The 67781-nt window shown below is 37.5% G+C and overlaps 1 protein-coding gene across 1 annotated transcript; it reads left to right on the forward strand.

The window, feature by feature from the left end:
• Positions 1-27518: 27518 nt before the first annotated feature.
• LOC139714873 (protein-tyrosine kinase 2-beta-like) lies at positions 27519-60368 on the forward strand (the record flags this gene model as incomplete). Its single annotated transcript, XM_071626522.1, has 4 exons — positions 27519-27694; positions 48231-48452; positions 55196-55371; positions 60281-60368. Coding segments are annotated over exons 2-4 (360 nt in total), but the record flags the coding sequence as incomplete, so codon positions are not given.
• Positions 60369-67781: the final 7413 nt, after the last annotated feature.

Raw genomic sequence — 67781 nt, forward strand, 5'->3', positions numbered from 1 at the left:
CACGATACCAAGAAAACACTTATGATAAAGCACAGAGCATACCATTTTAAGAGGAATTCAAAGTTTATTTGATGAAAATCGGGTTTGGAATAACTGAAACATCCAAAAACAAAGTAAAACAAAGCGATCGTTACAAAGTGTGGGTCCCACACTTTATTAGAATCGTCCTTTTTTGGATATCTCAGCCATTTCAAAACCAATTTTTATCAAATAAACGTTGAATTCCTCATAAAATTGCATGCTCTTTCATATTTCATATGAGATTTCTCATTATCTCACCTAAAAATGTTAGAAACCTGAAATTAGGTCTCAACCAGAACTGTACGATCCCTTTAAACAGAAGTGCTGTACGTCTTAGGTCAAAGCAATTTATCAACACCTGCGGTAGAGTGCATAACTTCTCGGCAGCATCCATCGGGCATGGGCAAAAGAAAAGATTCTCGTTTCTTCTCCTTCTCTGACACCCCCATGCTACTGTCAAGGACGCGTAATCCCGGCACGTAAAGTAATGCGTAATTTGCCAAAGCGGGTAACGTTTCTTTATTCAAATGAAGCCTTTTGACCGTCGAATATCACGCAAATGCATGTAAAGCTCGGGGCTGTTGCTATGCTGTACAGGGATTCGCAGTGACACGCCGGAGCTGACTTTTATTTTGAACATGTCAAAGAAAAAAAAAAACACCTGCTCCAGCGTATCTCTGCGAAACTAGCTACTGGAAACAAAGAACGTCAAACTTGGTGATTGTTATGAACTATTCTTAAGCATTAGCAACGGATCCGAACGCATCTCCATTTTTGTTTAATTCGTTCGGGATTTCGTTGTCTCGATAGGCCTTTAGAGAAGGAGCGAAATCTCTTCGCACTTGAAAGAAAATTTTTCGTAGATTCATTGCATGACAATTCTTGAATGCTTACAGACATTCCACTGTCTTTGGCAATGACAGTGCTCTAAGCCGCTCTTTTACAGAGTTTGAATATATCACGGAGACCGTTCAGAAGAAATGTGGAAATCCTGTGTGGGACTTGGGGGTAATATGGCGGCGAACAAATCCCTTCAGTTTTTCTTCATAAAAAATCGATCAACTTCCTTGCGCACAAAATGGCTTCGTTTGGGAAGTTTAGAACTTGAATGTGAAATATTTCTAATTATGAAATGTAATTGGCTAAAGCAGGGCCCTACTTTTGTGTATACTTAAGTATCATGTTACAGTTAACGATCCGAAGTATGCCTACATTTTTTTAACTGATTTTTGTTCACGTGTCCTGTTCTCTATACACGTTGCTGCCGAAAGTATTGAAAGGGGCATCGAACTGCTGCTCGTTCGGTTTACTGTGATTGAGGAACTACGCATTATACTTAAACAGGAACGCTGTGTTTCGTCAAAGCAACTCATCAACACCTGCGATAGATCTCATCAATTCTTCCCTGCACGGAGCAACATTCGTCATTTAGAACTTAAGATAGGGATTTTCAACTTTTCGTCGAGGCGGCACACTGAAATTCAAAATGGCGGCCATTCGATATGTTTGTCAGACATTTCAAATCCATCCGTCACATGAATTTGAATTTAGCATGTCCAAAAGTCCTTGTGTACGAAATATTATTGCCATTAGTCATTTAGAAGCCAAGACAAGAATTTTTAAGCCCTATAATTGTTTCTTCATGGCGGCCATGATATTGGAATTCAGGATAGGGGCCGACCCAGTGGTCATGTCGTTTGGATCCGGCATATTTTTTTTTCTTTTTAGCGCCCCCCCCCCCCCCCCAATACCTCTGACAAAAAAAAAAATCATACTCTCCGCCGATGCATCATCTCGACCAATCTTTATAGCTACATTATCTGCGCCACTACCAGTCTTATACATACCAACAGCATGCATGAATTCCTGAATCTATAATGCCTAATACATCTAACAAGCATGCTATGTTTGGTACTTTTCCAGACATGAGGAGTCTGCAATAAACATTTGAATAGAGCACACCATTTCTAATTGTCCACTTTGCTACTCGTCCATTTATTCTATTTGCTTTTCATCCATTTATACTACCGTGTATAAGGTTTGGAATAAATCGTTCCATAGTATAGAAGTGACTAATTACTGTACTTGCTTCATTCAAATAGCTAACAAATAAGAGATTCCGTTAGATTTTCCATTACTCAGCTCAAACTGCACGTATATGGTATAACCCCCTGTCAGATAAACCCTTGCAATGTCGAATGTCATAAAAGATTCTATACTGAGAATAGATTCTTTGATATCATGCGAAATCAATGCTCACTCATTCTCGGTTGCCAGTATGTGAGGCATTCGTATAGACCAATTCGGTTTGGGTACTGTTTTTATGCTAATTTCTAACCGGGGGCTTCAAGTATACTGATAAAAGATAATTCATGCACTGACATTGCAACGCCCTGACTCATCTCATAACCTATTGAAAGTGCTTTTGTTCTTCTTTGGAAGCCCCCATTTATGGCTGGCTGCCATAAGCTATACAGTGCTCTGAAGTCAGATTTATCTATAGGGCGGCTTGCCCTCGGGAGTGCTGACATCGCTACACACTATCTGTAAAGGGGGTATCTCACTGAGCGGCGAACGTTTGCGAACGTAGCGAATTTGGGATTTCGCCAGGGTTCGTAAAGGGTTGCAAAAGGTTCGTTAACAGTTGCAAGAAAGTTCGCAAACGGTTTTTATTGTCGCAAGCAGTTTTTCTTGTCGCAAATAAATTTTGAACATGTTCAAAATTTCTTTGCGAATTTGTATTTTCGCTAACAGTTGCAAACATTCGCAAAACACTCGTAAGAATTCGCAAACGGTCGTAATACGGTGTCGCTAACGTTTTATTCGATTCGCCACTGCTAGCGAACAAGTAACCATATGGTTCTTATGTAAAAGCTCCTGAAACAGGCAAGGTTTCTTGAAGCTCTTGACATCTCCATCATGTAATTGCTGCAAAAGCTTTTCATTGTATTTACCAAAGTCTGTCCTCTGCAACAACCACTCTTTGATCCAAACAGTCTTTCTTTTCTTCTTCCTTTCTTGTTTTTCTTCATCTTCTTTCTCTTCTTTCAATAGGGGAGAACAACTTTTTCTACTAACACGCATAACTCAATTAGAAAGAATATCGATATTTTTATGTATATCCAAAAATGGGCTCTTTCGGGCATTTATCCCCTATTGGCCAGAGTCAAACCTTGGTTATCAACAGATATGAGTTATATTATATGATTATACCAATATGAAACTGGCCAATAGGGGAGAGAAGCAACATTTACAAGCGATATTCCTCTATTATGGAAAATACACAAATTTCCAAATACATCCCCAAATAGGCCGTTTTGGGCATTTATCCCCTATTGGCTATGGTCAAACCTTGTTTATTAACATTTATGAGTTATTTGACGTCAGTTATACTAATGTAAACCTTGCCAAAAGGGGAAAAGAGCTTTTTCTACTAACACATATAACTCAAGTACCAAAAATATCGATATTTTCATGTATATCACACAAAGGGAACTTTCGGGCATTTATCCCCTATTGGCCAGAGTCAAACCTTGTCAACAGATATGAGTTATGTTATATAATTATACCAATATGAAACTGGCCAATAGGGGATAGCAGCAGCAATTACAAGCGATATTCCTCTATTATGGAAAATACACAAATTTCCAAATACATCCCCAAATAGGCCGTTTTGGGCATTTATCCCTTATTGGCTATGGTCAAACCTTGTTTATTAACATTTATGAGTTATTTGACGTCAGTTATACTAATGTAAACCTTGCCAAAAGGGGAAAACAGTTTTTTCTACTAACACATATAACTCAAGTACAAAAAATATCGATATTTTCATGTATATCACAAAAAGGGAACTTTCGGGCATTTATCCCCTATTGGCCAGGGTCAAACCTTGGTTATCAACAGATATGAGTGGTTATATTATGTCAATTATACCAATATGAAACTGGCCAATAGGGGATAGCAGCAACATCTATAAGCGATATTCCTCTATTATGGAAAATACATAAATTTCCAAATATATCCCAAAATAGGCCTATTTGGGCATTTATCCCCTATTGGCCAGGGTCAAACCTTGTATATGAACAGGTTTAAGTTATTTGATGTCAATTATAACTATGTAAACCTGGCCAATAGGGGAAAACAGTACTTTCTACTAACACATATAACTCAAGTACAAAGAATATCGATATTTTCATGTATATCACAAAATGGGCCCTTTCGCACTTTTGTCCCTTATTGGCCAGGGTCAAATCTTGGTTATCAACAGAATGATATGAGTTATATTATGTGAAATATACCAATATATGAAACTGGCCAAACGGGGATAGGAGCGACATCAATAAGCGATATTCGTCTATTATGGAATATACACAAATTTCCGAATATGTCACAAAATAGGCCCTTTTGGGCATTTATTGGCCAGGGTCAAAGCTTGTTTACTAACAGGTATGAGTTATCTGATGTCAATTATACCAATATAAACCTGGCCAATAGGGGAAAACAGCTTTTTCTACTAACTAATATAACTCAATTAAAGAATAGCGATATTTTCATAAATGAGCCCTTTAGGGCATTTATCCCCTTTTTCCCAGGGTCAAACCTTGGTTATCAGGTTATCTTGGTTATCGATATATAGCTGTAGCAGCAGCCAGGCAAAGCAGCTCTTCAAGGATAGCAGCACATTGAGCCTCTTCTTGGCAGAAATTCATTTCCATATTCTGGAAATCCATCTTGAACGGTGCATGGTCACAAAAGATCTAAATGCAGTGGAAGATTGTATAACGTTCGTTTTATGGGTCTTACTGTACATAATCGCCTTGTACTTTTCCAGGTCCCAAAACATTCGCAAATTGTTGCAAGGGATTTGCAAACAGTTGCTAATATTTGCAAAACTGTCGCTGACATTTGCTAACAGTCGCTAATAGTCGCCACCTGTGTTTCGCAAACACTTTCACAAACATTCGCTCAAGTGTTGCTAATTGTCGCTAAACATCGCTAAAAGTCGCTAACTGTCGCTAATGGCAGAAGCGAACCCTGAGTTTTCGCAAACATTCGTCAGAAAAGTTGGCGAATCTCAAATACGCTACGTTGGCAAACGTTCGCCGCTCAGTGAGATACTAGCTTTAAAGCCCCCTCACACCTGAGCGAATGTAGGGGGACGAAGGGGGACGAGTGAGAAACACGCACGAAATGCGCGCGAATTCAACGATTTCAAATAAAATTGCCTTCAAATCATCCCATTATAAACTAAAGTCAAATATGATTAACGAACGGTAAGCGAAGGATAAATATGACATGCGAAGGATAACGATTTTTCGGTTCACTTCTTTGAGTAAATTGCGGCCGAAGGCGAGCGAAGAGTTGATATGACCCGATAAGACGAACGAACAATGAGCAATGGTTTGATATGGCGTGCGATTGGAAACGAAGACGAAAGAATAGATCAGGCGTTCTCGTACGTGTGTGTGCGCTCCTCGGGGAGTATAAAAGCGACCAGGTCCGTCCAGATATCAGTGCGGCCAGAGAAATCATCCACGCAACAGTTACATTTAAAGGACGACAAAGATAAACAGTAAAATCAGCCGGAAGATTCCAGTATTTTTGGCACTGTAAACATTAATGTTTTTTTCGCAAAAATTGTGCGAGTACGTGGGGTAGATATGAAGAGAGTTATTTCTTATGAACATAATATGTGCAAAAATGTCAGGAAGCTCATCAATTGAAAATTTATACATACATACATAAATACCAACATCATAATGAAACAAATCAATCAATTTCAGATTTTTGCTTTTACACAAAAGATCATTTGTGTGAAATAAATATCCAATATCATTAATTATTCTTAAAGCACGTTTTTGAAGAAGAAAAAGGGTATCAAGCAAAAACTGAGCTGAATTGCCCCAATTGCTATCATTTTTGTAAAAAAATAAATATTAAAACAGTAACAATGGAGGTGAGGTGATAACAAATTTGACGTACCCCTAGATTGACTCGACCTACCCCCTTTCCCCTATTATATCGTACCTACCACCAACATCGCACCAGATAAATTTGTAGTCACTGTCCACTATGATAGCCAACAGGATTATACTAAAAAAGCCCTTGTAGTTGCAGCATAGCGAGCCGGACAGAGGAGGCTTTCTGATGGCCACATGCTTGCCATCAATAGCTGCCACACAGTGGGGAAAATTCCACCGCTTGTAGAATCCACCAGCAAGTTGTTTCCATCCATCAGGGGTTGAAGAGGCTGTCATGACTTCATCTGCATACTCGTCACATATGGCCTGACACACTTCCCTGGCCACTACAGATAAGGTGTTTTCAGGCACCCTCCACCCATACAGCATGTCGGAGTACTTGGTGTCAGACACAAGATGACGGAGAGTAGCTGCCAACTTGAGACCTTCTTCCAGCGGCTCCCTGTACCAAGTGTACTGCCTCCTGATTCTTCCTCTGACCCTCTCCAGGATTTCATCGTAGAGTTCAGGGGGCATGCAGAGAAATTTCTTGAAAGTCGAAGGGTCTTCTCTTCGGAGCCCAACCAACAGCTGGTCGTAGATTCCAAAAGCCCTTCTTCTGGCAGGGTTCAGTCACGTCCTTCTCCCGACGACGTCGTCTGAAGCCTCGTCTCCATCTGAATCGGCCTCTGATGAACTGGTGTAAGTTCAGCTGCTGATGTATAATATCATTCTGAGCCATTGCCAGTAAATACTGGACTCTGAGGCGGGCTGCATCTTCCATTTTTCTGAAGAAACTTTGAAACTTTCAGGTGGAATGTTTATATATGAGTAGCGTGGCGAGTGGCTGGTCACAGAGAGCAGCTCAGCATTCGCCAATTTTTTCGTCAGGTCATTCGCTCGTATTCGTATCACTTCGCAATCCATAGTTTGTCATAGTATCTCTTAGACTTGCCTTCGTGTATGCATCGCCTTTCAAATTTAGTAAAAGTCAATCTTAGTTTCCCTTCGCATAGAAGATGGCAAGCGAAAATACATTTGTCATAGTATCTTCGTTTCTAAGCGCAAGTCATATTTAGTCATCGTGTTGCTTCGTTTAGGGTTCTTTCGAGATTGGTCCACCTTGGCAAAAGCGCGATGAGGGACTATGCGTGACAATAGCACACGAACGATAAACGAACGATTACCGCAGACTAAATAGGAGATGCAAATGACAGACGATTTTTCAATTCGTCGGAAAATTTTAAACATGTTCAAAAATCCCGTGCGAATTTGAATAATCGCAAATGTTAGTTCAGAAGGTGTACGAACCCAAACACGAAGGGTAAATATGACTTACTATCAATTACCATTGAAAACGATTTTTCCAAAAATGCCTTTCGCCAGCCATCGCAAGTCATATTTCAGGCAATTCACTCAGTTGTGAGGGGGCCTTTACGAATAATGTGGTAATGTTAGGCAGAGCAGTGAGGCCAAACAAGCAGATATTGGTAGAAGTTGAATCCAGAAATTAAAGAATGGAAAGCTTTTAACTATCGAAGATTATCGAAGGTTTAATTTGGAAATGGATAATTTTATGGAAGTATAGAATTTAGTAGATGTTTGGAGGAAGAGAAATCCAACAAAGAAGCAATTTACATATAGACAGAAAGTACCATTTATGCAAAGTCGATTTTATTATTGGATAATTTCAGAAGATTTAGTGGACTTTGTTTTTAAATGTGAAATCATGTCTTCAATTGCCCCGGACCATTCCGCAATAGGGTTAGGGTTTTGGATATCCGGGAAAACCAAATAAGAAATAGAAGTTCTTATTGGAAATTTTATAACAGTTTATGTAATGATATGGTTTATGTTCAGCAAATGAAGGAAGAAATTTTGAAATTAAAGAGAGATCTACAGGAAGAGATTCAGGATAAAAGAGTATTTTGGGATTTTTTGAAATGGAAAATTGGTCAGTTTACACAAACGTACTCTAAGAAAATGTCTAAAAATAGAAAGCGAAGTAGAGAAAAATTGGAAAGAGAGATAGCAGAGTTGGAGGATAGTTTGATATCTCAGCCAAATCAAGAAGTATGTACGAGACTCGAAAAAAAAGGGAATTACAGGTTAGTTATGATTATGATAAGGAAGGAGTCAAGATTCGCCCCCGCGCCTCTTGGTATGAAGGAGGAGAAAGAGATGTGAAATATTTTACGCAATTAATGACTCAAATAGAAGAAAAACTAATATACAAAAATTGATTGATGAAAAGGGTGATATTATTTATAACGAAACTGGTATAATTAATGAATTAAGGATTTTTATTGTAGATTGTATGCTAAATCAGATGTAATTTCGAATTCAGATAATTTGTTTTTTTCTGAGGACTTGCCCAGGTTATCTGAGGAGTCCAAGGATTATTTTGAAGGGTTAATAGTAGAAAGGGAGTGTATACAGGTTTTGGAAAAAAAATGAAACTGAATAAATCACCAGGGAATGATAGGTTGACGGTTGAATTTTATAGAATATTTTGGCCGGTTATCGGACAATATTTAGTAGTAGATGCTTTAAACGAAGCGTATATCATAATGAGGAATTATCGGCTTCCCAAAGACAAGCAATGATTACTTTAATTGCAAAAGAAGGTAAAGATGTTTTGCAGATTAAAAATTATAGACCTATTTCTTTACTAAATGTGGATTATAAAGTTCTTTACTAAAGTTTTAACAATGAGAATTACAGAGGTTTTAGAGGAAATTGTAATGGAAGATCAATCGGGGTTTTTGAAAGGTAGATATATAGGTGAAGCGATATGTATTATTGATGATATGATTTTCCATACTTCCCACTTTAAGTTACCAGGTTATTTGGTTGCAATTGATTTCGAAAACGCTTTTGATTCCGTTGCTCACAGTTTTTTTTACAACAGGCCCTGTTACATTTTGGTTTTGGACCTGTATTCCGAAAATGGATTTCTACTCGTTATAATAATGCTCGTAGTTGTGTTTTTAACGGGGGTAAATCGACAGGGCATTTTAAGGTAGAAAAGGGGGTTCGACAAGGGGATCCACTGTCACCCTATTTGTTTATTTTATGTATAATATAGAAGTGTTAGCGCACTCGATAAGAAAAGATAAGGAGATTTCAGGGTTTTGTTTTGGAGGGAATGAAGTTAGACAAGTGCTTTATGCGGATGATATTACATTTTAGTACAAGATTTTGAGTCAATTAAGAGGATTGAATTCATTTTTGATTGTTTTCAACAGGTCTCTGGACATAAACTTAATAAAGATAAGATAAAAGTGTTAGAATTGGGAAGTAGTAAAGATAGTGTTTATGATTTTTCTTTTGGATAAAAAGTGACGGAGATAAAGATTTTAGGGGTATATTTTACTTTGATCCAGAGGTGAAAGAAAAATTGAATTACAAAGAAATACTTAGTAAAATAAAGAAATTATTGATATGGTGGAAGCAACGAGGTTTGACATTAGTTGGTAAAATTCAATTATTGAAGACTTTTATTTATTCTAAGTTGATTTATGTGGGGTCTCTTACCCCTTTGCCAGAATGGGTATATAATGAATTGGAATCGGTTGTTTTGGGAATTTATTTGGCAAGGGGAACCAAAAATTAAAAAAAAAACTGTGTTGGTATTAGATTATGAACACGGGGGAGTAAAGTTGATGCATTTTCCATCATTGATAAACGCTCAAAGAGTAATGTGGGTTAAAGGGCTATTTAATGGTAAACATGAAATGAAATGGAAACAATATTTTCAGTTTGCTACTAAACATATTGGAGGTAAATTTATATTTTGTTGTAATTATTTTATTTATCTTTTGAATTTGTCTATACCAGAATTTTACAGGGATCTGTTGAAAAAATGGGTGAAAACAAGGGAATTTAGGGGTAATTATAATCAAATAAGGAAGGAAGTATTTTTTAATAATAAAAGGATTCGTATTGAGGGAAAATGTAGTTTTGATGAAAATTTGTTTTTGAAAAAAATGTTTTAGATTGGAACATATAATGGATAGGAATGGAAAATTATTTTCTGTGGAATATTTTTATAATAAAGGATTTAATTATTTAAATATTTTGAGTATTCAGAAGATATATGAAGCGCTTCCAATTGGTTGGAAAAGGAATATAGAGAACACAGAGGTAGAGAAGGATATAAGTGTTGACGAGATGATTCTTATAAGAAACGGGAAGAAAATTCCTTTGGAAAAGATTACCTCCAAAGATATTTATGTTGAATTAGTGAAGAAAATAAGTGATGATTCTTTGGTGATAGAAAAAATGAGAAATTTATATTTTTGTGATTTTTCTAATAAAGATATAAAATGTATTTTTTAGTAGGATAAGAAGTAGCACTTTGAGTTCTGTTTTGAGGGATTTTCAATATAGATTATTGCATGGAATAGTGTACACAAATCATCATTTATTTCACTTTAAGTTCGTAAATGATAATTTATGTTCCTTTTGTCATAAAGAGGAAGAGACGTATAAACATATATTTCATACATGTGAATTTGCTAGGAATGTTTGGGGAAAATGTAGTACTTTTTTTTAATATGTTGATTTGCAACAGTTGAGTTGGGAAGAGATTTTTTTTCTTTCTTTTTTTTTTTGGTATAGAGCTACCAGAAAAAGGAAAAGCTCGGTTAGTTAACCATGTTATAATTTTGGTGAAGAAATTCCTTTTTTAAGGAAGGAAAAGTAAGACACCCCCAACGGAATATTTCATTAAAAGGTCTGTAGAGCAGGATAAGTTAGAAGAAGAGGTATACGTAATACGTTGTCAATACATTTGCAAAAGTGGGAAAACTGGAAAAAGAATTGAGAATTTGTTTTGCTTTTATTTAATAGAGTATGGTCTGCTGCACATCCACCAGGAAATGCCTTTCCACGTACTCGAATTGAAATATGTGTTGTAATGTATGTCAGGACACACAGGTTCAGTTGCCTTTGAGGTTTTGTTGTGAGGGGGATTTTGGAAGGGGGAAGGGGAATGGGGTAGGGTAGTATAAGAGGGAGAATGGACGGGGGTATAGGGTGGTTGGGGGAGGGGTGCGTGTGTGTTTTTTGTTTTGTTTTGTTTTTTAACAATAAACTTCAATCAGTGGATATTGATATTTTAAGTTGGATTGAATGAATGTTGAAAAGAAATTTTTTTGGGTTAGTGATTTAGTTAATAAAATTTGTAATGCAATGAAGGAATAAAATTAAAAAGAGAATGAGGGATTAGTAGTGTAAAAATAGAAAAGAAGAGATGTGTACATGGATTGTGTATATGGATTGTGAAAAAAAAATGTATCAGAGTGTATCAAAATGTATTAGATTGATGTTAAGTTTTGGTATAAATTTTGTATCCATTGACGAAAATGATCATGAAATTGGTCCAGAGAATTTTGTATAAATTTGTTTGTATATTATGTTTCCCATTGATGAAGAATAAAATATTCTTTAAAACAAAAAGAAAAACAAAAAAATCCAAAACTTCAATGGCCGTCACAAGCACATTAGTATTATGTGACGAGGACATTGTCATTGCCTCACAATTGATATTTGACTTGTTTGTTCATTAAAAAAATAAAGAGAGAAAACAACATTGTAAAGCCGAATGCCCCGTCCTACTAATTGACGCAAACTAATGTAAACTGATGCAAACTGATGCAAACTAATGAAAGCAGCTTAGCTCAATGCAAACTACTAGTTAATGCAAACTAACGCAAACTACTAATTAATGCAAACTAATACAAATCGTTAGCGGCGAAAATTAGAGTGAATTACAGCACCTGGACTTGGCTCTTCGTAGGCCGCTTAGTCGTCTCGAGACAGATATCGATCAAGTAAATCCATCCTATCGAAGAATGACTAAAGTCACGTTTACTTCAGTTCTTCAAGCATCTCACCTCAACAGTCAACTAAAACGCGGAAAATCATTTGTATTGAAATATTGAATTTTTTTTTGACCAAATAGATGTCGGGTAGATTCTATTTTGTTTTTAAAGTGTAGAAAATGTAGAGCAGACTGATTAATGATTACTTTGAAGGCCGAAATAATAATGCAAACGCAACACAAACTCCAAAGACACAACGCTATCCTATGTGAAAACCACGTAATATCGATTTCAAATATCAAAAATTGACACTCCGAAATACTAATTAATGCAAACTCAACACAAACTCCAAGACACAACACTATCCTATTGAAAACCACCTATAAAATCGATTCTAAATATCGGAAAATGACACCCCGAGTCCAAGAGACAACGTTATCCTATATGAAACTGACCTAAATCGATTACAAATATCGGAAGATGACACCCCGAAATCTTAATTAATGCAAACTCCAAGACACAATGTTACCCTATGTAAAAATGACCTGATTCGATTACAAATATCGGAAAGTAACACCCCAAAATATAAAAAAAAAAAATCTAGATATTTGACAACCTAGGTCTAACGGAAAGTTGGTACAACCAAGCATCAAATCTCACTGTAGCAGAAGCAAAAGTTTAGTTAGCGCCAGATTAAATGAAAATTATAAGGAAGAGTGGCGCAGTGATGTGTAGAAGAAATTTTAATCCCCAATGTTTGCACTATCGAATTTTCAAGCAGGAGCTTCATTTTAAAGGAAACCAAAACCCAAATAGAAATGTGGATTGAGTGAAAACAGCAACATTAGTAGAACACATCAGTGAAAGTTTGAGGAAAATCGGACAATCGATGCAAAAGTTATGAATTTTAAAAAATTGGGTGTTTGAACCGCTGGATGAGGAGACTACTAGAGATTATGACGTCATGTGTGGACAAAAATATAAATAGAATATAAAGGAATTCCACAAATTACACATTCCATCAACTTAATACTGACATATGTTAAGGGTAGCAATTATTCCCCCTGCTTCTTGAAAGCGGTTAGTCAAGTGTTCTTGCATTATTTCAGAATAGTGAATTTTTGTGGAATTCCCTTTATAATTTTCTTTATATTGTTGTCCAAACATGACGTCCTAGCCTCTACTAGTCTCCTCATCCAGTGGTTCCAACACCAAAACTTTAAAAATTCATAACTTTTGCATCAGTGGTCCGATTTTCCTCAAACTTTCACTGATGTGTTCTACTAATGTTGCTGCTTTCACTCAATCCACATTTCTCTTTGGGTTTTGGTTTCCTTTAAGAAATACCTCCAATACTGGAATGATTCGCAGGGAAATTTTCATGCAAATTCCGTTGTGCTAATCACAAATTCCCAACAGTTTCTGGAAGATATTCAAATACTTCAAAATCAAAGATTGTGTGAATAAAAGTGGTGATGAATTCTATTAGCTTTTCATTGCAGCCTCTGAATGAACAGCGAAAGAAATAGACCTGCTTAATAAGATAACACAAAAAAAATATCCCAAATGAAGGTTGATCATTTAATTGTGGAAAGTATGAAAAGAGGGCAGTTCTTTCTAGTTAAACAAAGTTTTGTGGTTATACAATGACACATGTTCGTCCTTTTCTTAGTTACTGCATAAGCCTTTTTACGGACTGTGACTTTTTTTTTATCTGTAACGTGTCTTTTCACGCTCCCCCTGTCTCTCTCGTCTCCATTTTTCCTTCATTCTTTGTTCACTAAATATGAATATATTTCCGTTCGTCTTTGGGTTTTTTATTTTCCCTTTTTGTTTTTCTTAACTATACGTGACTCGTATTTCTTTCATTCTTAATTTGTATACAGCTGTGCTCATGTCATCAGTTTTGTGTCCTTCTCACTCTTTCCCTTCCCCTATTTTTCTCTCCCACCGCCTCTCTCTCTCGTCATATTTTCCTTCTTTCTTTTTTTTTTTTGTTCACGGGGTCTTGTATTGTATATAGGCCTATATCACGTATTACTGTACATTTCCTTGGTTCTTTTCATCAATCGTAATTCACTCTGATTTACTTAATTATAATTATTTTGTATATTTTCAAAGTTACTTGCAACTCTGTTTGTATTATTGAATTGAAATATGACTTTACAGTGGACTCCGATACCAAGAATATGGGTTATAGTGAAGGAATAAAATTTTAACTTTCCCCTAATCACAGTACTGCAAACTACCTGTCTTGTAAAAGGAAGGTGTCTATCGATTAACAGGTTCTGAAATGCAAACTCCTGAGCGCAGTTGGTCGTAAAATTAATCTGTTTCCCCACAAATTACTGACAATTACTGTACCGAAACAATCAAAACCACATTAGCTATACTAATAGTTGCCTTTGTATGTTAGTACAATGTTTGTTCATAACATCAGGTTAAACAAAACCCCACATACAAAGAATACTTATATACTAACCAATTTATATGCAACTTTAACGCATCGACAGTCTATCATTTATTTCAAGAGACAATTTAGGAACCAAAATTAATATCACAACAATGTTATGTTTGAAATGTTAAATCCTTCTGTTCGATATCAGCTCCCCTCTCCATCTCTTCTTTCCCTTCTAATCTCAAGTTGTCTCATCTATTCCTTCTGTGTCCGTATCCTTCCGTCTCATTTTCTGTTATCATTGCGGGGCTTTAGTTTCAGTTGTTATAGTTATTGGCTTGTTTTTAAAGGTACGAATACCTTGTTGTAGTAGTAGTTGTTGTTGTTGTTTTGTGGAAATTACGGTTCTGTTATAAAGGGATTTTTTTTTTTCAGGGGCCTATCTAATATACTGGCTGTGCTTTTGATTTAGACTCCTCCACTTATAGGTTCTCATGGCCACTAGTTATTTGCGGTTTGTTGCAAGCGTGTATGTTATTTGAACATGTTTTGAGATTATTGTGTTTTTTACATTAAAAAATAAATTTTTCCTTTTTTTTTCATAATCATTGTAACTCATTTTTTCCTGTTCTTGTGAACACAAAGTTGAAATGAATTCAAAGTAACGATGTGATTTATTTTGGGGGGCCCAGGAAATTCAAGCTGCGTATAGGCTCCCCCTTTGACTCTTATATAAATACTCTTCTGTTGTAAAAATATCATGTGCTTTATCATTTTTTGTACGTCCAGAAAAAGGACAAAAATGCTCGTGTATAATCATTGTAAATCAATTATGTTTGTTTTTGTGCTAGCGAGCACAAAGTGGAAATAATTTCAAATCGAATTGAATTAATCAATCATTCAATCAATCAATCAATCAATCAATTAATCAATCAATCAATCAATCAATCAATTAATCACTCAATCAATCAATCAATCTCTATAGACGGTGAATTTTGTTTTACCTATTGTTGTGAACAAGCATTCATGAATAACATACAAATATAAGTCAATTATCAATATTGATATTACCTATTATTCCATCGTTTCGGCACAGTAATTGGCAGCAATTTGTAGGAATCAGATATTATAAAGAAAATCGATCTAATGCGCTCGGGAGTTTGCGTTACAAGATCTGTTAATCGACCGACACTTTCCTTTCATGACGTGTTTGCGGGACTGTGATTAGTCGAAAGTTGAAAGTTCATTTTACTCAACAACCCATACTCTGGCTATCGGAGTCCAATCTAAAATCATATTTCACGTTATTACTTCAATAATACAGAGTTGCAAATAACTTTAAGTTTATACAAACAACTATAATAAAGTAAATAAGAGTGAAATACGATTGATGAACAGAAACAAAGAAGAATGTACAGAAACACATGCTTTATACGTATAAACGATATAGTGAACAAGGAAGGTAAGAAAATATGACGACAGATGAGAGAGGGAGAGAGAGAGAGAGGATAAACAAAGAGTAAGAGGAAACAGTAAGAAGGACACAAAGCTGATGACAAATTCCTTGGACAAATTAACAAAAGAAATATGAGTAACATATGATTGAGAAAAACAACAACGACAACAAAGAAAATAAAAAAAAAACACGTAAAAACGTACAGAAATGTATACATACTATTAGGGTAACATGTGTGGGTTCACATGTCTACGGGCAATAGTAAATAACTTTTGTGTCCCCTGACCCTCATTTTGGCTCCATTTATTTCATTTTCATTTTGTGTGACATATACAGTTCCAGTGTATTCCTTTGTAATGTTCATTCTGGTTTTGTTTCATGTTTGAAATGTTTATGATATGTATCCTATTTTCTTTACTTGGTCGAATAAATATTACATGAAATATGGACACAACAGCGAGAAGAGAAAGGAAGAGAATGGGGGAGAGTGGGATACATGTTGCAGATAAGGCACAGGTTGTAAAAAGGGTTATGTAGGAATTAAGAAAAGGTCGAAAAAATATTAGTCATCTAAACATATTTCACTATAAACTTTACAACTTTGTTTAACTAGAAAGGACTGCCCTCTTTTCACAGTAAATAATAATTGATCCATCTTCATTTGGGGTATTTCCTGTGATATCTTATTAAGTATTTCTTTCACTGCTCATTTATGAGGCTGCAATGAAATATTAATCACCAATTTTATTCTTATTGCAATGGGTACAAAATCTTTAATTTTTGGAATGTGATTATATCTTCCAGAAACAATTGGCAATTTGGGATCCGATTTGCCCTACGGATTTTTTTAAAAAATATCACTGCGAATCATTGAAGTGTTGGAAGTATTTCTTAAAATAAAGCTCCCGCTTGAAAATTCGAGAGTTCTTAACATTGGGAATTACAATTTCCTCTACATCACTACCCCACTCTTGCTGGAAACTGTTATTCTGTCTGGTGCTAATTAGATTTGAGCTTCTGCAAGAGTGAGAAATTGATACAGGAAAGTAATAGTGTTTTGTGAGTCTCGTTGTATTTGTCCTTTATATAATATCGGGTTTTTTCTTTAATATCGAGGTGTAATTTTCCGATATTTGTAATTGATGTAGGTAGTTTTCAGGTAGAAAAACTTTTTGTTTTGGAATATTCAGTACATTGCAATATACAGGTAGTGTTTCGATGTGTCATTTCCCGATATTCATAATCGATTTAGGTTATTTTAATACTGGAAATTGAGTTTGCATTTATAATCGGGTGTCATTTTTCGATATTTGTAATCGTTATAGGTGATTTTCACATAGGATAGCGTTGTATCTTGGAGTTTGCATAAATTAGTATATACTAGGTGTTACAACCCCCCCACACACACATTTCCCACTTTTGATGTTTAATAGCTCGAAAACTATATATCAGATAAAACTGTCATTGATGTGAGTAATAGCTGAATAGTGTACATTTTAGTTGGAGGTGATTTGAGTATGAAAACCAATATCAGTTACATGAAATCCATGATTGATTTCAAAGTTAGGTTTCAGGTTTTGGTCACATTTTAACCCTCTGTACAAAACCTGAACTTTACACAAGAACTAATGACGTGTATGTGAGTGTGTACATGCAATGACCCTGAACGATGGACCTGGACACCACCTGTTCAGAGCTCTGCTCCAAGGCACATGAATGCTTTATTAATTATTCATGATGAATTGCCTGGGTACTGCTAGTTTGAATTCCTAGCAAAGAGTGAAATGCATGCACATGAAAAAAATAAGTACATGTTTCCACGTGCTTGCATACACCACATTTCAGAATGAATAAAGACTAGCTGTGATAGTGAGATTTCTCAGGAGTAATGTAGCTTTCAAATCCTAGGTCATGGTCATTGTCCAGGACCATTGCTTGGGTGTCAAGTACACACTCCCATACATAGGCGCCGGAAGTGGGGGGGGGGGGGGGGGGGGGGGGGCAGGGGGGGCGGCCGCCCCCCCAATCCAAAAAGTGGGGGGGCAAAACGCATTTTTGCCCCCCCAAAAAGCCCCCCCCCCCAAAAAAAAAAAAAATAAATAAATAATAATAATAATAAATAAAAAATAAATAATAATAATAATAAAAATAAATGAATAAACAAAGAAAATAAAATAAACATGTATATATATGACTGAAAGGGAAAAAATATGGCTACAAACGGCAGCTTTTGGACTGTAAAATGTCAAAATTTTTCAAGCTCGCTCGCTTCGCTCGCTCGCATCCAGCAGTTGAGCCCGGTGCGCCTCCCCCTTAATTTCTAAAGCGAAAAACATAGCTACGACGGCAGTTGTTGGACTCTAGAATGTCAAAATTTTCAAGCTCGCTCGCTTCGCTCGCTCGCATTGAATCGTTATGCCACTCTCCTAATGTTGCTGACAGTAATTGCCAGTAGTTGCGCCCGATGCCCCCCCCCCCTTAATTTCCAAAGCGAAAGATAAATATAGCTACAAACGGGAGTTTTGGGACTGTAAAATGTCAAAATTTTCAAGCTCGGTAGCTTCGCTCGCTCGCATTGAATCGTTATGCCACTCTCCTAATGTTGCTGCCAGTAATTGCCAGCAGTTGCGCCCGATGCCCCCCCCCCTTAATTTCCAAAGCGGAAGGTATAGTTACAAACGGGAGTTTTTGGACTGTAACATGTCAAAATTTTCAAGCTCGCTCGCTTCGCTCGCTCGCATTGAATCGTTATGCCACTCTCCTAACGTTGCTGCCAGTAATTGCCAGCAGTTGCGTCCAATGCCCCCCTTAATTTCCAAAGCGAAAGATATAGCTACAAATGGGAGTTTTGGGACACTAACATGTCAACATTTTCAAGCTCGCTCGCTTCGCTCGCTCGCATTGAATCGTTATGCCACTCTCCTAACGTTGCTGCCAGTAATTGCCAGCAGTTGCGCCCGATGCCCCCCCCCCCCTTAATTTCCAAAGCGAAAGATGTAGCTACAAACGGGAGTTTTTGGACTGTAAAATGTCAAAATTCTCAAGCTCGCTCGCTTTGCTCGCTCGCATTGAATCGTTGTGCCATTCTCCTAATGTTGCTGCCAGTAATTGCCAGCAGTTGCGCCCGATGCGCCGCCCCATTAATTTCCAAAGTGAAAGATATAGCTACAAACCCCAGTTTTGGAACTGTAGAATATCAAAATTTTCAAGCTCGCTCGCTTCGCTCGCTCGCACTTTATTGTTATGCCATTCACCTTATGTTGCTGACAGTATATAGTTTGTCGATCGTTTCACACCGTCATTCCATAATCCATATAAGGAAAACTTACAATGTTCCTCAATGACTGCGTTGTTGAATGTATCACATTCCGTAATGTATTGTAGTCCCATTATTGCTCATGCACACACGCACAAGCATACAGATCGTCAAAATTACTTAATGGTTCGCCCCATGTTTCGACCCACCGTACGCCACTTTACATACATATGATAGATGTGTGTGCGTGTGTGTGTGTGTATGTGTGTGTGTGTGTGTGTGTGTGTGTGTGTGCATGTGTATATTGTGTAACATATGCATGGTCTAATCTTGAGCCCCCTCCAATGTTTGCCCCCCCAATCCAAAACTGCTTCCGGCGCGCCTGCTCCCATACACACCAATTGACTTCTGTGCGAAGTTAAAGTTTTGTACAGAGGGTTGAAAATAGAGCAAAATCTGAAAACTATCTGAAAAATTAATGTCTAATTTAATGAAGCTGTATTATGCTGTCATTTTGAAATTGCCTCCAACAAAATTGTAAACTATTCAGCTATTGCTCATATCAATGTCAGCGTTATCTGATATAGTTTTTGAACTATTAAGGATCAAAGTGGGAATTGTTTTTTGTAACACCTAATATTAAGGGGTGTCATTTTCCAATATTTGCAATCGATATACGTGGTTTTTACATAGGCAGATAGGATAGCGTTGTGTCTTGGAGTTTGCGTTGAGTTTGCATTAATTAGTATTGTTCGTCTTTTAATGATCGATCATTAAAATCCGTATTTCCGTGCCTCCTTCTGTTCTACATTTTCTGAATTTTGAAAGCAAAATAAAACGTAAACGACATCTGTTTGATAAAAAAATAGATTTAATGATATTTCTATAAAATGATTTTTCCGAGCTTTTGTTGAATGTAGCAATTAAAGTACTGAAGTAAACGTGACGTTCGTCATTCTTCGATAGGATGGATTTACTTGATCGATATCTGTTTCGAGACCACTAAGTGGCCTAGGAAGAGCCAGGTCCAGGTGCTATAATTCACCCTAATTTTCACCGCTAACGGTGTGTATTATAGTGTGCATTAATTAGTGTTTTGCGTTAGTTTGCATTAATTACTAGTAGTAGTTCGCATTGAGCTTGTATTGAGTTTGCATTGAGTTTGCATTAGTTTGCGTCAGTTTGCATTAGTTTGCGTCAGTTTGCATCTGTTTGCATTAGTTTGCTTCAGTTTACATCAGTTTGCGTCAATTAGTAGGACCCCATGCTCTTTCATGTTTCATGTTAGGTTTCTCATTATCTCACCAAAAATGTTACAAAATATGAAATTAGGTCTCAACCAAAACTACACGATCCCTTTAAAGGTACTGTTTATCTTTGGGAGCAGCGATTTAAAAATGTTCAAGATATCACACTTGATGCATATGTGTAGGTCTGTTGTACCACAAAATATCCTACAATATAATTTTTTTTTTTTTGTGATAAAGTTTTAAAACAGGAGACATCAATATTTTTTCTCAATAGACTATAACTGTAGACGGTTTAGTCTGGAAACATTTTTTGGATAACTATACTGTTCACATTTTGTATATTCAAAAATACTCAACATGAATTTTACTGATTCAATTTTTTTTTACAGTGGTTGTTTCTATCCCTAACTCACATGTTAGAACTATTTAAGACACCAATGCTGGGTTTTTTTATTCATCTGAAAAATGGTAAATTATGCCTTTGATTCTCGTATCTAATACGTCAGTTATCATGTCTCTTTGTCTTCCAGTGGTTACATTGTGATCTTCTGATAAGCTCCTTGGAGAAAGGTAAGTAGCTGAAAAGTGACTAACATATTCTTTACATTCATTTCATTCATCCAATGAACGCAACTAATCCATAAGGTAGGAGACAGAAAAAATATTAATAGAATAAAAAATATGACTACTGTGCAGGCAACTTTGGCAAAGCTTCCTCAGACACATGACGGCGCTATAACTAAAACGATGCACTAGAAAATATAGAGAATGCACGCAATACATGCAAGTCTATGGGAAGTATTCATCCCATACAAGCTCTGCTGGAAATGTTGATCTTGTATTGTGTCAGATCTCTCTTCCTCCCTCCCCCTTCTCCTCCCTACTCCCCCCCCCCCCCTCCCTCTACCTCTCTCCTCTACTCCCCCCCCCCCCACTCTATCTTGCTACAATTTCTTTTCTTAATATTATGTTCTTGTGGTACTAGATCTCAGTAAATAGCAGTCATCAGTATCACACAACTTTGAATGACTTCTTGCATTGTGTATCTTGTATTGTGTCAGATCTCTTCCTCCCTCCCCTTCCCCACCCTACCCTCTCTCTCTACCTCTCTCCTCTTATACTCCCCCTCCCCAAGTCTGCCTTGCTACTATTTCTTTTCTTAATATTATGTTCTTGTCACTAGATCTTATTACATAACAGTCAGTCATCAGTATCACACAACTTTGAATGACTGTGTTATTTTAATGTATTTCTTTGTTTTGGCTACCACTGAAACAGCTCAAAATACATAAAGTTAATCTGTTTGACCAAACAAAGTCTTATCAAGTACTTTGTAGGCTATAAGGTGATGATACGCAGTCATCAATATTTTACAAAGGTACCATTTTATGGAATAATTTAAATATAGTTTTCAGGATCAGTAAGACCGTAAGACAATTTAAAAGATTGTATAAACAACATCTTTTTGATGCAATTAAGTTACAAGTTGAGGAATAGTTAAATATGGAGTTTTCTTCTTTTCTTCTCTACTTTCATATCTACACGTATCCGTTTTTTTATTGATTCAAGTTGTAAATCTTATCGTATTTTGCATTCATGTTTGTTTCAACTCAGTTACAAACCAATGATTATAAATGATTACATATATTTACATCACAATATTTCTTAAGGGATCATATTCAATAAGCCTACTTTGTGCTTCTCATGATTCCGCCACTATCATATTTGACACTATGTATTTTTGTTTGTTTGTTTGTCTGTCTGTTTGTTTTTTTATGCAAAGTTTGTAAACCAATTATGAAAGTGGAAATAAATGAAATGAAATGAAATGAAATGAAATGAAATGAAATGAAATGATGACACCTCCACAATCAAGGATAACTGCCTGGATCTATGTATTCATCTTATGAAGAACTGATCAAAACTGCAAGAATTATTAAAAAAAAAACCTAAAGGGCATGATTTTCTAAAAGTGTCCCTTTGAGAAGCTTTATAATCCTTGAAAGTGTAATTTCTCATATGATGTAGGGGCAAATATCATAAAAAACACATTTATGATGTTTAAAAGTCAAATAAGAAATATGACCTCCACTATAGAGAATGCACGCAATACATGTAAGTCTATGGGAAGTATTCATCCCATACAAGCTCTACTGGAAATGTTGATCTTGTATTGTGTCAGATCTCTCTTCCTCCCTCCCCCTTCTCCTCCCTAGTCCCTCCCTCCCTCTACCTCTCTCCTCTATACTCCCCCCACTCTATCTTGCTACAATTTCTTTTCTTAATATTATGTTCTTGTGGTACTAGATCTCAGTAAATAGCAGTCATCAGTATCACACAACTTTGAATGACTTCTTGCATTGTGTATCTTGTATAGTGTGTCAGATCTCTTCCTCCCTCCCCTTCCCCTCCCTACCCTCTCTCCTCTACTCCCCCTCCCCAACTCTGCCTTGCTACTATTTCTTTTCTTAATATTATGTTCTTGTCACTAGATCTTAGTACATAACAGTCAGTCATCAGTATCACACAACTTTGAATGACTGTGTTATTTTAATGTATTTCTTTGTTTTGGCTACCACTGAAACAGCTCAAAATACATAAAGTTAATCTGTTTGACCAAACAAAGTCTTATCAAGTATACTTTGTGGGCTATAAGGTGATGATGACACCTCCACAATCAAGGATAACTGCCTGGATCTATGTATTCATCTTATGAAGAACTTATCAAAACTGCAAGAATTATTTTTAAAAAAATCTAAAGGGCATGATTTTCTAAAAGTGTCCCTTTGAGAAGCTTTATAATCCTTGAAAGTGTAATTTCTCATATGATGTAGGGGCAAATATCATAAAAAAACACATTTATGATGTTTAAAAGTCAAATAAGAAATATGACCTCCACTATAGGGCTCACACCTGTAAATAAAATGGACTGTCCCAGACCCCTTCACAAATTCGTACCAAAGATACCAAAATAAATGAAGAAAAAAATTATTAAAAATCAATGATGTAGTTTGGCAAAAAACTGAATAGCTGTAGATATTGAGTATGAATTCCTTTACAAACTGCATTTTGGTTGGAAGATGAAAGCTTTTCTGATGGAATTTGAGGGGACTATATTTCATTGGGTACGTGTACGGAAAATAGGTGATTTTTTGAGTGACAAGAACTCGTAGTCTGGCTTTGGCGGACCCCTGGACAGAATTAGAGCAGAACAACCCTCCCTGGAAATCTGATGGATGAAAGGTAATATCTCACTTATTCAGGTTAGTGAAGATGAAACACCTCATTTCTCCCAGCTATTTTACAGAATTTTTTGAAATTTGAATTTTAACACACGTCTCTATGGGGAATTATTTACCCGTGTGAGCCCTTTACTTGTAAGTACAAGTAACAGACACAGAACTCTTTCTGTGGTAACAGAACTCTTCGCAACCCGAGCGGAGTAAGCATAGACGCATCACGAGCGGTTTCATTGAATTAAATTGCGAAAAACCACAGGCTTGCGTGTAAATAAAAAATATGCGGGCCGGCGTTACAGGGGAACCAATAAACTGGTCGAATTCAGTCGATTGGTACCGTACATTCTGCCGCAACCGCGCGCATCTCATCTCCGTTTCATCCTACTCATCACGAAGTCAGAGCGGGTTGCCCGAAGTTAAAGAGAGCCCTCTACGTCAGAGAAAGATAGGACTACTGGCACTCTCTGTAATTCTAGCTCGGTCCTTTGGCATTTCTGGCGCGCCTTTTGTGCCGAAAATTTAGAATTGGGAAAGTGTTTAATGCCGATAAACCTAGTTTATCACTCGATAAAATGAGTTTAAATTGTCATATCAAGACATATTGATCAACTATCATTTTGCGCGCTGTTAGTTCGAGCCTTGGTTTTGTCGGTAAATTTCACCAAAATAATCACTTTTATCTGGTATCTAGGATCTCACTGGTACTTTTCATTCCTATAATTTCATATTTGAGAAATCGGACATAGGTCATATCAGATGAGATATGTTATGTTTGTTCACATGGTGTTATCCAGGCCCTAAATTACACCACAAACTACTGGTCCGTATAGGAGCAGCTCTCGATTGACTGCTCAATGGCAGTGCAGCATCGGGGGCAATGAGCAGCCGACCATGGCCTGCGGTGCCGGCCCAGTAAAAACTGACAATGAATAAATTTGAATTTTGAATTTCATGACATGGTCACATGGATCCACTTCCCTTCAGGATAGACACACTGTCTAAAACAATTTTGAAATTAACATACCTATACCCAGTGGCGTAACTACGGAGGGGGGGGGGGGGCGGCACGGGGGGAACGTGTCCCCCCCCCCCCCCCCCCATCCGCTGGTAATAAATAAAAAAATAGCTACAAACGGCAGTTTTTGGACTTGCAGCTCGCTCTCTCCGCACGCTCGCATTTAATTGATATGCAATTCTCCTGATGTTGCTGCCAGTTAATTTGTCGTTTTACACCGTCATTCCATAATCAATGTAAAGAAAACTGTTAACATGTAACAAACATTGCGAAGACAAGAAAGATAGGAGGTAATTTTGCACCTGGAACTTATATTTTCGGGAAGATATTTATTGGGTAATAATGATAACATAATATTATTCATGACACATGAAAAGAGCATGTTTCTTCAGGCGCTGGCTCGCTTTCGGTCGCTCGCACACACAATTAAGAGAAGTAAATGATGATTCTGGATACATGAAATGACTATAGAGGGTATTGTTAAAAGGTATTTGCCCCCCACCCCTTTAACTTCCAAAGCGAAATATAGCTACAAACGGCAGTTTTTGAACTGTAAAATGTCAAAGTTTTCAAGCTCGCTCGCTCCGCTCGCTCGCATTATGTTATGCATTTCTCCTGATGTTGCTGCCAGTAATTTGTCGTTTCACACCATCATTCCATAATCAATTTCAGGAAAACTGTTACCATGTAACAAACATTGCGCCGACAAGAAAGATAGGAGGTTTTGCACATGTAACTTATATTTTCGGGAAGATATTTATTGGGTAAAAATGATAACATCAAGACACAAAGAGCATGTTTCTTCAGGCGCTGATTCGCTTTTGCTCGCTCGCACACACAAGTATAAGTGAAGTAAATAATGATTCTGGATAGTATGGAATGACTTTAGAGGGTATTGTTATAAGGTATTCGCAATAAATAAACTTATTATCAGCAATGCCAGCAGTTATAGCCTGCAATAAGAGATTGGAGCTACACGTCCAGGGTTATTAGAAAGATAACTTTCTCTTACATTGTAAGTATATGTTTTCCTGAGCGCTCGCTACGCTCGTTTGCGCATATAATCTAATTTCGTGGTGAAGAACATGATCATAATTAATGATTTATAATTAATGCAATATTGGGACTATGTAGCTACATTTTAGTTATCATCATCACATCATCATCATCATCATCAATCAATCAATCAGTCAGTTATTTATTTCATGAGCGCAGAAACTGTGGTACTGCAGTCATCTTTCACATTCCTCGAGTAAAACAATATTTCCATTCCATTTTCCATAATCATTCAGAATTACAAAATCATTAAAATATCTACCAAAAGTATGCATGACATCGCACGAATATAAAAAAAATCTCCCTATCGTGGGAGGGAGGATACCCCCTCCCACACCCTCCCTCCCCCCTTTACGGAATTCCTGGATCCGCCCCTGATTATGTACAGTAAAAGGAAGAGTCCTATTCGTGGCAATGTTGCTCAAATGACTGCGCTGTGGAATGTCACATTCCGTTATGTATTGTATTCCCCATTCAGTTTGTAGACTGACAACACACACACACACACACACACACACACACACACACACATACACTTTTTCATTTTATGATATTCTTTGAGTTCCATATTCAATATCAAATCCATATTAACAATGAAATCAATGTTACCAACAACAAAAACTTATGCTGCTGAATCATTTTTCAAGCATACAGTACATTATATTTGGGTTTTTTCCAAATCATACCATGCTTTTATTAAAAAAAAAACTGACATGAAATTCTGCATTACTCTCAGAAAAAGCTATTTTGATCAGCCTAATCAAGCCAATCCAAATGTGCCTTACGGTACACACATACTCAAAAAGAAATTGTGCTACTGAATAATTTTTTTTTAAAACATAACTTCCTTCTTTTTTTTTGTGCAGAGCACACGCTGTATACATAAATATATCAGTTGAAGTATAACTCTTAAAAGTAAAAAAATATCTTAATCAACTTGATCAGATTACTCAATATCCGCTTCATTACAAAAATTATCTTACCCTCTCTTGAGAATACAGCATTTCCCAAAACGTGTCGTACAAAGAGCATGCTTAAATTAACCAAACAAAACTCATCATTTTTATTCAACCTATCAACCTATACATAGGCACACACGCACAAGCATACACACTCTCAAAATTACTTTTCCATGAGGTGCCCCCCCCCCCCCCAATGTCTTGACCCACGGTACGCCACTGTACCTACCAACATTTTCATTTAAGAAAGTTGTAGAATCAGGGAGGTGGGAACCCCACCGCTACGCGAGCAGCGCTATTAAGTGTCAAAAGTGGTAGTCTACCGCCAAGTGGTAGAGATGGCAGGTAGGACCCCTATGAATGACAATAAAGATCACAAGTATCTCAAACTAATAATTTCTACAAACTATGCTTTCTAAAAAAATAGGCCTATATGTTAATGTATACATCAATTACATAACATACCGTACGTAGGGCCTAAATGGTCAGAAAGTAAATTTAAAACAATGACCAAAGAAGAGCTAGTCTGGCCACTGCATGCTGAGCTTCAAGTCTTAATTTTGCTAATTTTAACCATGATTATCAATAAACAATTTATCGAGAAACTTAGCTTTGACTTAAGTTTATCAATAAATCATATTTACTTAGTGAAAGACTAATAGGCTTAATGATCAACTCTGTTTAACAGGTAAAAAACAGTCTGTTTCTCAAGCGATAAACTTAGTCTATCAAATGAAACACTAAGGTTATGGATAAACTCTATTTAGACCCTAAAATTTTCAGGTGAAAAGACTAATTTCATCAATAAATTATGTTTATCAAGTGGTTAACTTAGTTTATCAAGCGAAAAACTAAGTTTATTGTGACAAACTTATCAACTGAAAAACTCAATACCGGTGTATTCGGAGTGGGGATTGTTATTGGGTGCTGAGGGGTGCGCCATGGATGATGACCAGTCAGCGCTTTCCCTACGATGCCATTAAACAAAACAAACAACAAAAGGCGCGTCTGATACAGTACTGTGTTAACGATTGGGGCATAGATGTAACGCAATCGCCGAGCGACATCATTTACCACGCATGGGACTGTACGCTGTGCAGGAATGACAACAATGTGAACCAAGTCGGAGAGCTCCGTGATGCGATGATATGATAGGCATTGTGACATTGAACACTGCTTGTGTTTACTATCATAACGTGAAGTTTGACATACGTGCTCTCGGATCAATTCATGCAGCATTTTCATGCTTCAATCAGGTGAGTATCGGAGTCGGAGAAACTGAAGACGTGTTTTGACTTTGGCAACATTTTTTTTCCATTTCACGTTTTACTAGTCTAACCGGTTAGCTGGTAATCTATAGTCAGAATGACAACTAGCCCGACCAGACGCGGTGTTAGTACGCTGTGCGACTGGGCTGTGTATAGTGAAATGACAACAGACGGGTCCCCAACAGACCTTACACCGTTGCTTCGGATCGCGGAGACTAGACGCAAGAACCCTGCTAGAAAGTTGTGTGTGTGTCTAGACGTGATAATGAGACATAGTAGGGCCTAACTGTTAGATACATGTATCTGAGATGGACAAAGCTTGTGACGAAATACCTGGGAATGTGAGTAATTTAATACAACTACTAATATTAGCCCGACATGGGTGGGCAGGGCCTGGGCGCGTGGGGTGGTATTCTGAGACTGTTTTATCTCTGTTGTACTTGTAGGTCTAAGTCTGTTGTAACAAATCGGTATCAGATACCCCGTTCACAGTCCCCTTGTCTAGGAGGACCTTAGACAGAAAGATCCGTCTGTCCGGAGGACTCTTTTATATTTTGCCATTGACGCTGTCCTACGGAGGGGATCCGTGAAGCCAGACGCAGTCTCTGCGGAACATTCCCCGACGGACAGATACAGACCGATCTTTCGGTCAAGGAGGACCTCTACGCTCTAGAGGACACGCTAGATGAAAACTAGCTATTTTTTTTTTACAAACTCAGTGGGTGGTAAGAGAGACCCCCCCCCCCCCCCCCTTCACAGTCCCCTTGTTGTCTAGAGTGACGTCCGCATACATTTCTGTGGAAATCATTGGAAGAGTATTTTTTCCACCAAAAACAGTGCTTGTCACTGGAAGTGTGTGCTGTGTTTACGCTAGTCTCTGGTGCTATCTAAGGCTGATTTTTTTCAACATACAATAGCAATAAAGAATAAGTAAGAAATCCTTTCCAACGGGAGACACAGAGCCAGGGCGGGAGAAATTAAATCTCAAGTGGGAGAACGGGAGATTTTGCAAAAATGGGTTTTCGGCGGGAGAAAACGGGAGAGTTGGAGTCTCTGCGGTATTCTGAACACCGTTTTATCTCTGTTGTAACTTCTGTTGTATCTTGTGTTTTATCTTTGGCCATTGTCTTAGGGTATGCACACGCGCGTAACAGTGGGCGCAAACCTGAACACCCATTAGATTACACGGTATTCTGAAAACTGTTTTATCTTCTGTTGTAAGTCATGCCTTGTGCAAATTTATGCTTCTGAGATAAAACAGGGTGGAGTGTGTTTTAACTCCATTGTAAAAAACTTTCGTTTTAACTAATGTTAGATAGTGAGATAATTCATCAACTCAATATTGTGGTATGCGAGTTCAAAATAAAAAAGATAGACCTGTCTATACAAAAAAAAAACACAATGTATGTACAGAAAGGCAAAAGATATAGCAGTTTGACAAAATGTAAACTCATTCCACAATACAAAATTTGGTAACAGTAACATTGCAACATACGCGTAGCATAATTTTGCACATAGATAAAAACACACACACACAAACAGAAAGGTTACCGGCACCGTCGGCTGTTTGTTTTAAGCGCTATTCATTTCAAAAATATCTTTCAAAATATAAAATATTTTCTTATATGATTTCACTATATTCACCAATAAGAATCCATTATCAGTACCTTTGGTGGTAATACTAGGTGCCAAGGACACTGCCTTCAGAATTCGACCTCCGCATAAAATACATGTTAATCAATGCGAACCATCCCCGAAATAGTATAGGCTTTGGCAATTCATATTTCAACTGGTTTAAAATTCCAACAAAACAAGACACTTTTTGGCAAACAGAATTAATATGTTCCTTCCAACTTAAAGGGACGCAGTCCTCACGAAATTAAAAAAAAATATGTTGTTGTTGGTACCTCCAATGAACTACTTTCACCGAAAACAAACTTTCAAATCACCAAATAAGCTCGTAAATTTTGGTTGAAAAAGTGTGAATCTGCATGGTGAATAGGCTAATGAGCAAGTCCTGGCGGAGAGTCAGACGTCACAGAGGCACAACTCTTCCCAGCCGTGTTCTGCTCGTTATCCGTACGCTCCCTAGTTACCCGGATGCATGAAGACGTCGGTGGCTACTACTAGTAGTACATATTTGACATTGTTTCTACGTTGTGTGTGTGTGTATATATTGTGTATTATATTCGCACAGTACACGTGTGGACGGTACAACTATCTACGGTAGATACCCCTTACGCGGTTTGCCCTTCACACTTTTCCAGTCTATCACAAGCGCAGCTGCAGCCCTGTCGCGCGCCGCTCATGCATGTTCTAGTACGTACAGATTGTAGGTAGAAATGGTTCTACACAGCTACAGGCCTGCTAGTACACTATAGGGGCGACCGCATTCAGCGTAGTCTGGTCAGGCTATCTTACATCAGTAGTTTTGCTCGAATCGTGCAGAAAATTTCCCAGGAAAATCCTTTTTTCCGTCCCAAACCCACAAAAGTATCATGAAAGGTGAGCTGTAATGCTGGGAAATCTCGGTACAACGATGCCGAACCGCGAACACAAGAAACTTAGGGCCTACAAAATCTCGATATCGTGTTGTGACCTACCTGTGCGTGGACCATTTGAGAAGCGATGTTTTACACTGTTACGTGGACCGGCAGGCTGTGTTTGGCCCTCGGTTATAAACCGAGAAAACTCCTGAAGCCAGATGCAATCCCGACCATTTCCTTACATGAGTTATAAAACAGAAACACCTTGAGCATCGAATTCGAAGAGAACCGAGGGAAAAAAGCCTAGAGAGATAAGAAAAGTGGCTAGCTATGTTTCATTTACCGTGGGGCTGCAGCCGGGGTTGGACTGCAGTACAGTGCCATGAGCTAGCTGCTGCCAGTGCCGACTGAACATGCACGGCAAAGTGGAGCGAAATCACATCCCTACAACCCCTTGTGTTTACCCTTCCCGGCTCACATCGAGGAAAGGCGATATCTGATTACTTACAGAAATATTTAGATACAAACAATATTTTCTTTGAAGAATTCGACTCTCTCATGCACAGGTTATCTTCGGCAAAATCAGCTAGACGGAGTACTGTGTACATTAGTATGGTAAGAATTCGCGCGCGAGAGTGGTTTCTACGCTTAAGAAGTATGCAACACAGACGGAAGCTAGAAAAGGACCGTGCCTATTGATGTCAAGTTCATGGTATATTTGGTTTAAAAATACATATAAATTTATTTTAACAATATTCATTTTTCATCAATTAAATATATCTAAGCTTGAAATATTTTGTTTGAAATAATAAAACCACAAACTTTCACATTATATGATAAAATTGCAACTAATCATTTCAACACTTAAATTGGTTTTTAGAGGCACGGCTGTCAACTTGGTGAGTAGGGCATGCATGACGTACTATCTTTTTGCCGGCTCTTACATGATCGCTTGCAGGAATTATTTTTCAAAAATCGCGTACGGAAACAGTTTTTCATTTCCACGCGTATAAACTGTTGAAAGGTTATGTTTTTTACTCTTCTTAATTATCATTACAGTGAAAATCTCAGGACTGCTTCCCTTTAACGTGCTAATCAATGTGACACCAAGAAAATTTACAGAATCATAAAACATTAAAGAATCTGAATCTATTTTGACGGACAGATTGCTAATATCCTGTTGCACACCTTTCCTTTTAAAACGGATACACTGTGTCTTACTAATATTCAAAAATAATTCATTTGTTTTAAACCATGAAGATATATGAGCTAAACTTCTATTCAAATTACAAATCAACACATTGATATCTTTATGAGATGCAAGGACTGTAGAATCATCAGCATATAAAATAAAACGACAATCAAAACAAACATTTACAATATCATTAATATACAATAAAAACAGTAATGGGCCAAGAATTGAGCCCTGGGGTACTCCTGTACTAATGATGTTTTGTGTGGATGTACAAGAATTAAATACAGTGTATTGTTTCCTATCTAACAGATAAAATTATGATTAAAACCAGTCAAAACAAACACAGGCCTCAAATTAACCGACGGCCACCGACAGCCATGGCCGTCGGTGCCCCTCTCGTTGGCCGCATTGCCTTTTTTTCCTTGATCGAAGTTAACGGCCCAAAAAAATGTGCCCTTTTTCTTGTGGCCGTGGTGCCCTTTTAGAATGAAAGTTATTATTTATGACGTATAATATGCCCTTTCTCAAAGTCTACACTTTAATAAGCTTGAACAACTTTCCTGATCTCAAATATCATACCTTCAGTTCATTCGCGCCCCAATATATCTGATTCAAACTCAAAGTATCTTTCCGAGATACGAGACGACGTGTAGAAGTCTGCGTACATGTACGCCTGACCGGCTTTTACCGTCCCGACTGCCTCCGCAGCGCAGTGGCCATAGAGTTACTAGCTAGGCAGCGGCGGGCCAGAGCAAGTGGTCGCGCGCGCAAGCCATGCTAAAAAATGCCAGGCCTGTCGGACGGCTGCGAGCATTGCCATCTCTCTCGCTCGTGCTCTGCATTCATGCCTGCATGCTCAAAGCAAAATGCCGCCGGAAGTGCTCCAAAGCGAGTGCGGCGTACGCGTTGAGAACGTACTGTATTACAGAACCTACATCGTATTGCATATGGCCTACTGCCTAACGTCTTCTGCTGCAGAGAGATCTTATGCGTGCGTGCGCTGCTGGAGTGTAGCAGCATGGTCGATATCATACAGCTCTATGGGGCATTCACATCACGTATAAACACCCAACATGCCCTTTCCAATGTGGCCTTGGTGCCCCTCTGACTGACCTAAGTGCCCTGGCCTCTTGGAAAAAGTGCCCTTTTCTAAATGGCCTTGCCCCTCCAAAATCCTGTTTTAAGGCCTGCAAACACCTCGTATTCCATAATGATATAATTTTTCCAACAAAATATAATGTGAAAGAGAATCAAAAGCTTTGGATAAATCCATAAAAACTGCAATAACCTCATTCCCCGAATTTAACTCATGCAGAATTCTATCATGAACTTCAATAATGGCAAGGTCCGTAGAATGATTGTAACGAAAACCATACTGGCTGTCATACAGCACATTATATTTGATTAAAAATAGATTTAATCTCTCTAAAATTTTAGAAAAACAGGGTAAAATTGATATTGGGCGATAATTATTGCACAAACTTGGATCACCTTTTTAAAAACTGGAACGGTCTTGGCAATTTTCATTTCAGATGGTATAATACCAGTACTGAGTGAGGAAGTAAAAATATGATGTCAAGGTTGAACTATATACGGTAATACATGTTTGACAACAGTTGGGCTGATGTCATCATACCCACTGCTCTTCCCGTTCTTCAACAGTTTACCAGTTCTGATTATTTCTTCCTCTGTCACTGGTTTAAAAAATAAAGAATGAGAAAGTGGTTCTTGCAGATAACCATAAAAATCATCAATTCTTCCACTGTCAATCTCACGAACTTTAGATCCAGTTTGAATAAAAAAATCCTTAAAACGGTCACAAATTTCATCAGTATCTCTACAATGTTTACCATCAAATGTGATACCTTCACTTTGCACATTGTTTTTCTTACCGAGTATAGAATTTATATGTTTTTCTTACCGAGTATAGAATTTATATGAAACCACATCTTTTTTAATTATTTTTCACTGAGTCAAATTTTGTACTCTTCGCAATCAAGCTGTAACATGATTACGTCATTTCTTGTATTTTTCATATCTGCATTCTGATGGGCATTGAAGATATTCCCTATAAACTTTATTTTTCTTATTGATGAGTTTTAAAATATGAGAGGTTACCCATGATTTCCTACTTTTCTTACATTTCCTCACATGCCTAATAATTTTTGGCAAGTGTGTGTCATATAATCCTGTAAATATTGCACAAAATACATTATATGCTGCATCAGGATCATCTGCATTATACATGTATACATCTGACCAATCTGTTGTTTTGAATCCATCTATTAGCTCACCGATACTTGCCCTCGTTACATTCCTGTAACAAAAAGATACCTGCTCAACATTATCATCACAGACAGCTTCATTAGATAAATAGAATAGGAAAATGATCTGATATTTCAGTCAATAAAATACCACATGGATTACAGTATCCATGAACATCATTTGTATCTATGTTGTCGATAAGAGTGGCCGATAATGAATTCACCCTTGTGGGTTTGTCTATAGTTGAGTAAAACCCGGATGAAACAACTGTATTAACAAAATCAAATACCTGTGCATTATCTTGTTTTTTCATCAAATCAATGTTAGTATCTCCCATAAGGTACACTTTTTTACTCTTCCAATCCTCAGTGTTCAACAAATTATCAAAGGAGGATGTAAATGCAGACACTGATGATTTGGGATGTCGATACACAACTCCTACAATTACATTACGGGATTTACGTTCAATTTCTACAATCAGATAATCAACACCTTCGCATTCCTCATAATTATTTTTTCGTAAAATTCAAACTTTCCTGTATAAACAAACCTACTCCACCACCACGGCCACTGGGTCTATTCACATGGACAAATTTGTAGCCATCAATCACAAATGGTAAAGTCAAAGATGAATTTATCCATGTCTCTGATATTCCTATCACTGAGACCGAAAATAGGATACTTTTAAGAGATATAACTGTGAATTTGATCAAAATTTCGGGACAAACTCCTTGCATTAAATTGTAACATACTAAAATCATCTGTTAACATTGATTGCTGAACTGTTACATCAAACTCATTAGCCAATTAATACTTGACTACACTTGAGTGAGTTTCTTCATCTTCAACAACATTTTCATTTTGTTCACTACAGAAATTGGAAGATGTGGGTGATTCTTCCTGAAAAACAGATGTTAAGGGAGAAACCCTCTCATCATGCGCAATTAATGGAGTATCTGTATATAAAGTATCTGAGGTTCCGTTATCTTTGACCACTTGGGTAATCAAACTATTACAAGGCTCAAACAGTTGAAAAAAAAGAAAGATAAAAAAAGTGCAAAAGTTATACAGAAAATCAGAGATACATATAATTCAAAAAGAAAAAAAAATATACAAAATTCAAGAAGTTACCCAATATCTGAGTGCCTATTTGGGATCAATTTGGGCCCATATCAAAGCTTTTCCAAGTCACATTTACTACAGATGGTCTTCTTTATTGTCTTTCTGTTTGTTGCTGGCAAGAGACTTAGAGTACAATGATTCGTCCATCCATTGACCAAGCATCCTTGACCTTGGGATGTTTTTTTGCTGACCAGAGGAGTTCCTGATTCATGGGAGTGAGTGCTTCCGTAATAGACATACCACTGCCTTTGAGTTTCCTACGGGCACGGATAACCGCATTTGCGAATACGATAAGAACTGAATTTCACTATGATTGTGCGTGGCTTGTTGCTGTTATTGTTGGAGTTTGACGGCTGGGATGTCGCAGAGATGTCGTTGCGGGGGGCAACACGATGTGGTCTTTCAAGATCATTGAGAGTAATGGGCACATCCAGCAGGTCGGAACAGAGCTGGTGGATGAGTTGGTCTGTGTCTTCTAGTCTGCTCTCTTTGACACCATGGAACTTCAGGGAGTTGCGGCGGGAATATTGCTCTGCTTCATTCATCATCAGTTTGAGATTGTTTACAGCTGTTGCTTGATCATAGCAGTGGTGAGACGTTTTATTTCAGCATCTTTTGCTTTGAGGGATGCTTCCAGGTCAAAGATGCAGCTATCTTGTTGATTGGACTTCTCCTTGAGACTGGTGCACTTTTGCTCAACTAGGTCAAGGCACTGGACAATCTTTGTCATTTGTTTATTCATGGCTTTCTCAACAGCTTCTTCGATGGCTTTAAGGAAATCAGGACCCTGGATATACTCTCCAAAAGCCTGAATGATAGCTTCAGTACTTGTACAACATTGTAGCTTTCCCTTTGCGGGTCTCCATATTGGGGTTTATAAAATGGGTTCAAGAATGTAGCCAATAGGAAGCGCTGAAATGAGTCACGTGGGCGTTGTTTATTTTAGTGCCATTGCACTTGCGTGTTATCCTATGGTAATTTGCTGATCGTCTGTGCGTGCGGCTCCTTTGAATGGCATGCAATGCTTATATGCAAAGGTACAAGGTTGATATCGCGATCGATTGCCAGCGCAAAACGAACGAAAAAATGGCTGCCTCCAGCTCGGATCCATTGCAGGCGCATTTTGAACTGTAGAATGACGAGGAATTGGATGAATTAATCAATGGAACTGATTCGGCGAGCACGAAGCTATCTCTGAAATTCGGATGGCAAAGATTTGAGGCCTTTGTGAAATTTACCAAGACTTCATTGACGGATATTTCCTGTGAAAATTTGGATCAGCTACTGTCAGCAAAACGTATTCAGACAATCAGGTATGCAGTAACAGTTACAGTAAAGTACAGTACTACAGTGTTACTGTTAGATATACTGTTAGTAGTATTCAGACTATCAGGTAGGGCTACATGTATGCAGTACAGTACAGTAGTACAGTGTTACATCTACTGTTGTAGGTGAAGAACATAATCCTAGACCCATTTTATAAAACAAATGATGCACAGGATTATTTCGTGGCGTTTTGCGCCTCATGCATGTTGCACCATTGTCAATACTTTCGAGTGCGCCGCACCTTCACTAACGCACTCTATCCTGTGCATCATTTGTATAATCAAGTGCAACAGACAATGTGACAGTAGTACTGGAACCTGGAGTGATAACTATTACGGTGTTATACTCAGTGATGAACAGAAATGGCGAGGTCAGGCATACTGACTGCAGAGAAACAGCCAGTGGACTGTAGCTGTAATCCACATTGGCACTCTAAGACTATGATTATGGAGCATAAGTCAATTCATCTTCACTTCGAGGTAGGTCTTACTTATACCGTCTCGTGAAGAACACAGCTTGTGATAGTCATTTGGTGATAACCACGGGAGGTTTTGAGTTCTGAGAAGATGTGGCTTAACTTCAGATGAGATAGAGTCTACAAGCAGTAGCTAGACGATTGTAGTACGTACAACTTGCACATTAGCATTAATTGTATACTACAAATCGGTACATTAGTTTTTGCTCTTTGATTTCTTTCCCCTTTATTAAAGGTACTCTTGATATGGAACACATAATATGTATGTACTGTTTTGCTCAATAAAACAGGCTGCTTTTGTGAATTACTGTGAGTCATGATTAACAGTGATCAGCAAAGTTATGAAACTGTGGACATCACTTGACCCAGTCTTTTAAAGTGGTACTTTTTTTTTTAGTTTGTAATTTATGCAAACTTTTTTTTCTAGTCTTTTTTTAACACGTACAAGTCCAATGGTACTGTACTGCATGAGTTTGATGATTGAAATAAGAGTTTCATGTCTTATCTGATGTTTCTTAGCTTTAACTTTGCATTCTCACGAGGAAACATCGTAATGGTTTGAGTTAACACACAATTCTGTAATCACTGGATACACTGTAACGTTACTAACCATGATTTTTGTACTTAATTTTCAAACAAAGTTATAATGAGAAAGGATATTTGGGGTAGATATTGCCCTTAAAGCTAGAAATGAAACTTGGCATGTATGTGTATTAGGGGGTGAAGTTGTGCCTATCAACTTTTGGGTGCACATGCTCAAGGTCAAAGGTCAAAAGGTCAAGGTCAAATACATAAAATTTCACTATTTCCACCATATCTATGCAATGTCTGAAGGTGTATTCTTGAAACTTAGTGTATACAGTACATGTATTACCCAAATAAGATTCTCTGGTGAAAGTTTGGGTCATGAGGTCAAAGGCCAAAAGGTCAAGTAAAAATATGAAAACTTCACCTTTTTTCTCTGTACCTTGGTAATTGTTCAAGGTATCTTTATGGAACATAGTTCTGTTGAATGTTTTTTGATACAACACACCTTATTCAAGCTATGATCTAAAGGCAAAGTGGTTTATAGTGGAGTACAGGCTGTATATGGTTTGTCATGTACAGTGTATTCATACAGACTATTTGTGCAATTTCCAGTGTAAATTAATGACACTGAAATTTTCATATTTTTGGACTTTTCTTGTATCAAACATGCTTTTAATCGTGTAAATAACCATCTCCATATTTTGATTCCTCATGCCACATCTACTCTGAAGAAATGTTTTATTTGTCTCTGTATGTTGTATAGTTCAAAAGTTATGAAAGTTAATGTTTTTCGTTGAAAATCCAAGATGGCCACCAAGATGGCTGCCAATAACCTCCATGGGACATGTTTTTAATTTGGGAACAAAGCAATTCATTAACTAGACACTCTACATGTATGGGTTACAAAAAAGTGAGTTAAAAAATAAATGAGTTTGGAGGGTGCATGGGGACCCTTGTTCTTTCCAGACTATGCCTCTTACAGAAAACAGGAGGGCTGATATTACTATGAACATTTGTCAAGGACAAGTTGGTGGAGTCTGTATTTTTCATGAAAAATAAAATTTCATGGAATTCTTGTCATATTTTAGTAAATTATAAAAATGTTATTGTCCCCGCCGAACGAGTTCGAGCAGGGGACTATGAAACGGGCTCCGTACGTGTGTGTGTCTGTGTGTCCGTCTGTCTGTCTGTCCGTCCGTCCGTCTGTGCGTCCGTGTGTGATCAAAATGTTCAAAATGCTACTGCTACTCCTTCGCCATTTCTAACCCGATTTTGATTCTATTTGCTTTATATGATAGCACTACATGGGAGCTTTGAAACTTCTATACAGAATTTCAGTTGTGACCTTTGACCTTGACCTTTGACCTATATTGTACATTTTGCTTTAAAATGCTACTCCTTCGCCATTTCTAACCCGATTTCGATTCCGTTTGCTTTATGTGATGGCACTAGGTGAGGGCTTCAAAACTTCTACACAGAATTTTGACCTTTGACTTCTTTGACCTTTGACCTTGATTTTTGACCTACAAGTATATTGTACATTGGCTACAAAATGCTACTCCTTCGCCGTTTCTAACCCGATTTCGATTCTGTTTGCTTTATGTGATGGCACTAGGTAAGGGCTTCAAAAGTTCTACACAGAATTTTGACCTTTGACTTCTTTGACCTTTGACCTTGATTTTTGACCTGTATTTTACATTTTGCTACAAAATGCTACTCCTTCGCCATTTCTAACCCGATTTCGATTCTGTTTGCTTTATGTAATGGCACTAAGTGAGGGCTTCAAAACTTCTACACAGAATTTTGACCTTTGACTTCTTTGACCTTTGACCTTGATTTTTGACCTATATTGTACAATGGCTACAAAATGCTTCTCCTGTGCCATTTCTAACCTGATTTCGATTCCGTTTGCTTTATGTGATGGCAGCAGGTGATAGCTTCAAAACTTTCTACACAGAATTTTGACCTTTGACTTCTTTGACCTTTGACCTTGATTTGTGACATGTATTGTACATTTTGCTACAAAATGCTACTTCCGACGGGGACATATATTACGCACCGCGTAATTTCTACTTTTCCTTGTATTATAATGTATTTTTATAATTCATTCCCAGATGATGGGATATATATTCTAAAAAAAATATGTAAATGTATGGTTGGAATTTATAGTTTACTTGAAACTTGTGTATGAAGAAATGTACAGTGCTGCCAATTAAGTGCGCATGTATGAAAGTTTGCCATGGAAGTATTACGCATGAGATACAGCGGGAACCAGAGGTGATTGATATGTTGAATGTCAATCACTCCAGCCTTCCCAGATGTGTTGAGTGAAAGATTTAGCGGTACCATATTAGGTTACTTCTCACGTTGGCAGAGTTTCTTGGCAGAGTTGAGGGGGAAAATAAGGATTGGCAAGAATGCAGAACACATTGTAAATGTAATGTAAAGTAGGAAAGGTGCCAACATTCACATGCCATTTGACCAAGAGACCTACACTGTACTGTGTATGCAAAATGAAAATGAGAGCGTTTAGTTGTGATATGGCTTGCTTATCAATATCTTACATCCATAATTAATTAGAAGCAAATTACTCATAGTACAAAGTGTCGTTACAAATTTATGGTAGGCTCACTATGAAAAAATCCCAATTATTGAAGTTGATGTTGCAAATGAAATTAATGAAATCTAGCAATGTTCAGAGTTTGGACAAATAAGGTAGTGACATGTTAGATACTGATACAGTAGTCTCAGCTTGATCGGGTACTGTCCAGCAGAGCATTTCTTACCCGATTTCAGAGCGGAGTATCCCATTAGTCAGTGATAGTGTTTTTTTCAAGTCACAGAGCTACAAGCTTGTACAATTGTACCACACACTATGCACATATCTGCACCACATACACAGCATGCACGGTGAGTCACTACAGCCACAGCTTGTTTAAAGTTGCATTATAGCTTTTGCAGAAACCCAAATTTCACTTGTAATGGTTTCAAGGAAAACAATATTCAAACCCAATGGAATTATCATGTTATACAGTTTAACTGTACATTGTTGATGACCAACTGCAAAGGAAACTGATAATTAGTCATCCATGCTGATCAGGCACTGCTTGCATGAGTGGAGACTTTCGCCATTCATGTAGAGTCATGTCAACATTACACTGTTGATGCAACTTGACATTGTAATCTTTGCATGCAGATGAAATTATGTTGTCCCCATTACAGAGACTCCAACCCGAAGCACCTTCTGATCTGGAGATTCTCCCGCCTGAAACCCCTAGTAAACGGGAGATTCCAAGTTGATGCGTGCGAAGCGCAAAATTCCCAGGGCTCTAGATGCTCTCTGGTGCTATCTATATAAGGCTTATTTTTCAACATGCGATAGCGATAAGAAATCCTTTCCAACGGGAGACACAGAGCCAGGGCGGGAGAAATTAAATCATAAGCGGGAGAACGGGAGATTTTGCAAAAATGGGTTTTCAGCGGGAGATCTACCGTCGAAAACGGGAGAGTTGGAGTCTCTGCCATTAATGGCGATCCCAAGTTTGCTTTTTCTTGAACATTATGAGGAAAGGCTGGAGTCTCACTGGAGCTAGTTTATTCTTCATTTTTACCCAGAGCTGGCTAGACACGTGTAGTGATTAGTGTGTCACTGTGTGTGTGTGTGTGTGTGTGCGTGTGTGCGTGCGCGCGTAAGTGTGGTTAGGGTAGTGGTGTGATGCTGGTATAATGGTTTTTACACGGCATGTATGCTCCTACATGTAGTGATAGGCGAACTGCTTGTCCACTGCACATTTAGCTTGTTAAAGCATAAACCATTAAAAGTGTTCTAACTCCCCTCAGCACCTCACAATTTTTTCATAATTTATATTTACACCAGATTTTAAAGACATTCTGTGGGAAACAATGAAAATAGATGAGGCTTGTCTGGAAAATGTCATCACTTTTCTTCACTTCACTTGTTGTCCACATGTATATATTTGTTGTATTCACTCCCTATCTTTCTCTCTCCCTCCCTTGCATTTTCCCTTTCCAAATTAATACTATACACAGCATATTAGACATCATGTATACATGTAGTTTCATATTTTCACAAGAGAAATTCACTGCAGCACACTTGCCAACATTTTGATTTTAGAAAGCAGTAGAATTAAGGCAAGGGAGCGAAGCGACAGAGCAGGGGAAGGGTCTTGGAGGGGGCCTTGCCTCAGAGCAGGAAAATTTAGAAGTAGATAGTTGCATTTCAGTGTACATAGAGGTCCTATTTTAATGACTATAAATTGATGAGATTACTAGATAATTAAGACATCACAGAAATTTTTGCAACAGTGTAAGACCAAAAATGAATTAACATGACCACATATAGGGTGAAGGACAACATACCACGGTAAGTTACAATTTATGTGCCATAGACATGGTCATACTATGCATGCAGGAATATTCTTACAGGGAGCAAAAATGATAATGTTCAATATTTTTCCTTTTTTTTGGGGGGGGGGGGGGGGTGGGGGGGGTGGGGGGGGGGGGCGGGTGTCAGAGAGGGAATTTACCCCTCCCACAAGAGAGAGATTTTGCATTTTTAGAACTAAAAGTCAACAATCTGGTGTGCTCTTTTGGAAGGAATGTTTGGAAAATTTTCAACAAAAAAAAGCAAGAAAGTTGAACATCCAAGGACATTGCAAGTGGCTGAATTGTAGTTTCTTCTCTTTTTCTGTGTTTGCATCTTCACTGTGTATGAATGGGAATGGAGATAAAAGAGTGTATAGTTGTTGTTGTTGTTTTGCATTTGTAGAACTGAAATACAATGATCTGGTGCATACATATATATATATATATTTTTTTTTTTTTTTTGGGGGGGGGGGATATTAGGAACATTTTCAATCAAAACATAAGAAAATGAATATTCATGGACAATGTTAAAGGCTAGATTTGTGGTATCTGTCACCTCTTTTTCTGCATGTGCATCTTCACTGTGCAGTAATATAAAGTCCATGGAGATGGACAGAAAGAGGAGGGTGTAGGAGGGTTTTTACATTCTTCAAACTGAGTGAAATTTAATGATCTGCTGCACTCTTTTGATGGAATTTAAAGAAATGCTTAAATAAAACAGTGAGAGAAATGAATATTAAAGAACAATCAAACAGCTAAATAGAGGAATCGTAAACATCTTGTTCAACATGTGTGTCTTTACTGTGTAGCCCAAGGAGGTGCACAGCACTCGCTGGCAATGAAAACTTTACAAATGACCGTAAATGGACTGTTGACAGATCACGGTTATACCATACATGTGTCCCACTAGGATAAGGATGCAAGAAATGCAATCAACAAACACACAAAATAAATGAAAAACAAATAAAAATAATGTTTGTGTGATTTTCTCAATTATTGATAAATCATATGATGATCTTATTTCTGAGTCTGGAAATGTAGGTTTGATTATTTTGTTAATGTGATTTGCATTTATTATTCCCTGTTTTGGTCACATAGAAGAATCAACAAACATGAATGCGATTTGCATTGATCTTATGCTTTCCCATTAAAAATGTGTTCTAGAGAATTAGTGATTGTAAACACATCTTTTCATGCATTTTGAATTTGCATCTGAGACATCATTGTATCCAGCTGAGTTAGGAAGTGTTTGAACTAAATGCATTTCAAAAGCCTGATTATGCCCCCAAACTTAAGTTAAGAGACAACTTTTGTGACACAAAATTGCTTTGCAAGTGTAACATTGGTTCCAAAATACCGCAACTACCAGTTAATATCAATACACAGTATATTACAATACATATGTTAATATTATTGCATGCATGTATTACCAGTGGGGGTTGAACACCTTGACCCCAGGATAGCCAGACCTTGGACAGCTTGTCCCTACTACTATGCTTTAATAAATCCTGGAATCATTACATGCAGTGCACAATTGACACTGATGTGAATACATTGCACACATGTAAATGGTACTTGTACCATTGCTGCACTGGTCTGTAGCATTCTCGTGATGTGATAGGGGCCTTTATAGCCAACATCTGCTACTGCTTATACGCTAGCTAGCTTGCTTTTGTTCATGAGGGTGCTGTATATTTGGCATGTGCACTGTATATTAACTATTATTTTCATCTTAATTTGCTTAATCTTTCGGTTGAGTGACAGATGATAAAAAACAGTAGATTTCTCTAAAAGATTGGTAGGCTACTGAAATCTCTCAAAATTGATAAAGTTGGCAAGTATGCTGTAGGCGGAGGAATACTGGTACTCAACCTAGGCTTTCTGTAAACCTCTGAGCTGATGGATAAGTGTAATTAGCCTGAAAGGAGTCAGAGACAAGTCAATAGCCTTTTGGACAATTAGGCCAGAAGCAGAGTGATTCTAGTGAAGAACTTCAGAACATGCCTTCAATTCAATTTTCACCTTTGTATCTTCTTGAGAGTGCATCATCATGTTTCACCAAACTTGTGTGGTATTATTGCTAGGATGATAGAACGTATTCATACAAGAAAAAATGGTCTGGCTCCTGCTCATCCACGTTCTTGCTCTCTGGTGATGTAAACATACAGTAGTGCTGCACATGTCACATTGTCGTCCTCAACTCCTGCCATCATCATTGGTTGTGGATTGTAATGTTTACTCTGAAGAAGTTTAAGAAACAATGACATTCATGGTCAGTGGGGCTGTATATTGCATGTACCCAGCAGGGTCTAATCGTAACTCAAATGGTGATTGCTCTCAATCCTGAGTGTGAAAGACATTGTATTTTATCTCAACAGAATGCATCAGTTCATAATGGTCATACTGGAACATATCGGGTAGTCCCAAATAGGGGACCCCGATTGTAATGATCGTGTCAGATAGGGACCCAACCATGGACTCAAACAGGACAATCCTATCAGATCATATCTGAATAGGAGACCAGACCATGACACATCTGGTGACTTGAAACTGACAAATCATGACCTTATATAACATCTTAACACACAAAAACGTATCAGCTTTTATTGAATCGCACCACCCTGTATCCGAACGTGACAGTTTAGAAAAGGAAGTGCACAAAACTTTCATGATCTGCTCATATGGTTAGTCCTGGGCCCTGTTGCATAAAACCCATACCGGTACCGCTGGACTTACCGCTCCTTTCTAGCGGTAAGTCTTCAAATTAGCGGTAAATTTTATAATCCTTGATGCTGATTGGCTGTGACGCCTAATTTTGACGGTATTTACCGTTGAAATTCAATGGTAAGTTTTATCCAACGGGCTACTGGTGTTTGCAACAGATGACACAACAGAGGGAATGTAGTGGAAACAAAGTGTACTTTAATACAACAAAATTAAATGTAACAAACTTTTTATGTTTCGTTTTCATCGATTAATCATAGCCACAAATCACTGTTTAAAAACATTTTGCTTGAAACACTTCTATTGCCCCTCATTAATATCTTCTAAAGCCATGGAAATCATCACAGGGATTTCATTTCATTTCCAGAGAGGCTACCTTTTAACTAATATGGGATAGATATTGCAAATTGCAGTCTTAACATTTACCGCAGGGTAGCACCCTGTAGAACCATGGACCTACAAAGAACATGGTTTGTGGGACTACCACTGGGTACTCAGTAAGATGGCATTGTGCTGGTGGTCGCATTGAGCGCTGTCAGCTTCTACTCAAACATGCACCGCTGTGCAACTAAAGAGACTCGTTTTCCCCACTTTGTGGTCTGTACTCTCAGTGTGGATTCATCTAAATACACTTGTACTATGTGTGTTAGTGGACGTGTGTGTAATACTGTATGTGTCAAGAGAGACAAAGGAACAAAATGCAAAGTTTCATAGTGTGCATGGTGCAACAGAAGCATGTTCTAGTTAGTAGTGCTGCCTATTTCTTGGAATTGGCAGTGTCACAGACATTGAACTCTGAAGATTATTTTGCAGAGCAAACAATTTAAGGTTTGTTCCAGTGATGAATTTGCACAAATTGTGAATCTGCTGTGTCATTCTTTACTGCTGTTTTGTCTGTTGAGTATTAAATTGCATGTGTACATGTTGTTGTAGATACTGATGTGTAAACTAAGTGTACATATTTCAGTGTAATACAAAATTTGTACATATTGGCCCGAATTCACGAAGGTGGTACAAATTAAACCATGGTTTAAACCATGGACAAAAACCATGGAGCGCCAAGTGTCGTATTTAATATTTCGTTACAAAATCAGTCATTTCGTCGAGGAAATGATTATTTTGTATCGAAATGACAACATTTTGTAACTAAATGAACATTTCGTCCACGAAATGATAATTTCGTTAAGGAAACAGTCATTTCGTTGACGAAATGACCAATTTCGTAACGAAATATTCCGTGCGACACTTGGCGCTCCATGGTTTTTGTCCATGGTTTAAACCATGGTTTCATTTGTACCACCTTCGTGAATTCGGGCCTATGTGTATACTGGGTTTCACATGGGATGTTTGCAGAGGCCAATATCAGTCACTGCTGAAGCATGGCCCGGTCTAAGCTAGAAAAAAGTTTGTTGCCCTACCCGTGCAGATCAAGGAGGGGCCGCTATATCCTACAAAGAGAGAAGCTACAACGCTAATGTCAGACTTCAATTTTTAATGGATTATTGTAGATGTTTATGAGTTATGACAGTAATGATGTTATGTGGCAATTGTACTTCCACATGACAGCTCCTAAATCAGCTCTGATCCCTTATAGTTATGAACAAATTTGAGAAATGTGAAGAATGTGTTCATATCTCCTGCTGATTGGATAAACACTGAGGGAGCTCTCTCTGGGAATTTCAGATTTCAAGAGTCTCTTTCAAATGTACGTGAGATTAAACTCAAACTGGAATTTGAAAAATGTTGTGCATGCAAGTGCAATGTATTTGTTTACAATATTCCTCTTTCTTTGCATTTTTTTTTTTTTTTTACGAAGCACTCTTGGCTGCCCTTGCCTTTGCAGAGTAACACAAATCAGTTTGTTTTTTTCTTCCCAGAATGAAACTGCAGTACACCATGAACTTGCATATTGAATGCAGTGTTGTACACTGTTTCTCTTAGTTGCATGTGAAGTGTTTGATTTTGAGTTTTATGTAAAGGACAAGTTCACCTTCATAGACATGACCTGTGTGGGTTGAGTGAATGCAGCAATATTAGTAGAACACATCAGTGAGAGTTTGAGGAAAATCGGACAATCCGTTAAAAAGTGATGAATTTTTGAAGTTTGTGCTCAGTCACGGCTGGATGAAAAGACTACTACAAAAGTGTATAGCTTGTGATGTCACAGGAGTACAACGAAATAAAGAAAGAATAAAGAAAATTCAATGTATTTCCATTTTTCTCGCATTACGAAAGAACACTCGACTTCTCTCTTTCAGAAGGCAAGGGGAATAATATTACTCTTAACATACATGTCAGTATCAAGTCGAAGAAATGTGCACTTTATTAAAAAAGCAAAGTTTAGTGAAATTCTCTTTTTATTTTCCTTATATACTTATACGCATGTGACATCATACACTGTAGTAGTCTTTTCTTCCAGCAGTGACTGCGCAGATACCGGTACTTAAAATATTTGTAACTTTTGAACGGATTGTCCAATTTTCCTTAAACTTTCACTGATGTGTTTTACTAGCACTGCATTCTCTCAATCCTTATGTATATGAAGGTGGACTTGTCCTTTAAGATGGACAGCATTTTGCTTATAAGGAGAAAATGTAATACATGTATTGTTCATTATTCTTAATACAGTACTCTCTGCTTCCTTGGATAGTGTCAGGCAGGGCACTTCTTACCTGATTCTAAGCAGAGTACCCAATACCCAATTTGTCTTGTAACGGTTTCTAGAAAAATGAATACAAACCCATGGAAATTAATATGTTTTACTATACCTTGTTGATGACCAGCTGTGAAGGACACCGATAGTCGGTAATTCATGCTGAGGTGTTGCTTGTATGAGTGCAGACTTGCTGTTTATGAAAGTATAATGTATGTCAGAACAGTCATATCAATATGATGTCGTAAATGCAAACTTGCATGCAGCTTTGAACTCTGTTGTCCCCGTTAATGGCAATTGAAGTTACCTTTTAGACAAACTTGTCAAAGAAAGGGTAGAGTTTCAGTGGAGCCAGCTTATTTTCCTTTTTTTTTTGACAGAGAGAGCTGGCTAGACATGTCATGTAGTGATTAGTGTGTCACTGTGTTGTGTATTTAGGGTAGAGTGTGTGATGCTGGTGTAATGGTTTGTACTTTTACGTATGTACATGTATGCATTTGCGTGTAGTTTTACGGCAGATTGATCATTCACTGCACATTTTCATGTTAAAATGTAAACCACTGCGCTCAGTTGCCTCTCAGCACCTCACAATTTCTTATGAATTTATATTTACAACCATTTCAAAGACTTTCTGCGGGAAGCAATGAAAATAGATACATTAGGCTTGTCTGGAAAATGTATATGTTTTTAACCAAAATACATACCTGATTATCTCGTAATCATACCATGCATCAGAACTGTCTATTCACTTTGTACATGTCAGTGAAGCAGAGTACCTGTTTTATTTTTGAAGATGTGCCTTAGAGTTGGTACAGTGCTGTTTAGTACATGTGTATTTATTTGATACTCTCTAGCATAATATTAATTTCATAGTCTAGCATAAAGCCTGTTACATGTATGTTCATGACTAGATTTAGAATCTCATTATAGTGGCGAATTAATTTGATAGTGTTTGCACAGTTCTGTGGCATTTGTGCAGGCAGGTAGTTTGTGCAATACAGTTGACATTGTCCACCAGAAAGGATATGGAGTGGGGCATGAAATCACGAGCAAAAACGAGCGAAAAACAAAACAAAAACAAAAACACCAAACAAAAAACAAAAAGAAAGCACAAATACACCACCCTGATCGTGAATAAAGGAGTAAGAACGACAAAAATTAATAATATGATTTCACCAAGAAAGTCATATAGAAAGAAAGCCCAAGTACAGGGCTTAAAAAGTAACAGCACCCAAAACAAAAATAACAATGAAAATGGGAATTTCTTTATTACCTTCAGGATATCTAAGTTGAAGTCCATTGAACAATGTGCAGAGAGTAGTCGTCATCTCAATTCAAGTCCTGTATTCCGTTGTTTTCGTCAGATGGTTGCAGTAGTGAGAGTAATGGCTGACCAAGTAACAGAACGCTGCCCTCTCTAGATTGAGAGCACAGTCACCGAGGAGACCGACACATCAGGGTAGAGACAACCAACCAACAGACATCCAGTCATGGCGTCCAAGGCAGGTGAGAAGATGATGCTGAAAGTTTATCAGCCAAATGGAAACTTCAACTCAGTCAAGTGCATGGAGACCACAGATATGAAGGTAAGGTATTATCCAGCTCCCTTGTATTATTGTATATCTCTTGTGACTTGTATTATTGTTAATATTGGACTATTGTACACCTGAGCTACGTTTTCATCTGTAATGGACCAATTGCCTTGCATTCATACGCTAAGTACTATATCTTTCTTTTTTTTTCCCTTCAATCTTTCGTAGAAGAGAGCTTGTAAACATCAATTGTGTGTTTGTCAATATTTTTATTTTTATTTATTTTTTATATTTTGCTAAAACATGTCAAGTGTTGATCACTAATGAACCAGCAAGGCAATGTCATTCTGACTATCTGTGATCTGGGATGAAAACACCCCTATGGCTATCAAATAGAGATGTCTGCATTCCTGAGTACCAACCTGCTTCACCCACCAGTGTCGTAGCTACCACTCAAGTCATTCATGTTGTGTGAGACTTGACTTGGTGGTAAACATTGCAATTAATAAGGACTATCATACCCACTAGGCTTTATGATGCCGAAAAAAAAAGACACAATATAATGTGTCCTCCCTGGCAGAGAATCAGTTTAAAAAACATCTCTCTTTGGCATAGACTGCAAAAAAAAAAAATGAAATGGAAAGTGAGTCATATACATTGTAGAAATATGCAGCACTTCTGTATTGTTATTCTTTCAGCTGGAACACTGAAGGCAAATATAAGGTAGAACAAAGACAAAGTGGTGTGCCTCAAAAGTGATCTTTGTAACTAAATTGAACATTTCAAGCATGAATGTACTTCTGACATTAAAAAAAGATACAGAGCCATGCATGAATCCTGCATTGAAAAAGGAACTGTTCGTAAATTCAGGTGAATGTGAAATGTTAGCAATACATTTGTGGCAAGTCATTACTCCAATGTAAGAAATTGTGTAATTAGGTACATTTATGTGTTGATTACAGTGTAACAAGATTGTTTTGTCATCACTGTCTTGCCTTGACTGTGTTTTGAACTCCTCAAATCATATCAGTATTTTCAGCCATCCAAGAAGACAATGTAACCGGTACTTAAATTTACTCTTTGCAGCCTGCTAAAAAAAGAAGGGAAGGAATGTTTCAGAATTCTGCATCAATGCATTTTGTTTCAAATCTGTCTGTGGTTGGTAACAAGTGTAGACAGCATGAATGAGTAGTATTTGGTATTGCGAACAACCAGGAGTTAGTCATTTCTTCAGTAGCTTGGTTCTCTATTTCAGTGACCGCATTTCAGGGAATTCTCAGGTAGCACAGAATTGTATGGTAGGTAATTTACTTAATATGTAGTCACTTTATGTTTCCTTGGGTCCGAAGTGGGTATCTCATTGGCTTGGAGACTAGGTGGCTACCTTTTATTCAACTCAAATCTCAGTTGTCACAGGTGTGGTCATAGAGACGTTTCCTGCAATGTCTCCTGGAGACTAGCCTAGTCTCTAGGGAGTCCGGAGAGAATTGAGCATGTTCAATTTTTTCAGAGACATTTCCTGGTCTCCAGCTGGTCTCTATTGACGTCTCTGCGATGTCTCTTTAGTCGTGGCCAAGTCGTGGGGACTAATTTTGCCTACCAGGTCTCCGAGATGTCTCTGCCAGCTTGTGGAGACCCATTGGTAACCTGCCAGAGATGTCATGGTGATGTCTCCCCAACTTCCAGAAGAATAAGTTGTCACCATGTTTTTGAGACAATCTGGGACGTCTCCAAGGATTCACCTGTTCGGCTAGAGCTTAAAGGCAAAACATAGTTCTGGTACGCCTGTAAAATTGTGAAATTTTGCTCCAAAATGTACACATATGTCTAAGAAATGTGTGGAATAACGCTGTAGTAATCAACATATTCTTTGGGTAACCAAAAAAATGTGAAATATTAAACCAAAAATGTTTGCATCTCAGAACTTACCTGATCGGGGTCAGGCTAACTTGGACTCCGGGACAATTCGGCCTCACTTTGATGGCAGCGCCGAGTTGTCCCTCTGGATTGTAAAGTGTTGTACTATGGGAGCACTTCGCGTTCTAGCTGATCGCAGTTATTGGCCGAGTTGATACAAAGCGTGCATCAAAGAACCTCTTCAGCACGCCTAGAACGTGTGCCTATGTATAGAATATGGCGATCATGAACTGCGTATAAATTTTCTGAAATAGGGCCGAGCTGTCCCTGAGACCCAGTTAACCTGGATCCTTCTGAAATAAAAGTTGGTATGCCAACTTTCATTTTTTATCTCAAAATACTCCGAAACAACTCATCATCCCGGCAAATTGCGTCAGCCAGGTAAGTTTCTGGGTAGACTTTTTCGATATATTGCTAGCAAATATGAAATGGTGCAAGACGGGTTCTCAAACCCTTACCAGAACTATGTTTTCACTTTAAGCCATTTTGTGTCTTTCAAGTCACATGAGTTGCAGCAGCTGATCAGTCGCGCCAGTAGCAGCCAAGTCTTCTCCATCGAGATAGGCTCTGTAGTAACAAGCTCACCTTGAAACTGTTCAAGAGGAATAAACTTTAATACTTGGAATCTACCTTCCGTACATTCGAGCTATCATGGGCATGTTTTTGGTTGTTAGGAACAACCTAAATTGTATAAATGATGAGAATAATGGAAATCGTGATAATAAAGATGATAATAAGAATAGGGAGTATTTATTGCCCCTTACCACTCAGTGTGTGTACTCAAAGGGCATGAAAACATATAATGCATAAAATTTGAATATGTTATTGAACTGGTCTATTGAGCCACACTCTTTGCCTCATACATTGATTAGCATTATATTAAAGGGATTGTACAGTACTGGCTGAGGTGGGGATTTATGTTTTGAACATTCCTAAGTGGGATAATGAGAAACCTCTTATGAAATATGAAAGAGTATGTAATTTTAAGAAGGATTCAACGTTTATTCGATGGAAATTGTTTTTTAAATGGCAGAGATACTAAAAAAAAGTGATAATAATAAAAGGTGACAGGCCACGCCTTTTATTAGGATTTCTTTGTTTCACCTTATTCTTAGATATCTCAGCCATTTCAAAACCGATTTTCATGAAATAAACTTTTGATACCCCTTAGAATTACATGCTCTTTGACATCTCATTGAGTGGTTTCTGAATATCTCACAAAACGTTAAAAAGCTAAACCCTCACCTCGACCAGAACTGTCCACACCCTTTAACGGGTGTCGTCCCTCACAAATGTTAAAGTTTACCTGCAAGACTCTCTTATGATGCATAACTTGGCAGCTGTTACAGCAATGGCAGCCACACTTGGGTGATAGAAGCACTAGGGGTATCTTCATGTGATGATGTCAAAGGTCATTTGAGGTCATATATTAAAGAGTATGTGCAAGACTCTCTTTTCTATGTTAAAGTTTACCTGCAAGACTCTCTTTTGACAAATAACTTCACATAAGTTGCTTTGATTACAACCTAACTTGGGTCATAGATGCACTGGGGGTACCTTCATGTCATGGTGCCATTGGAGGTCACAGGATAAGGTCAAAGGTCATTTGAGGTCATACGTTAAAGTTTACTTGTAAGACTCTCTTATCACATGTAACTCGACACATGTTGCTACAATGGCAATCAGACTTGGGTGATGGATGCACTGGGGGTACCTTCATGTTATGGTGCCGTAAGAGGTCACATGATAAGGTCAAAGGTCATTTGAGGTCATACGTTAAAGTTTACTTGCAAGACTCTCTTATCACACGTAACTCAGCACATGTTGCTACAATGGCAATCAAACTTGGGTGATGGTAGATGTCTCTTGGGAAGTTGAAGGTAACCACAAGGTCAAAGGTTACAGACAGGGGTCAACAAACTTTTAGGGCCCAATGTTATGTTTTTAGGGCGCGTTTTGATTGTGGCTCATAACTTTTGATCCCTATGTCCGTTTGTGACCAAACTTGGACGGTAGATGTCCTTTGGGGAGTTAAAGGTCATCACAAGGTCAAAGGTCACAGAAAGGGGTCAACAAATTTTTAGGGCCCAATGTTAAGTTTTTATGGCGCGTTTCGATTATGGCTCATTACTTTTGATCCCTTTGTCCGTTTGTGACCAAACTTGGATGGTAAATGTCCCTTAGGGTGTTGAAGATCATTACAAGGTCAAAGGTCACAAGCAGGTCAATTAACTTCTGGGAGTTATAAAAGATATTAATTCCTTGCACGCGAATGGGCGAGACACAATTTGGCGATTGCCTTGTTTTGGATATCTCAGCCATTTGAAAACCAATTTTCATCAAATAAACATTGAATTCTTCTTAAAATCACATGCTCTTTCATATTTCATAAGAGGTTTCTCATTATCTCACTTAGGAATTCGTGCAAAAAACATGAATCCCCACCTCAACCAGTCCTGATGTACAGCCCCTTTAAAGGCAACATCCAGCCTGTTTCTGAATTCATCAACAATGAAATCAACAGTGGAACCGGAAGAGAGTCAATTCAAATTTTAAAGAACTTACAGATACTGTACAGATAGGTGTTTGACATTCTTTGTTATTTGTTTTTCCTTTTTATTTGTAGCTTGATATGGTAAGCACAAATTGTGAAATTCACATAAAAACAAACTCATTAATGCTTGATACTCTACAATGGATGCAGTACATTCAATTGTAGCTGAAGCTGGACAGGTTGTGAGTCACTCCGACTTGCAAATCAGATGTATTTGAAACAACACAGTTAGTTTGATGTTGATTGGGCTACTCTGCAAGGTTTGCTGGACATGTGAAGAATGCAGAGAGTTGGATTACAATGTAGTCATGTGTTCATTAAAATGGATACATTGAGTCATGCTCTGCAAATCTACAACGATCACAGAGAGCGTAACTATGAATCACCAGCACGTGACTACTGTACACTGTCTGTTGTACTAACCAAGAGATTGCAAGAGAAAATTATATTCAAGACATACTGTAGTGTGGAAAGGTTGCTTTGTTTTACAAGCGGGAGGCTGTGGGAGAATAAAGAGAAAGATTTTACATGAAAGGAGACAATTGATGTCCAAACTTGTATGGAAGCAGCCACAAATCTATTTCCCTGCTTTTACACACACTTCCAGCATCCCCATTGAACACTGGTATCATGGTGCATGCAGTAATAGTGGCATTTAGAGCTAATACTGAACTAATGGAATATTGTTATTTTGATAAATGAAATGATTATTATAATGTATTGGCTGACATGTCCTCAAATTTAGTAAGCCAAATCATATGGTAAGATCATCACAGTTTTGTCTTATTTCACTCTTAGACCATATGACTCACATGTCATGATTAAGAACTTTATGTTTGTGAGTGAGCTGTAGCCCACTGAAACTCTTCTAATTTTCTCTATCCCTTCTGTTCTGTCTCATTCGCTCTTTTGATGACTGCTGCTATGTACAAGTAATACATCAAGGTTTTTATTATATCAATGATGTTCAGATTTTTTTTAAATATTTTTTATCACTGGTTGAATAAGAAATGACAATAGCAATAGTATTTTTAATCATCTAGATCACCTAGTAATAGAAGATAGTGTGGGTCTTCAAAATAAATCTCAAGGCTCAATACAAATAAATGAATCAGCACCACTGTAATGCATGAGAAATGCACTTTTCATCTAACATTGTCATAAACACTTGATTTGACATTCTTTGTCAGAGATCACACCTGTCAGTTACAAGGTTATTCGCTAATCAGCTATTGTACCCACTTATCAGTTGAAACAGCCAATTACACGAAAAGTGACCCTGCACCTCAAAACAAACAAAAAGTCTCCAGACATGAATTTTTAGTTACGACCATATTCTGAAAGAGCAGACTTTAAGCTTTAAAATGATGTATAACTCGAATCAAATGGACTCTTTACAGATCTAAATATTGGAAAGAAAGCACAAACTCAGGAAAAGTGTGAACTGAGAAAAGAGGTACAGTGTCTATTCAAGCGCTTAATCTTTACCAAACCGTGCTGGCTGTTGGATGAATGGGACAAAAAGCAGGAAGTAAACTACCAGAGTAACAACAATGAAGGGATTATCAGATTAAACTGAAATTAAGCAGGCCTCATTAACACATTCTGTCCATGATTAATGCCAACATTCAAAGCAGTAGCACTATCCTTTCAAAAGTTATTAGAGTTGAAAGTGAAGAGTGTGGACAAGGTTTTTCAGAAATGAAAAAGGGATTCTAAAAACACACCTAATCGCACTATTCTACCAAAAATGTTCGAGATAAACTGCTAAAAAAACACACTTTCCTGCCCGTTTTATGATACCAAATTTTAGCATAATGTAAAAGAAGATCCGCTCTTTCAGAAAATATGAAAAAGTCAAATTCGACTAGGTTGACCCATTTCACTTATTTTCAGTCCTCACGCAAAATCAGTGTGTGCGACTTTATGTTCGTTTTGAGGTGCACGGTCACAAATATGCAGACTGTCATAACTGACAAAAAAAAAAGTTTTCAAGTTTTATTTAAGCCAGGTGAAACCCAGCAATAAAAAAAAAAAGTCAAATGAGGACATCTATGTGACCTGGTGCATGTGCATGTCTCATTGTTGATTGCTAATATGATGAAAGGCAATGCTAATGCAGTCAAGTTTTCAGATTTAACAGACTAGAGGGCAAACAAAATGATGAGCGGTACATTCATTTGACATGTCAATATCATGTCTCCTTCTAGCCATTACAGTAAAAAGTGAGTTTTAATGCATTTTTTTTTTTTTGGGGGGGGGGGGTTGGGGGAGAACCACAAATGTACAGTGTTACAGCTTTATTTTCATGACTGTCTATTTACAGAGTGTGATCCATGCTATGGTTAGTAAGCTGGCTCGAGGGGAGCGTGCCTTCGAAAGCTCATTTGCTGTTCGACTCCAACACACCCTGTCTGAGGAGTGCTACTGGCTGCATCGTGACCTAACCGTTGGCCAAGTCAAGAAGAAATATGAAGCCTACCATCCTGCCATCGAGTGGAAGTAAGCATTAGATGTGAAGGACTAGACTAATCCGTGAAGACTTGGAAATTATGTTATATTAAAACATTACTACCATCAGTCATCCAATTACTGCAAAAAAACAGAAGCTGTAGATTCCACCCCCTATGTACAATCTGTAGATGTATAATGTGTTGCTTTTGTGGTACCAAGGGGCAAACTCCGTATCAGAGAGTATGAAGAGGTGACATGACCTAAAAAATCTTTCTGCTCTCTTCAAATTGCAATACTGTTGTCTAGTTGAACCAAAGAGTGCCCAAATTTAAAGTAACTAAAGACTCTAAAAATCACATCGATTTCATACAGGAAGTTACCGGCAGTTCAGTGCACACAAACCCCCTGCATCAAATGTCCTGTGTGATACATGTAAATGGCCACTGTACAGACTAGACTAGTCGATTAATACTATGTCAGTCCTGGCACAATTATGTTAGGAACTATTTTTCACTGAAAAAAAAAAAAATACTTAGATCATTGATCTATGTTATCATTTTATTGGGGGTAGTAGAGATCCTTTTAAAATTAAATGCCACCTTTTGAATTGTAGAAAAATCACCTCCAATGTATTGTATATGATCCCATGTTTTAAAGGTTGTTTGTTTTACATAACATGCCCATCCAAGAAGTGTAAAAAAATAATCGCATCAAATTTCAGTCTTCTAGTTTGTGCTAAAGTGGCAAAGAATAAGATTACGCTGTAGCCTTATTGCTCTGTTAAGAATATATCATGCTATTATATGTTACAGTCTTTATGAGGTACACTGTATAGTGTTTGAATAAAAATGCACAACACCCTTTATAAATACAAATGCCAAGAATATTATGATGCTGTTGCATTTTGCACACAAAAACAACAAACCATACTACTCCCATGTCCCATCCTGTCCCGACCCATGTGCATGTGTGGAAAGGCAATCAACTTGTCGAGATGGCCACAGTTCTCAGATGTCATTCATATACTGTAAACGTGGACATTTTCGCGGTACATTAATTTTCGCGGATTTCGCGCTACGCTCGGCTAGCGCGAATTCAAAAACGCGCGAATATATCTTCACAATTTTCTACGCACATTTTGAACGGGATGAATTGTGTGCGCTTCATCGATGATACTGCTACGTAGTACAATGTACAGGCATGTTTACGCTACTAGTACTGTGCGAAGAGACGATACCCTAGATTGCTGTGTACTGTAGCATGCATGTGTGCACCGCACGCATCGATGCTACAGTCCCCTGTGACTACGGTACTAGAGTCACAGCTGTACTACGTATTTGAGTGCTTGTACTCGCAGTCGAGCCGCTCACTACGTCGCTTGTCGTACGCTGGCATAGCAAGCTATGTAGCAGAGGCTTTGGATGAAAGCAGTGAATGTGTACTACAGTAAAGTAACCTGCTGCGGAGCGCGAATTTAAGAACCCGCGATTACGTTTTCGAGCCGCTCAGCGCGAAAAATTAATCGCGCGAAAATATTGACGTTTACAGTACCAGGGAGGTGGGAAGAGACCACCTCCCTGCATAAACTGTGCAATTTGACCAGAAACTGTGCATTGGGACACTACCATACTGGTGTGGTTATTTTGTAATATTGCAAATACCGGCAGCTTTAGGATTGCATTATCAAAACAATGAAGTGTTGGATAGTGATTTACAAATGGCATGAATTGGCTGGGTATTATGATTACAATTCTTGTCAGGATGATATTACACATGCTCTCAACATGTGCACAGTGGTCCTGGCCCTGGGTCAGGCAAGGTATTTTGGTCTCTCCATTAAAGGGACTGTACAGGGCAAGTCCAAGATAAGGTCCCCTCAGAAGGGAAAATTTCATCTTTGCTCAATATTGACATGTTTGGTATCATTTTGAAGCTTATGAGTTGAAGTTTTGATTTCCATGGACGAAAAAATTATATTACGTAAATTTATGCAAATTTCAAGGGCTTCATTTGCATAAATATGAAACACAGCGTTACGTATGGGACATTTATAAAAATTCATATTAATTCAAAGGAAAGCAAATGATATTTGATTAATATGTGGACATAAGAAGTTCATCAAATAGTTTAACTTGGTATGAAAATTTAGGGATTATGCAAATGATTATGCAAATTAGCTCGTGTCCTATCATGAGATGTCCCATACGTAACAAATTGAGGTCATTTTTTTAGGTTTATTCTGAAATTGCTAAGGTTATATTAATGCCCTTTTGGAAAGTTCTAATTTATTGTTTAGAGAAATTAAATACTATAGAAAAAAGAAAAAACAGTAAAAGGAATATTTTTTATTAGGCATTGAAATAATGTTACGTATGGGACAAATGCGTTACGTATGGGACTTCCTCATACATAACGCATGTGAATGCATGTAGCTAGCTGGGAAGGTCTCTCAGTACACAAATGGTCAATCATCCTGAAGAAAGCATCCCAACATTGTAGCTACTTTTTGAGTTAGACACTTTAAACAATACATGTACTTGACTGAACAATTTTCAGAAAGGGGGAGGGGAAAATGGCAAAGTACACAATGAAAAATCAGCATTAAAGGGATGGTGTAGTTTTTTGTAGAAATGGGGATTCAGTTTTCAACATTTAATGAGATGATTGGAAACCAATTATATGAATTACTAAAGAGCATACAATGCTAAGACTAGAGGAATTCAAAGTTTAGTGATTGAGATCCAATTTGAAATGGTTGTGATATAAATATTTTAAAAAAATATAAAGTAAAATGATTTTTTTTTTATTGCAAGTGATACACAAATTGTCCTTATTCAGGTTTCAATGATAGCCACGACAAAATTCATGGGTATACATACTGAGGTGTGACTCGAATCAATGACCTGACTGCTAGACAGACATCATATATCTACTCGATCACTGGGGTTCCACGCAGCAGGTATTGCTTGTTTATAAAAATTAATATTTCTTGTGTCAAGTTGTTTTTTATTGAAACGAAATGGCAAACTGCCCTTCATCAATGGAAGTAAACACTTTAAACTATTCAATTTTTCAGTAGTAACTATCCTGATAAAAATAGGGCATACATACTCAGGTTTGTCATAAAAATATAGAATATGATTAAATATGATTATGATGACTGGGGAATATTGTTCCCTTGTCAATCTGGATCAGTATTTGAGTAGTTTCAACTGATTCCATTTCAATAATTATGCAAAAATTTGTTTATGGGTATTTTGCAAAATTATTTTGCAAAATACCCATAAACATGTCTCTCCACACACTAAACGAATGGGGGACAAAGGGCATGCATACTCAGGTTGGTCATAAAAATATAAAAATATGATTGAATATGATTAGGATGGTGAATATTTGGGGAATATTGTTTCCTTGACAATCTGGATCAGTATTTGAGTAGTTTCAACTGATTTTACTTCAATAATTATGCAAAATACCCATAAACATGGTTCTTCACACACTAAATGAATGGGGGACAAACTGTCCCATACGTAACTGTCCCATACGTAACACGTCATGTCTGTCTTTAATTAGAACCTGTAATTAGAGCTTTTTACCTAATGACACGAAACTTACCTGTGACAATCTTGAGTGTTGTGACTTTCATCACAGTGAGTTACAAGTTGTAGAATGAAATACTTTCAGAGAGTTTTGAGGTTGAAAAAAATGTTCAAAAAAACAAAATTTTTCTGGTCCCATACGTAACGGCACATATTTTCTCTTCTAGAATATAATTGTGAAGGTCATTTTTCTTCATTTTTTGCATGATTATACTTCTCCTAGATATCAATCACCATGATAAAGTTTAATATTATCAAAAGCCATTAACACTATTTTTCAGGTCATAAAAGTCTCTGAATGTCCCATACGTAACGCGCGTGTTATCTTGGACTTGCCCTACAGTACTAGTTGAGGTGGGGATTCATGTTTTGAACATTCGTAAGTGAGAAAATGAGAAACCTTAAATGTAATATGAAAGCATGTAATTTTAAGAAGAATTCAATGTTTATTTGATGAAAATTGGTTTTCAAATGGCTGAGATATCCTAAAAAGTGATAATTATAAAAGGTGACAGGGCCATGCCTTTTATTAGGATCTCTTTGTTTCACCTTGTTTTTGGATATCTCAGCCATTTCAAAACCGATTTTCATCAAATAAACTTTGATACTCCTTAGAATTGCATGCTCTTTGACATATCATAGAGTGGTTTCTGGATATCTCGCAGAACGCTAAAAGCTAAATCCTCACCTCAACCAGAACTGTCCACACCCTTTAATGCCAGCCAATATTTCATACTTTTACATTAGTAGCTACACTGTAAGTCATATTGGTTCACATTCTTGTGTTTAATTATTGTGACAATTTGTAATCCCTTAATCTGTCACATTATTGTACTGGGCTTATGTTGCCTGGATGGCGAATCTTATGGCATATTGCGACCCAAACTCATTATTCTTCTCTGACAATGCTGCTGACATGTTGTATTGCTGGCTATTCTTTGAATTTATCAAACATATTTCACCTCAAAAGAGAGTAAATCCAAGCTTAAACTCTGTTAAGTTTAGGGTATATTAGATGTACCACTGTATGTAAAGATATGTGGAGGACATACAATGTATGCACGCTATCATTAAAATACATACTTTAATTGATCACTGGTGCTGCAAGCCACAGGTGATCATGTCAATATAGCAACTATACCAAATTGGTGTGCCAACTATGTTTTTCATCCATTTGTTCTCCAAAGCCACAAAAGTATGAAAGGATAGTTCAAACAGCAAAGTATAACATCCAATATTGTATTTTATTTTGAAAGAATGATTACGTAATGTCTACATTCTAAGCAGTCACTTTATTACATCATGAGCTATGTGAAGCATTCTTAATGTAAAATGCTTGTAAATGTTTCTTTTCTAAGATATGAGCTGCGTGTGCGATACTTGCCCAAGAGCTATGCTGAGCTGCTGGAAAAAGATAAAGTTTCTTTTTTCTACTTCTATGATCAGGTAAGTTGTTAAACCTTTTGCATGTGGTCAGAAGTTATCCTGTGTAGTTCAAGTTATTGCAAGTTATTGTAGAAGCAGGTATGCATGTAAAAAAAAGCTTTAGGTTGTGTTCCATATATTCAATTTATCACATCGTTTTGGTATGTTCTGTGTGTATCAAACATATGCCTTACTTTTATGGGACCCTCCCCCCCCCCCCCCAACAAATCAATTATATAAAATATTGAATCTTATTTTTGTTTCAAGATTCTGCAGATGGAAACTTTAAGTGAATTTCCTCTGGCTGTGGTGGTTGCATATTTTGTTGTAGTTGACACAAACAAGCAAACTTGTTTTTTGTTTGTTTATTTGTTTGTTTGATCAAGTCAAACATCTTATCGCTCACTTTGTATGGAATCTGAGGGTCCATGTACTCCAAGGCCAGATCTGTCAGGTATAGCTAGAGTCTTTTACGTATGTTTCTCTTGCTTTGTGTAATTTATACCTTCATAACAAGGTGATATTAAGCCACACTTCCGTGTAACCTGACTGCTGGAGGCAAGATTAGTGGCAGTTTAAAGGGGCAGTGTCTTGTCAGAAAAATTTTGTTTAATTCTTGAAAAGTAGAAATAGGTAAGAGGGGAAGATATACAATGTAGCAAATCTGACAGTGATATGAAATGATGACTGTTTGAATGTCAGTGTAATCTGAGATCTTTAATAGTGAGAAAGCAGGGGACAACAGGAACATCAAAATAGCCAGCGTGGTCATGTTTGTTGCTTGTTTGGAGTCTTGTTCTGAAATTTTGTTGTAACAAGACCCTTATGACATGCTTGGTGCATTTGAGCAGAATGCAGGATTGTCCACAGCATTTTTGCAGTGTCATGATCTCAACTTGAGGTTTTGCTCGAGCTTTATTCAGATATGATGATATATTCAGAGGGTATAAAGTCAAATGTGTGGAATCATTGGTACGATGCTTTAGGCAAAGATTTTGTCATGTAAACATTTGAATGTTGGTGCACTAAACAAAGCCTAATATATTTGACAAGAGTTAGCCATTGCAGAGTTATCTGCTCATTTTGTACAATTTTGTGCTTGTAGTTTATCAGAGTTATCAGAAATGTGACACAGAGGTTAACTGCAATTATATGTCTTATCTTCTGTATCATAGTTTGTTTTGGAATTGTTCTGTGGACATTTGGACATTCAGATACCCATTCACATAGAACAGTATTTCAAATTGTTTCATTCTTGGTCAATTTCTATTCAGTCAAAACCAACCCTGTTAAATCAAATGGCTACATTTCAGCCAATAGCCATTCCTAAAGCTGAACTTTAGTGTATGCTGAATGAACAAAGACAAAATCATGCAGGCTCACATATGCTGTCAAATTTTGTTCTTTTTAATCCATGTGATGAAGCGATGCTACTGAACCATTGCAATATGGTCTACACTACAAGATATTGTCATTCAATGAATGTGTAAATTATCGACATCATATTAGTGTTGTGGTTACCCAATTTGCAAGTGAGAATGAAATTGTGTGTCTTTTGTGTTGCATGTAGTACCGGTAATCTAAAGTTAATTGTAATCAAGTATGCATTATCAGGAATGTATGATTCATTTTGGGGAAAGGGATAAACACCGCACAATGTTATGATGTTCCTGTCACAATGACCCTTTTCCCAAAATTGGATTTTTGATTTGATATATATATATATACAACTGTATTTGTTTCTGCATTGTCATTGTACACGTGCACACATAGTTGATAGTATATATATTTTTTCAACTCATGTTTTTTTCCAAAAAAGGAGGAACAGTAAGAGGAATAATGATTCCAAGCTACGTACCATTTCCTCTTTCGCCATATCTCACATATCTCAATTATTTTCAGGAGAAAGCTGAAAGCTGTATGCACCGGTGACCTATCCCACAAAACTTTACCCTAATCAGTTCACTGATACTTGAATATCTGTAGTAGATCCAGCTGAGGCATGGCTCTGCCTAAAAAAGGAATACGCACAAAAAGGGCTGAAGAATTGGTCCGCTGGGTAATCGAGCTTGGGTCTGCCTGAACCGCTATGAAGTGTCCGTGGCCGAGCGTTTCATGCCGAAGAACCCGGGTTCGATTCTCTGTGGAGACCAATTTTTCAACTCATGCTCTTTTTCCAAAAAAGGAGGAACAGCAAGAAAAAAAAAAAATTCCAAGCTACGCACCGTTTTCTCTTTTGTCATATTTCTCTCACACACACACACACACACACACACACTTATATGTATGAAGTGTATAAGCTGTTATTTTTTGGAGGGTTTAATTTTTGCAAATTTTGCAACTTACAGTTGGATTGTGAATTTAACAACACACAAAAATGTGTCCATGTGCTAGGGTAACAATGCATTTACATTAGCATCAGCGTCAATTCACGAAAAACAACATCTTGCGAAAATGTCTATGTTCTCATTTGCGAAAATATCTGTGCGAAAATAACAGCGTATACAGTATATATACAGATGTTGAATTTTGTCTTCATTTGATTTACAATGTTTATAACAGAAGTGTATATGTGGGACAATAGATAATACAGAAGGGCTACAGCTTAGCGTATAGCTTGATTTGCTTGCAGCCCTGATGCATCATGTAAGTATATATACATAGAAAAAAATAGAGGTAAAGAATGACTGTCATAGAGATAGGATAGAAGAAAGGGAAGAAGGAAATGAGAGAAAAAGAACAAAAATTATAAACAGTGCTATTTTGCTCTCGGTGAAAATGTATGTGTTATTTGCAGATGCATCATTATGACGTGAGATTTATTTATTTGTTTATTTTTTTTTTTCACTGTAAGGATCAATCCTGGCAGAAATTGATTTCTCTCTTCTAACTAAGCCTGTCACTCAGGTTAAAGTAGGTACTGGGTGAAGCCGTCAATTTAACCCACTGTACTCGTGTGTGTGTGTGTGTGTGTGTGTGTTTGCACAATTCCATGACTACATTGTACAAGTCTTTCTGAATGAGACCTGTGGGAACATCAGGAATTGAACCTCTGTGCTCAACCAGCAAGACCGAGATATAGAAACCATTGGCTACCACTGGCTGAGCACCCATAAAAGTACATTCAGAGTGGAGTATCATTTGACGACTAGCTTGGCTAATCATGTATTGCAAAGCAATTGTGTCTGTATAACTGTTGAAGTGGCTGCAGAAGATATGATCTGTATTCAGTATTTACCGGTATACCTATGGAACATGATCATGCATTGTACTATAGTGCCTTATAATTCCTAGTGTACTGTTAAAGATATTTTATGAGCCTAAAGTGAGAGCATGATCTTCTTTGCTGTGTTACATGTCATTGTACACCTGGGGATTTGTTCTTCAGGCAAAAATCTATCCTCTTGTCTCACAGGCAATGCATGTACTCTATAAAGTACAGGATATCAGGGGAAGTTCTACACTGTACTTCCCCAGTTTGTACCCATTATCATAGCAGAAATACTCATGAGTGTTCAACTGGGGATTGAAAATGTCATTGCCCTTGGTCTGTCTGTGACAACCAGAAAGTGCTGATGCAGTCTGTCTCGTGGGTGTGAGCTGATAATCTTGACAGAGTTGCAACTTTATAGCCCCACAAGGAAGACTGATCGATCAGCAGTGGCATCGTATTTTTAGGCTTGGGCTTGTCTTCCACAAACCCTGGCAGTTTTCTCATTTTTGTTTCAAGTTAAGATTTAGGAGATGTACAGGGGATAAAAACTCACAAAATCCACTAAATATCATGTGGATAGAAATAAAATGATTTTTATCCAAAAGTTATGAAATGGATGATTGTCTGTACAAATGGATGAATTATTGTGCAGAGATTACAACAATGTCATCCAGTCCATTTACCAAATTTTATATTCCTTTTCTCTTCCACCTTTAAAACCCTTTTACACTGGCATATATACATCATTTTGGGGGCAAAATTTGGCAAAGTCCAGATATGCTCAAATACAATGTATGCTTGAATTCTCAGGCAAAATCTGGTTTTCTGATGTTCGCCTGATGAATGATGAGGGTATGCTAACCATATTACAAGCATACAAAGTAACAAAGGGTAGTGCTTATGTAGCATCCATCTAAATAGATGCTGAGCGTATGAAATGAATGACCAGTGAATACCCAGCGTATACATAGCATAATACAGTCATTTGACGATAACATTCTTGTCTATGTTATGCTGCAAATCAAAATATTCAACAATTTCCATCGTATAATTTTCCTATCTTTACCAAAGTCTCTCTTGTAGCATTATTAAAAGGGGATTGATTTTCAATACATTTGGATGTCTCCAAAAGTATTTCATAAAGCGACAATTTCAGAGAGAGGACACTGAAACAATTAATGAAATTTAACACCAATTTGACTTGAAGCCTTACAATCGTGGCGAGTGGTTTGTGTGGTACGGAGACGAACGCAACACGCTGCCTCCCCCATTCTGTATCAAATGTAGTGACCCCGAATGAGAATAGCGCTGGCTCAATGGGTCGGCGAACAACACTCTAGACTACAAGAGTTCTGTGCTACAAATCTCCTGACCCAAAATGGCTGTCCAAGCGAGCCACAAGAACTTCCGAATGGACGCACACTCTCAGTGCACATGCGCATGAAGAGAGGCCAAGAGAGCCACACGTCTTCTGGCCTCTCTCCTCCAATCACCGCAGCTGGCGGTCACAATGTTTGAGGGATGCCAAGTTCAAAAAAATTTTATGAGTGAGATTTTCATGACTCGGCATCTCGGCATGCGAATGTGCGCGCGAGCGAAGGTGTGGGAGGGGTTTTTCTCCCCTGTGGCCTCCCACGGTAGGGAGCTTTTTCAATTTTTAGCTCTTAATGGTGCGATCAGGTGCATACTTAAGTGACTATTTTTTACTTATTTTTAAAGACAAAAGGGAAATATACCTTCATTTGCAACTATCACTTTAATCTTTTGAGCTATACTAATTATTATAGGCCCAAGTTGCAGACTTGGCCCGATGCGTGAGAAAAATGGGTGTCATGCGTGAGATCGTGAGATTGCCCCTAGATGCTTGAGTCTCACGCAGAATGTGTGAGACTTGGTAGCTCTGAATGTTTGTGTATGATGCGTACACACACACACACACACACATGTCTCAGTGGTAGCATTGTCCCACACGTTTATGGATATAGCACCGAGTCTGGCATTGCACAATTGCATGCACAAACTTCGGTCGTTTGGGAGTTTACATACCATTAGGGATGACGATCGACCGACTTTAATGAACAATTTTCACAGGTTCTTTCACTTCTGGGCACACTTACGTATCACCCTATTTTTAAGTACAGGTAATTTGTCATTCAAGCTTCTAAAGTGGCAAAAGAATCATCTATCAGTAGGATTTAATTGAAACAAACAATTCCTAAATTTGAGTTTGTATTTAATTTTGGAACTGAGCCAACTTGTACAAATAGCCAATGAATACAATGTACATCACATGTGCTACAAGCGATTAGCAACAAATGCAAATGTACAAAGTTTGTATCTCCAAATTTTGAAAATGTTAGCATTTGGTGGCTTGACATGCTGTAGTGTGACACGGCCTTCATTGTCATGTACTGAAGTCACATGGCATTCTTTTGTTTTTGCACACAATAGTCTGTTAATAAATCATTAAAGTTATCACATGGTTTGTTTTGATTTCAGCATCCAAAGGCTATAAATTGTACAGCCTATTACAATATAGAATGTAGTTCCTGTAGTATGGTATCTTGATTCCAAGTTTCATATGGTATGGGACAGCTGTACTGTTTGTACTATGCAAGTCAACAACATGCAGTGCTTATTATAACAATGGGACTAGAACCTTTAACTGACATGCGCATGCCACGTAATGATTTGTTTAACTGAATTGATATACAATGGCATTTGACAAATTTGCATCATAAATATATGTTTTCCTGGTTTTGAATGCTTGAGTCTCACTGCAGCTGGCAGACCTATCTACAATGTATTCAAGTTAAAAATGACAAGTTATGTACTAGTTACCTGGTAATAAGTTTCAGTTTTAAGATAGCATGAATACGAGTCACAGGTCAGCAGTCTTGGTTTTCTTTATCTTACTGTTTATGTGAAGAATATTTTGTGTCATTATGTTTAATATACATCTGTACTGTATGATTCTACCTTGATGTGGTAACATTTTTTTTTTCTTCAAAATTTTGTATATTTTCAGGGTGCTGTATATCAAGCTCAAATCATAAATTGTCATTTTGGTTAAAAATGTAAGAATATGTACTTGTTTTATTAGACAGGGCCCATGGTTCTAGCATGGCAAATGTTGCAATTTACCAACATCAGTTAGGGTGAACTGCATTGAATTTCATAGCCAGAGGTTAAAGGGAAGGTAAACCCAAAGAGCAATGTGGATTGAGTGAAAGCAGCAACATTAGTAGAACACATCAGTGAAAGTTTGAGGAAAATCGGACAATCGATGCAAAAGTTATGACTTTTTAAAGTTTTGGTGATGGAACCGCTGGATGAGGAGACTACTAGAGGAAATGACGTATGAGTGGACAACGATACAAAGAAAATATAAAGGAAATTCAACAAAAATTCACTTTTCTAGAATTATGAAAGAGCAGTGGGCCAACCGCTTTCAGAAAGCAGGGGGAATAATTGCTACCCTTAACATATGTCAATATCAAGTTGATGGAATTTGTAATTTTCATGAAAAATGGATTTTTGTAGTATTTTCTTTATATTTTCTTGGTATTGTTGTCCACTCATACGTCATAATCATAACCTCTAGTAGTCTCCTCATCCAGCGGTTCAAACACCAAAACTTTAAAAATTCATAACTTTTGCATCGATTGTCCGATTTTCTTCAAACTTTCACTGATGTGTTCTACTAATGTTGCTGCTTTCACTCAATCCACATTGTTCTTGGGGTTTATCTTCCCTTTAAGGATAAGCACCCAGATGTCCATGTTTCATCTAATTTAGTACCAGTAATTAAAGAAATGTTTGCTAAAATATTTTGGATCCAAAAGTTATCCTCAATTGATTGGTTCAGAGAGCCTCATGTGATTAATTATCAACTATTCTTGAATGTTGACATGTTTATACCCTCGCATACATGACGTGTGTAAGGGGGTATATATAGGAATCAGCGTGTGGTCAATCGGGTGGTCGGGCAGTCGGGCAGTCCATTGCAAATCTTGCGTCGCGAACTCCTACAATTTTGAAGCAATTTTTATGAAACTTGTGTTACATGATGACATTGAGGTGTAGATGTGCAAGACATGTTTTTTGTGTTTGTTGGAGAAAGCATTGCCATTGTAACTACAATTTTCTCAAAACCTTGTGGAGGGAACTATTTCCACAGTATTTGAGCAATTTATTTCAAATTTGGTACATGTGTGTAT

Source organism: Diadema antillarum, unplaced genomic scaffold, assembly GCF_040938485.1.
Source record: "Diadema antillarum isolate AM-2024a unplaced genomic scaffold, OU_Dant_1.0 seq00002488_RagTag, whole genome shotgun sequence".
NCBI lineage: Eukaryota > Metazoa > Echinodermata > Echinoidea > Diadematoida > Diadematidae > Diadema > Diadema antillarum.